Source organism: Cupressus sempervirens, chromosome 5 (genome assembly GCF_028749045.1).
Source record: "Cupressus sempervirens isolate cs-2001-9-10 chromosome 5, ASM2874904v1, whole genome shotgun sequence".
In the NCBI taxonomy this organism is placed as follows: domain Eukaryota; kingdom Viridiplantae; phylum Streptophyta; class Pinopsida; order Cupressales; family Cupressaceae; genus Cupressus; species Cupressus sempervirens.
In genome coordinates, this window is record NC_143122.1 from 349980300 (window position 1) to 350052388 (window position 72089).

The window sequence follows — 72089 nt, forward strand, 5'->3', positions numbered from 1 at the left end:
CCCTTTCATTAATTCCTCCAAAAGCCTCTTACACACTTGTCCCCCATTCCTTTCTCCAAGGTTGCTCACACATTTGTGAGCACACCTTAAGCCATCTTAATCACAAAAAGACATATGTTGACATTTGCATGGCTTGTCCCCTTAGCCCATGTGTCTCCCTTGTGGCACCTATGTGGATGACACATAGATGCCACCTCCTCAAGGTCTCCCTCAAGCCTATAAATAGAGCCCTTGTCTCAAGCATTTTTCATCTCCCTCATTTGCATTGTTATCATGCTAGTATAATTCTAGATCTCTTAGTAGTTTTATGCATTTTGCTAACCTTTGGTAGTTGCTAGCTTCATTTTATTTGCATGGTTTACTTAGTCTATTTTCTTTTATCTATCTTCACCATCCTTGAATGCTTTGAGCATGGTTGCATCTATAACCATTTTTTGAAGCATTCTCCTCACATTTAGTTAGCTTCATGCATCTTGCACTTCATTTCAATCATCTTCGGATTCAACCATTGTGTTTGGGAGAGCACATTCGCATCTCTCCAACTAGAGCACACCAACAAGGTTCACACGAGTGCCCTTCTTAAGCTACTCCAAGGTTGTGTTGGGACTCATATCTATCAATTGGTTAGCTTAGTAAAATGCAAGTAATTTTAGTTGTTTGAATCTTGATATATGAACATGTGCAACTAATGTTTTCTTTGTTTAAGCATGCTCCCAACAGGTAGGTTTTTCACGTATATGAGTTCCATGGAGGGGTAGTTGTTTTCCTTTTAGTGTCATCTACTTATGTCATGCGAGTTTTTCTTCCATGGCATTACCCTCATGTTTTGTGTCTAGAGCATGACCCTCTCGACACTATTATGTATATTTTGAGCATCTTGGTTGGTCTTGGTTCCTTGATCCATAGTTCTATTGGCCCACTTTCTCAGTAACCTATCACCTCACCCTTGTCTACATTAAGGGGGGATTACACATGTTGGTTTCTTATGCTTCCTTGTTTTGATGGAGTGAGCTATGCATTTAGTATTTGTTCTAATGTACTAGGTAGATGTAGTGGCTAGATATCTATGCATTTTGGTGAGATGGATCATTTACCATATGGGCACTCTTCTTTTCATTCCTATTTTAGATACAACCTTCCATGTTCGATTGATCAACTCTTCAGGCTTTGGTGTTTTATTTCATCTATATCTTCAATTTTAATTGTTTGCTTTTGCGTTCCTCCTGATTCAAGTAGTCTCATATGAGGGCACTTGTACATATTACAATATTCTCTACATGATTAGGTTTTATTGCCATGTAAGTTCTTCACATCAGTAGTTATTTTTGATAGTGTTTGCAGTTTCTTCATGCTTCAATGATGTTCTTCATGATCCATTTTTTTTCTTCCTATTTTATGGGACAAAATTCTCTAGTTAGAGGCTTTGCAGTCCTTCACTAGTTTTTTTAGCTATCTCTTTTTGTAGTAGAGTTTTTCCAATAAGGTTTTCTTCATTTTTCCATTTGATAGAAATTTGGTTGTGATTGGGCACCTCATCAGGCCTTGTTGCCACGACCCAATGTTTCTTTGTAGCTTCCTTTTCCTTTCATGCATTATTTTTAGTTGCATTGTTTCTCATCTTAAAGGGGGGTGTTAGAGTAAAAGACTTAACTTTAATTATTTTATTAAAGTTGTCTTTTATCCTCTCTTAATATTTTATCTTTATTGGCTTTATGCAACTTGAAATTTTTAATGTTTCCATTATTAAATGTCATTATCTCTTTTTGGGAGTGCATTTTCTCTTGGAGGTGGATGACAAGGCTTATCTTATCGTCTTATCTCTTTAGGAGTGGATGAAAAGGATTCCCTTAACACCTTATCCTCCTTAGACATTGCATGATCTCCTTTATATAGAGATCATCTCTCTTATATTTTATACTTGATAACTCATTTCTCTTTCATGAGAACAATTCTAATTTTCACATGAATATATTCTTTCTATTTTGACAACAATATTTTCTCCTTTGCTTCATCTTCCTTGTAATATGTATTTTCTTGCAAGTTTTTTGTAGGATCTATGAAATTGTGTTTTTATCAACTTCTACAAGAACATGATCTAGAGTTAGTCATTTGTTCTAATTGGAACTCTATGACACCACTACAATCAAATTAAACTCTTGTTGCCAACAACTCAAACTTGAGTTGCCACAATTTGCAACATTATTATTCATCACTCTAACACTCCTCCTTAATGAATAACCAAATTTTGGTTGACCCCTAACATCTCTCTAAATCTTAAACTTTTTTTTCGCAATGACTTGGTGAATATATCAGTTATATTTTTATTGGTATTGCAATAGTTCAACTCTCTCTCTTGAGACTAAATTTTGTCTCTTAAAAAATGATGTTGAGTTTCTATATGCTTTGATCTTGCATGAAAAATAGGATTGCTTGCAAGCATGCTTGTACTTTGATTATCATAGTTGATTGAAGTAGGCCCTTATTTATTTTGTACCATATCTTCAAGAACTCTCCTTAGCCAAATTGCTTCACAGGTATCATTGGATAATTCTTTGTACTTAGCTCCAGTAGATGAAAGAGAAATAGTTGGTTACTTCTTCTTGCTCCAAGAAACAACACTTGATCCTATGTTGAATGCATAATCAATTGTTGATTTATGATCATCTAGATCTCCCACCCAATTAGAATCAGAGTAAACTATCAACTCAATAGTTAAATGGTTAGTATATTCAATGCAAAAATATATGGTGTCTTGTAGGTATCAAAGAACTCTTTTTTCTACTTTCCAATGGACCTTGAGAGGATTAGCCATGAATTGATTAAGTATGTTGACATAATAAGAAATATTAGGTCTTGTAGTGGTAAAGTAATTTAAATATCACACCATCTACCTGTACAATGTCTCATTGACTTTTGAAGTGTCACTATCACAAGAGAACTTGAAATTTTATTCAAATGGAGTACATACTGCTTTACAATCTTGCATATTAAACTTTTGGATCAACTTATTTTCATACTTACGTTGAGTAATCAAAGTCATACCATTTTGTTTCCACACTTGAATTCCTAAGCAATCATACATTTTTCCAACATCCTTCATTTCAAATGTTTGCAATAGAGTTGCCTTTATCAAATCAATCAACTCTATGAAATTCTATGTGATGATAAAGTCATCAATATACAAAGAAATCAAAACAACATTCCCATGCTCATCATTCTTTATGTACAAATTTGGATAATTTCTACTCTTGATATATACTTCTTGAAAGAAGAATTTATCAATTCTCTCATACCATGACCTTGGTGCTTATTTGAGACCATATAATGCCTTTTTTAACTTGCAAACCAAATGCTCTTTTTTCTATTTTATAAAACCTTTAGGTTGAACAAGGTAAATTTCTTCCTTTAAATTATCATTTAAAAATGTTCATTTAACATCCATTTGATGAAGAACCTTATCAAATTTAGTAGCAAGTGCAATCATTAGTCTAATAGTATTCATTTTAGCAGCTAATACAAAAGCATCTTCATAATCAATTCCTTCCTTTTGCTAGTACTCTTTCGCAAGTAATCTAGCTTTGAATTTATTAGCAATGTCATCAACATTAAACTTTGTTTTGAACAACCATTTACAACCAATAGGAATTTTACTTGTTGGTAGTTCAGTTAGTTTCCAAGTGTCATTATTCGTAATTGAAACATATTCTTCTTGCATTGCATTCATCCATTCTTTGTGATTTTTAGCTTCTTCAAAACTTTGAGGTTCATCTACACTAATTACTTGTTTCATTAAATCATAATCATTATACCTAATTGGTGCCTTGTCGATCTTCTTACTACTTCATTATGCGATGGAGTGGCCAAATCTTGACTTGTCTCATGTCCACTTTGTTTATGAGTTTGTTGATGTACAATATCTAAACTTTCATTGTCTTCTTCAAGTAGTTTCAATGAAATGGTTTTGTCCACCTTTTCTTCATCTTGAACATCATATGCAAATTCATGACATGTAACATCTCTACAAGAAAATGCCTTATGAGTAGTAGGATTATACATCTCGTAGGCCTTGTGATCAATACAATAACCAAAAAATATACATTTGAATGAACCTGCATCAAGTTTCCTTCTGTTCTCTTTTGGAATATGACAATATGCCTTACTTCTAAAAATTCTCAAATGACTAACAACTACTTTAATTTTAACAAGAGCTTCTTATGGAGTTTTGTTTGCAAGATACTTAGTAGTTCTTCTATTTAATAATAAACAACTGTATTAACTACTTCAATGGACAAATTATTAGGGAGATTCTTTTCTTTCAACATACTCCTAGCACATTCAATAATTATTCTATTTTTTCTTTCAGCTACACCATTTTGTTTAGGACTATGGGCAACTACATATTGCTTAAGAATGCCATTATCTCTGAAATAATTCACAAAATTTTCTTATGTATATTCCCCACCTTGATTTGATCTAAGAATCTTAATATTGTGAGTTGTTTGGTTTTCTACCATAGTTTTGAATTATTTGAAATATCCAAAAACTTCACTTTTATTCCTTACGAAATAGATCCAATTGTATCTAGTGCAATAATGAACAAATATAAGAAAGTAAGATGCTCCCCCAAGTGATTGAGTTTGCATAGGACCACACACATCTGAATGCACTAATTCAAGAATAGTTCTTTTATTTACATTGGTTCTTATTGTAAATTCATTTCTATATATTTTTCCTAATGCATATCCATCACAACTGATTTGTTCATCCTTAAATATTGGAAGACCTTGCACTAACTTTTTCCTTTGTAGAGAAATTAGATCTTTTAAAGTTAAATGACCATACCTTTTATGTCATAGCTCTTCAATAGATGCATATGTACCAGTCATTGCATGATGACTTTCTATCTTTACATCAAGTTTATACAAACCTCCCATCTCGATTCGTTCAACAATCACTTTATTGTGATTTTCAATATCTTTAACTTGACAACCTGTCTTCAAGAATTCAACTTTTAGATCTTGATCAACAATTTCTAAAAAAGAAATCAAATTCTTCTTAATTCTTGGGACATACATAACATTAGAAAGGTTCTTTACATGACCATTAGGTAGTTGTGCACTTATACCACCATATCATTTTACATCATGTGACCTATTATCTCCTAAATATATCTTTCTACCATATCTTTCTTTTGAAAAATTTTCAACTAATTTCTATGACATGACATGTGGATTGATCCCCCTGGATCTATAAACCAATCATTACAATCACTTGATTCGGCTAAAAAAGCATAATCAAAGACAAACAACTTTAAATCATGAAGGTTGTCACTTATTGTATCATCACTATTCACAAAATTACCCTCATATTTGTTGTTTTTGGACTCATTGTTTTTCTTTTTGTAACATTCATGTGCATAATGACCAAGTTTGCCACAATAATTACAATTTTATTTTTCTTTACATTTGATTTTTATACTACCTCATCATGAGACTTTTTTCTTCTTTGTTCCTCTAGTTGTCAAATTTACCCCATCCTTTATTCTTTGACCATTGCTTTCCTTTATACGGCTTCTTGTCTTTCACCATCAAAGTTGACTCTATATTTTGAGATATGTTATCCATATGCTTCTTTCTCTCCTCTTCTTGTAGAGGGATACCTGTCAAATTCTCAAAAGAAGGTGCATTTTCTCTTGCACCCAAACCAGTAATGAAAACTTGATAATCACTATCCACTCCAATCAAAGCAACTATTACTAGATCATTACTAGATACTTGTTCACCAACATCAGCTAACTTACCCCTCAATTCCTTTACTCTTGAATATAAATTTACTAACATTTTCATTTACTTCCATTTTGATAGACAATTATTTTCTCTTTTAAGACAAAATTCTATTTGATTTTGTAATCTCATACAAACCTTTCAAAGCTAACCATGTACCACTAGAAGTAGTAATGTCTCTTGTTTGAGGGATAACTGAGTCTTTTACTAACATGGGCAAGGGAATCTTGGCTTTTAATTCTCTTTTCTCCCAATCTTGGACGATAGCCTGTGTTGTTGTAGGTGATGTAGGCTTGGACTCTTTTCCATTTACAATAACCTAGACATTATGCCCCTCCATTAGAGTTTGCATCTTAAACTTCCAATTAACATGATGGTACCATCTCACTTATTTGATTCAATGAGATAAGAATCAGCAAGATTGGCCATAACAAGAGAAAATTAACAAGAATTTTTTACCAAAAAAAAAAATCTTGCACTTGGGAGTACTATCACAATGAGTACTCTTTTCCAATATCACCAATTAGATCAACACAATAGTTGATATCATTCCTAACAAAAACCTCTACCGGACAACTCTACCTTATGCAAACATCTTACTTCTTCAACACTCCAAAGTATTTTGAAAACACCACTAAGTGAATATCATACTTGGCTTTAATACCAAATTAAAAATAGAGATACCATTTAGCTGAAAATATATCAAAAGAAAATAAGAGAAAGAAGAAACTTGCAACTTTATTTTATTGAACAGTAGAAGCCTATTTATACAATAGATTAACCCATCAACATTCTTAAATGATTGGAAAATAGATTGAGAACAAACTACTTTATGATTGACAACACACATAAAAATAGACAAGTGGACTACTCTTGATAGCTAAGTGGATCTAAGATCCAAATCTATAGCTAGTCATTTTCTCTAACTGGAACTCTATGACACCAATCAAATTGATCTCTTGGTGCCAACAACTCAAACTTGAGGTGCCACATGTGCAACATTGTTATTCATTACTCTAACAATAATATCATACCACTTAGGTATAAAATGTTTAAAGAGGTAAGGTTCATCAATAAGGCGCTCTTCAATTTAGGATTCTCAACACAAAGGAGTATCCTAAACAACACTCATCAACTATAATGCTATGTCAAACATACAATCCAACTATGATCACCAAGCACACACACACAAAACACACAAGGAATACAAGAAGCAATATAACTACTAAATCATGACCAAAACATACACAGACAATTACCAACTTAATGAGCAACAATCTAACAAGATCCCAATGTTGTAACATGGGTTCTAGCAAGGAATCACACATTTGTAGGTATTTCACCTATGAACACTAGTAGATCAAGCAATATCCCAAAACAAGATAAGAGTTAATAAGGACATACTATTTACTTACAATACAATGGTTCTCAAATGTAAAGAGTTGTGTTGCTATGTTTTTTTTTTCAAGTTTAACTACTAGACACCTAATGGTTATACAAATTCCTAAAGTTCCCAATGTAGAAACTCAAACTTTGATAATTATAAGCTCGTACACTCGTTTTTCCCTTGTGTGGTATTATAAATCTCATTGTCGTCTCATAGAAATTTAAACCCCCTCTCAAACACCCACAAATACCCTCTTGACAAATACCCTCTTGAGTGTGTTCCAAGAGGATATGGTTAAAGCATCTAGTTCTATGAACTAGTCCATTGCTTTAAAAAATCTTTCGACCCATTCCCTCATGAGCTTCAGTAGTTTGTACTGAGCCACATTCAAACTTATCAAATGAGTCATCATATTTTTCGCTCGCTTTCTCCCTTGTATATCAGACCTTGGTGGAGTATTTTGTCTGCTATGTTCTAGTATTTTCCCTTCACTTTTGGTCGTGTGCTCATCCTCTAAACATCCATCTCTAGCTTCCCCAACACCTTGAGCATTTTCAATCTCCGACTTGTACTCCCTTCATACGAGTCTTCAGTTTGAGTCCTCTAATCGTAGGTTCCCTTGAGATGAAAAAATATCAATGTGGTGGAGTATGTCTATTAGTTCAAGATTTCTTTCTTCATACTTTCTTCTCGCATTTGTACATATGTCTATATGTATTTCGTCTGGCATTTGTACATATGACTTTCTTGCTTGACCAATGATATACATTTTTTCAGGGAATAATACGTTTGTCAATTTCTTGTAATTTTATTCTTTGTTTTCTTTGTTTTGGAATTCTTAAAGAGCGGTTGATCACTTGGTATTGACCACCCCATGATCTCTTCTTGCCTTTATTGGGATGCAAGGGCATGAATCACACAATGTCGAACCGATTTCTTTTAAGGCAATGATACCAAATGTTCACAACTATGTTTGGTAAATTACATGCATGACATAATGATATAGTTGGCAATGCATATAGAGTAAACTTTACCTTTATTAGTAGAAGAAGATTAGAGATGGTTGACCAATGATTACAATTCATTCGACTCTACACTACCCCTTCCTTGGTAGTATGTAACATATTTAAAGGACCTAGCAATTGCCAAGAGAGACACAACTGTCAACCAATTGACACTTATAACTATCCCATGAACGACAACTAATGAATAACTATTACATTAACGACAATTAACACATTGACAAATAATCAATATTATCAAACATAACAATAGACATTGTACACCAACTACATTCACCTCAATTTGTATATTAACCCTTGTCCATACTCACTGGCCCCACAACCTCTCCGTCACGACACTGTCTACCCAACAACTTATTCGCGCCTTGGTAAAAAAAACATGGTAAAAAACATATTGCTAACAAACAATAGTATGTTAGCAATTATGTTAGCTAATTGTATTGATATGTGTTAGTAATTTGTAAACACTTACAATAAAATAAAATAATTGCTAACATACTATTTTTGTAAACAATATGTTTTTTACGAAGATGTAAATAAGTTGTTGGGTATACATCCCCATCCCCATCTCGACAAACTTAGGTACTTGATCCTCGTCCTCTATCCCAATTTGTCCCCACACCCCCTCATCTAGAAGCTCAATGGAACTGTCTTAATTAATTGTCTAATAGTTTAGGCGAATGTAATTATTATTTATTTGTGATTTTTAAGTGTTTGATATTATTATTATTATTTAAGACAAACGAATAGTTCCTATTATCACAGAAGCAACATTTGCTGAGGATTCAAATTATGATCAATTTTAAAAACGTTTTAATTCTGAAACATGGAATTTAAAATTATATTCCCAACTCCCACAAAAAACTCCGTGGAACAAGATAAATTGCTTCATGTGTTGTTGAAACCAGTTACGGTTTTCTCAGATAAGAATGAGCCTTCGCCCTCTTATATTACAAAAGGTTCAATTTGAGAGCATTAGATAACAGATTTCAAAATTACAAAACCACGTTCATGCCTTCTTGTCACGCGGCAACCAATCTAGACAAGAAACGAAAATCATAAGGAATCGGAATTCTCGAATTCGTCCAGCTTCCAAGGCAGGGGATAAAGCTTACTAGATTGTCAATATACGATGAAAACCGAAGGCATAGATGCATGAAACCAGGTCGGTGAAAGAAATGGATGCCTCTACTCCTCTAGAAAATCTGAATCCTAGGCAGAATAAATTTCTTTCCTACTCAACTTTGCACTTGTAGGTAAGAGTTGTAAACCTAATTCTGATAGATGAATTCTTGTATTTACAGAAAACAATCGTCTTTTTTATCGTATGACGAGCCTACCAAGTACATATTGCAAGAATTTGATAAGAAACATCTACTTTGTTATCCACTGACTTTGTCCCATGGGAGAAGGGAGTAAGCATTTTATAACTACAAATACTTCATGGTACACTATACACCATGCAGAAGTGTGCAAGCAAGATCTTGAAAATTTAAAGCTTTGGCTTTGTCCTTGAATGTCATTTTACTTCTATCCTTCTTGCTGGGGAGCGTTCTCAGGCCACCTTTATTTAGAGAAGGACCAGTTGGAGCATTTGAAGATTTTGAGTTTGAACCTTTCTTCTTGTCGCCGGTTTGAGTTGAATTTGGAATCTTATTTTCAATTTGGACTAAAGGATTAGAGAGCCTGTCAGGTGCCAAGGAATGTTTGATCCTTCTTGGCGGGCGTAAACAAGCAAGATGACATCCCTTGCGATCCAAGCAGTCTGGCAATGAACCTACCCTCAGCTCACTTTCTGTCTCTTGATCAACCTCTCCACCGGTTTCCTGAAAACCAAGGAAAATTGTGTAAAAAAATTAATTATTTGGATTCAGGAGTATACCAGGCTACAATAACTAACTTAAGTGCAGAATATATGAAACAATCACATAATCTCAGTAATGACCAGGGGAAAAATTATGTCTTTTTGGAAAGTATGTCAGGGATAGTATGAATACCGTTTTTGTATCAAACAGGAAAGCAATGACTCGGCAATGCATGGTAATGTAGATGTTCTCAGCTTCGGTTAAATTTTTATTTCAATTTTGAAAATTTTTAAGTGCAGAATAAACAATCACATAATATCAGTAATGACCAGGGGAAAAATTATGTCTTTTTGGAAAGTATGTCAGGGATAGTATGAATGCCGTTTCTGAATCAAACAGGAAAGCAATGATTCGGCAATGCATGGTAATGTACATGTTCTCAGCTTCGGTTATATTTTTATTTCAATTTTGAAATTTTCCTACAACAGAAACATGGGTACGGAAGAAAGAAAGTAATACCCTAACCTCCAGCATCAGAAATGTGAACTGCTTGTTTGCATGAGCTACATGAGGAGTTATCTCTTTCCGAAGTTCAGCAAGGGTTGCACTTTTTGGCAAAGATACAATGCATATAAGCTTATCCAGCTTTTCAATGGATTTTCCCCATTTGACATACACATCAACATCAAAAGCATCATCCAAATTACTGGCAGATGATTCCCTTGGTTGTGACAGAGGAAAATCAGTCTTGCCTAGACTCATAGACAAAGATAGTGGTAAGCATTCTTGTTTCATGATCTCAATTTCTTCAGAGAAGGACGTTGGCAAGTCTTCGAGTTCCATAACCTCAATTCCTTCAGACAACGATGCTGGTGAGTTTACTAGTTCCATAGCCTCAATTTCTTCATGGTTATCTGAATATCTTGGGTGCTTTTTAATGGAAGTGTCAACATCTACATCAATGTCAAAACCAACTCTCGATTCAAAGTACTGTAGTGAATCATCATTGGAAAATTGTGGTTTTTGGCCTGACTGTGATGGACTTGTATATGTCCTCTCTCCATTAGCTTCTTCCAAGTTTAGTGTAGTGGTCTGAATCTCTTCTTGCACTTCCTCCATAGAACTGTGTTTCTCACAGACAGATGGAAGAAAGCTATTACCACAAAGATTTTTTGTTTCAATATATATTCTGTCCCTATTGTCAATCTGTATGACTTCTTGAGAACCATTTTCCTCATCATTATGATTGATTTCTATCTGCACAGATTTATAATCTTCATCTGAGCTGGAGGCACTGCCTGTTTTGGAATGTAAAGTCAGTTCAGAGATGTTCCCCTCATTTGGTAGATGAACAATAGTCTTGCTGGGATCAGTTTGAGATCCATCAACTATCATATTTGAATCACTAGGTTCACCTTTTGAGCTGTCAGCGATATTCTCTAGCTCAATAACATTTTTATCAACATTTTCTATTCCCTGATGACTTTTTTCATTATTTTCTTTAGATTCCTCATAGACCTCACCATCATCTTCACCTTTAAAAGAAGTTTCAGGTATAGCAGGCAGCCACCCTGTGAATGATACCCCAACTATCATATTTGAATCACTAGGTTCACCTTTTGGGCTGTCAGCCATATTTTCTCTCTCAATAACCTTTTTATCAACATTTTGTATTCCCTGATGACTTTTTTCATCACTTTCTTTAGAGTCCTTGTAGACCTCACAATCTTCTTCACCTTCAAATGAACTTTCAGGTATAGCAGGCAGCCACCCTGTGAATGATACCCCACCTGTCCAATCCACATCAAAAAAGTTATTTGTTCCAGAACTCTGCGCCCAGGTGGAATTCCTGGCCGCATCACTAAATGTTGAGCTTTGATTGGGGCTTTTTACTGATGCAGTATTAGTCCCATTACATATATCCATATTTGTCTTTCCATCATTGTCACCCTGATGAAAGACATTAGAAGGAACTGCAGGATGCTTCATCTCATCATTACTTTCTTTCAGAATATGTAGATCTGCTGAACTGCATACCTGTACACTTGGTGCCAGGACCTCACTTTCGATATCAGATAAAGATGATAAATCATCAATTTGATCACAAGATCGACAAATAACAGCCTGGTGTTCTGAGTCATTGCACACAACAGTAAATTGAACCTCTTCATCCCAATCCCTCAAGCTGTGTTTTTTAGTGTTATCTTCCTTGTGCCTAATCTTTTTAGATGTTTTCTCATCTTCACCAGGTCTAGTGTCAAGACAGGAGTCCTCTGTATGAGAAGCTGAAAGATTAACCATTTTCTTGAAGCCAGTAAAGGGCAGAATTTGACTGCCCACATTATAGCCATTGTTGGGATCTTTGGACATGGCTGAATCTACCTGGACTTGCAATTCATTAGAGGCTCCAGCTTTTAGAGTTGACTCTGAATTTCTGGAGATTGGAGGAATACCTATTCCAATTGCATTAGTTGTCAGACAATTTGGAATTGTACCAGAATTGACCATCAAACTGTATGAATTTTGAGCCGTATTTGATTTGACTGGAAGCACCTTCTGATGCTGGTGCTCACTTATCTTGCATATAATCTCGTCTTCTATACTTTGCACCATATTGATGAACTCACTTATTTTCGCTTGATGTTCCTGCATATTTTTATATAATTTGATTTCTTTCTTTGTTATTATCTGTCTGTTAATTTCAATTGTGTAGATCAATTTTAGCAATTTCTCGTGTGCTTTCTCTACATACTCCAAAAACTGGTATTTCTCTCCTTCTATATTTGCTACCCTGCTTTTCAAATTCTCTACTTGCTGGTCCTTTATAATCAATTCTTTTTCAATCTTTTCTCTGAATTCATCTTTCAACTGATTCTCAGCTTGTAGTCTTTCAATCAAGTCAAGCATGACATTGATTCTGTTCTGCAAAACCACCTGGTCAGTAGCCTTGATCTTCTCTTTGACAGGAGATTTAGGCAATTTTACAATACATTTGGCTTTGGATCCATACTCCAAGGTGCCAATTGTTTTGTAAATGTCTTTTTGATCAGTGCTTGCACAAAGAATCATCAGAATCTTAGCCTTCTCATCCTCAAAAGAATCCTGGAAAACAAGACAAACTTAAAGAAGGCTTCCTGCTGGAAATGACTCAATACAGCATTGTGACAAAGCGGTGAGGGTACAGAAGGCATAAATACCTGGAGAAGCATGGTCAACTTACTGTCCCTGTATGGGATGTAATTATCTCCATTTGCTATTGCCTCTACAACCCTTTTCAATGCTCCATTCCCTTGATTTATTTTACCTGTCTGATCCACAAGGAACTAAATATTACTACTCCTAGTTCTGTTGAAGAAGATGGATACAGAAAAGAGAAAAAGCTGGACCTGCATTTTTGCTTCCATCCCAATGGCAGCTTGGTCAATATTTTCTGAACCGGCCATGTCCACCAGAACTAGCTGTCCTCTAACTGATGGTACATCCACTGTAATCTGCATAGAATTGTATAATAAAATTGGCAATCCTAGCAAAACAATGACATGTATATATTCAAAAGGAGCTTGTATGGTATGTGCAATAAGAGAAGACAATATCTGCATCATAAATATTGTGAGGATCTCTTGAGAAAAAAAGTAAAGAAATGGTCACTCATTCAATGAGGATTTTGAATGTTACTGCGTGAACATGCAAAGAGTTAAAATATACATATTAGTCTGAACTTATAGGAGAGACTTATTTCATATTTCTTATTGTCCAATAGATCAGAGACTTTGTCAGACATCTATGAAAAGTTAAGTAACATACATTGACACCATGGAAAAGAAAGACTAGTAAGAAAGAGAGTTACTATGCAATGGCTGCGGGAGCTCCTTTCATTGCAATTGGTACTCTTGACAACACGCTTTTTCTCAACCAGTTGAATATCTCGAACAATATCATCTGCTTTCTTCCCACTGATTAAACAGGAATTTTTTACCTTTCCACCCCTCACATCCAGTCTGACCTGCAGAGCAATGAGATGAATATTTCACAAGGCAAACTAATAATGCATATTTCACAAGACAAACTAATAGTAACTCCCAACAACTAATTTGATAACCCCATATGATGAAAGCAAAAGTAAAAGGGTTATAGATGAAGAACACCAACTCCTCTTTTGATTTTACACACATTTGCATCCAGCAAAGATATCCCAGAATAAATTTTCACCTTATTGTACAAAATATCAAGCAGCTGATTCAGTAGCATTGGCTGCTACAGAGGATGTATGTCATCATATCGATGAAAGTTGTGTAACAAAAAAAATATTTATAAAGATTCCACACTTTTCTACTTTGTTCTTACCACATCCTTACAGTGGAACAGTTAGTCACTAATAAACAATTTCATTGAATTAGCATTTCATGAAGCCTGCATTTCCCACTAGAGATTCACAACCACCTTTGATGCTGGGGGACATATAATTTGAATTTCATAGAATTAGGGAGCCAGATGACAGGAAAAACTGATAGCATCCAGAAAATAGGTAAGGGAAATACATACTTCAGAAGAAATTTCTCCAACTAATAAGTTGTAGATTCTGCAACCTATCAGGAAACCCTTGGAGATAATCATAACAAAAAACTGCACTAGAGAATTGCTTCATAGGCAAAAACACCCTTGTAATGTAGCAGAAGCCACTCACAACAGATAACTTTAAGAAATTAGACTACCTATTAACAAACTCTAGAAAAAAAATCTTATGAAAACATTAGACTGAAATCTTGGATAAGCATTCAATTTAAATAGAAAATATACTTATAGCAAACAATAGAAAGCCTGGATGATAGAAACAGCATTGTTAAATAGCACTGTAATTTAAAATCTAATGAAGAACAATCACTTCCAACAGATTGCTTCATGGAATTGGGCAACTTAATAACAGAACTCAGGATCACGACTCACAATATCAACAAAGCTCTAGATCACAATTTAAAGAAAAAAATTGCTAATTCAAGGCATTGTATTGTGTTTATCACAATTAAGGAGCTTAATGACAAATTCTGTGGTCCTAAAAAGTAGCCGCAGGCCATTAATTTGACAAAACTCCCAATAATAATTTCATTGAAATGGGAACCAACATAAAGGCCTTATAATAGAAATAAAAAATGTTAAAAGTTATCAACTGCAGTATTCATTATTAGGGATGCAGATGACATGAGATAGTCAAGAACAAACATTAGAGATAATTTCACAAAATTCAGGCAATTCAATAGAGAAACCCTAGGGCATAACCTCAAGAGAAACCTAGAGAAAAAGTTTCAACAAAACCCCAGATGACAGTTTAATTGCAATGGGGAACCTCATCAACAATGCAAACTAGATCATATAACAGCTTTGAAAAGGATCATAATGAGTTCCAGGCTTCCAGCTAACGTTTTTTGGTGCCATAGACATTATCAACACCAATCAGTCCAAGGATCTATAACTATAGATGATATGTAATGCAGGTGTGTAATGATTGTGAGATTTAGATTCATGTTTCCCAAGCCAAATAAAGAAACACTGGGGCATAATGTCAAGAAAAACCTAGAGTAAATTTAAAAAATTTCAACAGAACCTTAGATGACAGTTTCATTGCAATGGGAAACCTCAGCAACAATGCAAACTAGATCAAAAAACAGCATTGAAAAGGATCAATATGAGTTCCAGCTCCTAGTATGTGTCATATGGCATAGACATTAGGGACTCCAATTAGTCCAAGGATTAAAAAATATCGAAGAAATGCAATGAAGGTGTGGCAGAGTGATTATGAGATTTAGATCCATGTTTACCAAGCATCCCACAAACATGGTTGTGTAGTAACCTCTACTAAATGCAAAAGACTTGGGAAAAACTATAATTTTTTTATAATTTTCAGTACTCCCAGCTTACAAATATATAGTAAATGAAATGTACTCCCAGGTTTTTGTCCCCAAGATGATAGGTTCAAGTTTCATCTCCTTGCCACTAACACTGAAAGGAAAGTTGAATCTTTGTTATTTTCCCAACATATTCCTTATATGTTTGCCTTATGCTTTATATTATAGACCAACAATTCTCAATCATTGGAAATCAATCCAGCTGGCAATTACTTGATAAGTAATTTCCACAGACATTGGAAACTAATTGACTTTCTTAAACTTTGGCAGCTAGCTGAAGAACATATCGCAAAACTGTTGATTGATAATCATAGGCAATTGGTTGTAGTCAATTGGTCAGTCCATTCTTTTGTCAGTGGTGTTAACTGATAGGCAATTGAAGAACTGGCTTCTGCTTAATTGGAAGTCACTGATACTCAACTGCTACCTAACTAGAGGACACCAGACTAGGAACTGAAAGTAACTGACAACTTATCTAATTGCTAATCCCACCATGACAGTCCATTGACAAATAGTTGCAGATTGAAAAAGGAGTCATGAAAAAGCCCCCCTTCCCAAATTTGTCTGGCCTCAAGCAAACAAAGCTAATTGATCTAGGCTGTTAGCCAATCCCCAAACAATAAATTCAATTGCACTTTGTACTATTTCCACTAGTGTTACCTCATCTTCAGCCCAACATTTTTTGCTTTTTTGTTGCATCAAGTATTCCTTCTTGTGACTCAAATTTAGATTTAAAGTCTTCATCTTGCACAAGTGCTCATTCAATTAGAGAAACAGATTTCCTACTTCCAGCAAAATTTTCCATTCACGCTACCACTACTTATCTTTCTTCTACCAAGCTTCTAGTAGTAGAAAATGGACTAGGCCAATATCTTTTTTCTTCATTACTTCTATCTTTAGATTAGGTTGAAGCCCAAGATTGTTTGCCTTTAGACTTAAAGGAAGCAACATGTGGAACCTGTTGGTGGAATATTTTGCAATTGACAGTTTTTGGATCAATTGCAAATAGTAGTTTCAACTACAACACACGAGACATTGTCTCCCCTATATATAAGGGAAGGCCCCCCTGTTTATTGCTGCTGAAAGCAACTAAAACATTACTAAAATCTAGCATTATGTATACCAAGCTAATCAATAGGGCATTATATTCTCTTTCTTTAGTATAGGTGTTCATCTTTCATCTTATTCTTATTTCTAGACAGACCATCCTTTCTTACAATAGACTTTGAAGTACAATCTAGCAGAATTAGTAACCAAGAAGCTGACGAAAGCTCAAAGACTTTCTACGGCTTCTTATGAACTTCAGAAACAAAAATGAAATATATGTGCAGCTCAAAAACTACAACATATACTGCACCTAAACGCAAAAAAATAGAAGACAAAAGCAACACAAAGACTACATGTTATTTCTTAGCTTGAGTGTAAAACACTAGCTTTAAACAAAATAAGCAGCTCAAAGTCTAAGAGCTTGAGTTTAAATTCCTTTTAGATAATAGTACAAGACTAACAATCAACTCCAGATAATATTGTCACATCACAACTTGTTCCAACACAAAGATTGAAAGCAACTTACCTGTTTATTTCTAGACAGATCGTCCTTTCTTACAATAGACTTTCAAGTACAATCTAGCAGAATTAGTAACCAAGAAGCTCACGAAAGCTCAAAGACTTTCTACGGCTTCTAATGAACTTCAGAAACAAAAATGAAATATATGTGCTGCTCAAAAACTACAACATATACTGCACCTAAACGCACAAAAATAGAAGACAAAAGCAACACAAAGACTACATGTTATTTCTTAGCTTGAGTGTAAAACACTAGCTTTAAACAAAATAAGCAGCTCAAAGTCTAAGAGCTTGAGTTTAAATTCCTTTTAGATAATACTACAAGACTCACAATCAACTCCAGATAATATTGTCACATCACAACTTGTTCCAACACAAAGATTGAAAGCAACTTACCTGTTTATTTCTAGACAGATCGTCCTTTCTTACAATAGACTTTCAAGTACAATCTAGCAGAATTAGTAACCAAGAAGCTCACGAAAGCTCAAAGACTTTCTACGGCTTCTTATGAACTTCAGAAACAAAAATGAAATATATGTGCAGCTCAAAAACTACATCATATACTGCACCTAAATGCATAAAAATAGAAGATAAAAGCAACACAAAGACTGCATGTTATTTCTTAGCTTAAGTGTAAAACACTAGCTTTAAACAAAATAAGCAGCTCAAAGTCTAAGAGCTTGAGTTTAAATTCCTTTTAGATAATACTACAAGACTCACAATCAACTCCTGATAATATTGTCACATCACAACTTGTTCCAACACAAAGATTGAAAGCAACTTACCTCTTTTATTGATTGAAATTTGTTTTACATCTAAAATCAAACTTTTAGAGTTAACACAAATTGTTGGAGTTCTGTTTCCTTGGCAAAAGATAAGATATCTACAATCAGCCCTCTCATATCTATAGAAGAGAGGCTATGAGAAAAAGGTGGGAGAATCCTAACTAACTGTTGACTTATTCAACATTACAATTTTAATCAATTTCTAATTGCAATGTGCTCACATGCAATTACATCTTACAACTTTGCATGTAATATGTCAAGGCTGAATTACATAATGCATGATTAAGACTAAGTGCGTGCCTAGAGACAAGATTTCAATCGCATCATCCACTATCCAGAAGGTCTAAATGTAGCTCCATGGTAGCCCATACTAAAAGTTCTAACAACTAATGTGTATTTTCATTGCAATCAAGACTTAAAGTTTGAACTGCAAAAGTGTATTTTCATAGCAGGCGGAACTGAAAGTTCTGACTGCAAGTGCTTATATGTCTGCACTTTGCGAACTTACTTGCAATGAAGGATATAAAACCCAAAAGTGAGAGCAACCTTAAAAAATCAATTTCAAAAACTTGTTAAAACATAAATCAAGAACTTAGACCTTTGGCATCAAACAACTTTATGATCAAAACACTCACTCATACATGAATTGCAACTCTAAAAACATGCCTATAGGACATAGGATACAAATTGGACAAATTTAAGGCTTTATCCCATGATTTCGCCAAGCAGAAATCAAAGATAAAAATTGGCTCTGGCTAGGGAACTTCTTTTGTTTGTTTTTTGAAATGATGAAAGGAGTATAATCCATATCTCTATGAGCCTTCTCCATCCATTGGATTATAAAACCAAGAAACATAGAAACAAAAAGACATGGGTGACACGACCTTGCCTAAAACAACCTCCTAAAACAAGACTCAACTTTGTGCGACTACACTTATTGGAAAGTTAAATCTAACCTATCCTAGACTATCCAACAATGGAAACCTTCTAAAATGAGCTCATTCACAGACTCACCAAAGTAGTTGCCCTTCTTTAACTACTTGCAATACCATGATCATAGGCAACTAGGTACAAATGAAACATGAACAATGGTACGATGACATGATACATAATTTCTTGAAAGAAATGAACATATTCACTTGCCTCAAATGGGTCATGCAGACCAGAGTTCATAGACTCGTTGCGAGTCATTTGATTCAGCAAGTCAAGTCAGATTACATCTTACAACTTTGCATGTAATATGTCAAGGCTGAATTACATAATGCATGATTAAGACTAAGTAAGTGCCTAGAGACAAGATTTCAATCACATCATCCACTATCCAGAACGTCTAAATGTAGCTCCATGGTAGCCCATACTAAAAGTTCCAACAACAAATGTGTATTTTCATTGCAATCAAGACTTAAAGTTCGAACTGCAAAAGTGTATTTTCATAGCAGGCGGAACTGAAAGTTCTGACTGCAAGTGCTTATATGTCTGCACTTTGCAAACTTACTTGCAATGAAGGGTATAGAACCCAAAAGTGAGAACAACCTTAAAAAATCAATTTCAAAAACTTGTTAAAACATAAATCAAGAACTTAGACCTTTGGCATCAAACAACTTTATGATCAAAACACTCACTAATACAGGGAATTGCAACTCTAAAAACATGCCTATAGGACATAGGATACAAATTGGACAAATTTAAGGCTTTATCCCATGATTTCGCCAAGCAGAAATCAAAGATAAAAATTGGCTCTGGCTAGGGAACTTCTTTTGTTTGTTTTTTGAAATGATGAAAGGAGTATAATCCATATCTCTACGAGCCTTCTCCATCCATTGGATTATAAAACCAAGCAACATAGAAACAAAAAGACAAGGGTGACATGACCTTGCCTAAAACAACCTCCTAAAACAAGACTCAACTTTGTGCAACTACACTTACTGGAAAGTTAAATCTAACCTATCCTAGACTATCCAACAATAGAAACCTTCTAAAATGAGCTCATTCACTGACTCACCAAAGTAGTTGCCCTTCTTTAACTACTTGCAATACCATGATCATAGGCAACTAGGTACAAATGAACAATGGTACGATGACATGATGCATAATTTCTTGAAAGAAATGAACATATTCACTTGCCTCAAATGGGTCGTGCAGACCAGAGTTCATAGACTCGTTGTGAGTCATTTGATTCAGCGAGTCAAGTCAGAGAGACTCTAACTCAGATTCAGCTAGGTTAGACATATGGCTCATGGAGTTAGCGAGTTAGGTGGCTGACCAGCTGAGTCAGTGCAAATTGACTCGACCAGTGGCAATGTAAAGTTGGCATTTAAGAAACATAATAAAAAATTAATTATTTTATTTTTTCACTTAATTCTTCCTTGCAACCCTTAAAACATTCAATTTGAGATGCAAAAGTCACATCTAGAATCCGAGTGGCTAACCGAGTTCCAATAACATCATAAAATTAGAATCTTCACGAGTGCCACATTTCTCTATGCCAGCTGCAATTTCCTGAGTTCTTGTTCTTTATTCGACAAGTAAGAAATTTGGCAGAAATAGATTTCAAAATTGTTTTTTAGGTTTTATTTGTACTATTTTTGGCATCTTAAGAATTCAAGAAAATTGTAATGTCCCCATTTTTTGTCAAGCTTCTATGGAGGATTGAGTTTTTTCATTATAGCACCCCTCATGAGTTGATAGGGTGATTTGGGGGTCTCAGTAGTGGACCTACTATTTTTAGTAAGTCTAATTTGGGTGGTTGTCGTATTTGGCAGTGTAGATGGGGACACTAAAAGCTGGTCATCGCTTGCAGTGGGTTGGGCTATTTATTGCATGGGCTCATATTTATTAATTAGTTATTAAAAATTCATTATTATAATAGCACTTATTATAATAATGTTATAAAATGATGTTGTGTTGGTGAAGCTTCTTAAGTGAAGTCGCATTTGCGAAACTTTGTGCCAATCGGGGTTATAAATATGATTATCCGATTATTATTTGCTTCTTGATGGAAAAGCATCTGATTATCCAACTATTATTTGCTTTTGTTGATCTAGTGCAAGTTTCTAAGTTTGTTGATTTTATGCCCTTGCGTCAAATACGGGACTGAATTTCTGAAAGGAAAAGCATCTGATTATCCGACTATTATTTTCTTTTATTGATTTAGTGTGAGTTTCTTAGTTTGTTGATTTTATACCCTTGCTGAAGTATAAGGGACTGAATTTTTGAAAGGAATACTTCATCTGCTATCGAGGTATAGCAGATTTAATCTAAGTTTGATAGTACTGAGTTGGAATTTCTTCTTTCTGGTATTTACTGTTGCTAAGAAGACCATGTGACTGTGAGTGGTATAATTTGCAAGTGAGAGACATTGTTGTTTAAAATTTTGATTGCAATACCTGTTGCAAATTGATGAAGTTCGATCTGCAATTGGGAAGGGTTGGTAAGTGATAATAATTGCAAGTGTGGAACCTATCGTTTTGAGGTTGGGAATAGAATTTGGTGATCGAAGACTTATGTTGGAGATTGTTGTTCTTTTTGGATGGTATTTACCATTGGCTTCCCGCGTTTGATTGGAGAAGTTTACATTGCATTATAATTGCAATATTCCCTGTGTATCTTTGCCTGCATTGCAGGAGCCAATGCATTCCTGTGTTAAATGGTAGATAAATTTACAATTGTAGTTGCGTCTAGGGCTGTAAACAAGGTTCACATCAATATCAAAGGGCGGGGCATTGAGTTTCAAGGTCCCCAATCACCCAGAGCAAACTGCGGCCCACTTTCCTCTTCCCTCGCAAGCGCTAAGAGTAATCGCTAGGTCTTTTTGGCTAACCACAACATCATTGCGTTATTTTGGAGAGACAACATCTTGGTCTGCATTCCAGTCTTGAGAGGTTATTCCAACTTGTCAAGGCAATACCATGTGCTACTTTACTAATTTGATAGGGTTTGAATTTTATGTAAAAACAATTTGCCATGAAGTTAGACAACATTTCACAATTATATTTGAAATTCGAGCAAAAGGCATATAAATTTGAATATTCAAAACAACGCACAAGAATTGTAAGAACTAAACAAAATATCACACCTATTTACCAGGTAAACAGATTGAGCCAGGTTAGAGGTATTACAAAAATGATGCCAGCTATGGAGTTTTTCGTAGTTCTCAAGGTGTTAATATTGTCATGCTGGTGGGGGCATTGCCCACAAACCCCAACAAGGGGCTCTGCCCTTTGAATCCATTGGGGATGCTAGCCCTAGTTCCTTCGTGTGCAATATATTCTAGTCCATGACCTTGACACACAAATGTATTGCTATTAACTTATTTAATACCATAGTTGCATGGGTACTTGTACATGTACCCATACCCTTGGGATGTGTACTAGGGACTCGTACATGTACCCAGGTACTAGGTACACACATCCAAGTGCTAGATTCTTAGTGGGTACTCAATGGAGAGCATCATCACTAAGGACCTTGATTAATATTTATGGTTTTTGTTTGCATATGAGCTTGTTTATTAATCTTAATTCAGTATCTAATCAATTTGAAACTTTGATACAGTATTGATTAATGGTAAACTTTATCATTGCTCGAGTCAGGAGTTTGTCATTTGCAATATGTCATTGTTATATGATTTAGATCTTGATCATGTTTTAAGTTTGCCTTCTCTGTTATGCATCCAAACATTAAGCATGCATTATTATTACAAACACATTGCATCTGAAAAGCTTATCATTGTTCTTGTTTTGAAAACTCATTGTCATGACTCATGTTTTGAAATTTTCTATAAAAAATTAAATTATATTAAAAAAAATGACATACAATCGTCCCCTATTTTGTAAATACCCATACCCAAAATACCCAAGTATCCTAGTCTCCGTGCAAACTTGATTAATACCTTCTTGCATGTTCATATTTTCACAACTCAAGACAAGATTGTCCTCATTTACTAACACTTTGGAAAAGTGGCTTTCACCTCTTATTGCTTATTCCCCAGGATATCATGCGCAACCTCATCTTTTTGATCAACGACTTCTTGATAATGTATTGACCAAATATGAGAGTCACCAACTATGACTGTTTTTTTTTTTCTTGAAAGAGAGTGGCAATATCACTTTGTTTGGATTAAGAATCTTTCAATGTTGCATTTGTTGATGGTGCCTTAGGAGCAAGCTTCTTTAGTGGTGAGAGATGATTGTTTTGATTCCCTACAACATAATGATGAACATCATTTAAATTTGGATGTCCTTGTAAGGAGAAGAGAATACCCCTTGAGCTATTTTTTTTTTTGAGAGTGAGCAACTCATTAGCTAACCTTTGCATAATAGGATCTACTATATGGTTGAGGATGATTCCAAAGACAAGCTTTCTTTGGACCCTTTTGATTCTATTCTTATTTGCCCAATCAGGATCAAATCATCTTCAATCTCTATTGCCAAAGGATGTGTAGTTGTAAGATTAGTTGGGGTTGCTCTTCTCAATAGAAAATTTACATTAGGCATTTGAACACTGATGAAGAAACATTAGAGGTTCTTTGGTGTAGGCTTGGTAATAGTAGGAATCCTATTTGCCATTTTGTTGAGCTTAATAATAAATTCATGCATTTATTCCTTTTTGTTAGTCACTCCAACAAGACATGTGCATCTTCAGTTAGCTTGAATCACTCTTCAAACTGGTGTAGAAGCACCAACAAGCCCAAGGGGGCCTACAAAAAACTTTGTATCTAGTTTGGTAATTGAGAATGTAGTAAGGTCCTATGGAAATAAGTGGAAATAAGGTAGAAATAGAATTTTTGACTAAATTCGACCATGTTTGGCACCTACTTGAGGTAATTGGGTCCATTTTGTAATCAATGGGGGCAAATTGTCAAAAAGATACAAAGTTTCTAAGCAACATTTGAGTGCCTTAGAGCAATTTTGTGAATCTAACAGTTATGCAATTTGAAATATGGCTAGATTTGGTTGGGATGGTTAAAAGATGTATATTTATGCCTCTTAGGATCAATCCATGGTAGATTGATGTAACCTTGTGAAGAAATAGAAGTGGTCATTCGGAATTCTATTGTTTTGGTGCCTTTTCTAAGTTTATGAGGATGTGTGCATGGTTGGATAGCCTGATGAATTATCTTTCTAACACAATTGGTTTGGTAAGTTTTTGTGGATTTTTGTGCAAGTTAGAAGCAATCCCTTCCAAATCAGTTCGAAATCCTTAGTAACCTAGGGTTTGAACTTCATGGGCTCCTTAACTTGTCATTCCACTAGCCAAAATTGTTAAAACTCTGGGGAATGGTAGGTCTAAGGATGTATTTTAAGATTTCAAAAGGCTCTAAGTGGTCACTGCAAATGGAGAATTTTGAGACTAAGCCCTAGGCTAAGCATCTCTATGTGATAGGCATAGGTTATTAAGGAAAGGAGTGCAAAAGGTGTTGCAGTAGTATAATCTTGGTATTTTGGTACCAGCCCATTGTGGATTGTGTGTGAGGGATGGCAAGGGGAGGGTGGCTAGATTAAAGGTGTTCCAAGTCTTGGTTGAGGTATTTGAAGTGTTGGCTATAGGGTTCTTTTTGTCAATGGAGGCCTAATTGTCTTATTAGGATTTTGAAATCAGCAAATGTTAGCCCATCAAATGTACTAATCCAAACTTGGCTTTGGAGTATGCTATATAACTCCCAAAAGGGTACTCAAAATGATGGTTGTCTTGGTGTTGGGTCAAGGGTCTAAGATTTAAAGCCAAAATACTAGATTGGAAGCGCTACAAGGATAGTGGGCCTCTAAAGAAGTGTGTCAAAAGGACTTGTGGGTCATGTTTTGGTGAGTCAGACAAAGTTGTTTGGCCTAAATAAGCAGTGAACCGAGTCATTTCAGGTTTGGATCATGACTGAAACATCTTGGAGTCTAGACTCTAAACCCCACAAATCAAGCATTAGGAATAAAGTGAAGGGTAGGCAACCTTGTGGTAAGGATGAAGTCTTTATAGCGTCCATTTGAAAGGGACATTTGGGAGCCTTTGAATCTGTCCAAAAGCCTTCTATGAAGTCATATTCTCATGTGAACAAGTGTTGTTTGAGTCTATGAGGAGCTCATCAAGAGTCCATGCATCATTTGGATGTCTATTTAGAAGGGTTTGTTTTTCTCAAGGGGGTCTTGAGTTCTTAAGAATTTGTTTGTTAGATTTGGGTTGTCTCTTTTCCTCCTCATCATTAACCTATTTTTGAGTGAATCCCAATTTGTAATGGACTGCGATGCAAGGTTGTAGAACCAATTAGCATCAACACCTTACAATGTCACAATAAACAGTCTTACAAAAAGATCATTTAACTCAACTCCAAGGACTTTGCATGCTATACTGAAGGGCTTGATGTGTTCATTCAGATGTTTCTTCTCATCACTATAGAGCTTGGAAAAGTTCTTATGCGAGCATTGAGGAAAAGGATGTATGGGAGGGGTCAAATTCAATAGACCAGAAATATTCCCTCAAGGATCTTGGGGTGCCATTTTACATGTCCTTGGTGAAATCTTAACAAACTATAAGAAAAGAAATTATATCAAATAGGATACTGGCATACTTCAAACAAAAGTGTATGACTTTTGAATGTGTATTGTATCCCTAGCAGAGTCATCAAAATCTGTTGGTAGAATATTTTGCAACCAATAGTTTTTGGGATCAACTGCAAAATAGTAGTTTCAACCACAACAGACAAGACATGGTCTCTCCTATTCATAAGGGAAGGTTCCCCATATTTATTGTTATTGGAAACAACTAAAAACATGACTAGAATCTAGATTATGTACACTAAGCTAATCACTAGAATGTTACATTCACCATATTCTTTCTTTAGAATAGGCATTCTTTCATCTTATCCTATTCTTTCAAGATAGATGATCCTTTCTTACAAAAGACTTTTAGGTACAATCTAGTAGAGTTAGTAACCAATAAGCTTGTGATAGTTCAAAGACTTTCCATGGCTTCTTACAAAGTTTCAAACACAAAAATAGAATTGATGTGTAGCTCAAAGACTACAACTTATACTATATGTAAACGCACAAACATAGAAAATAAAAGAAGCACAAAGACTACAAGTTATTTCTTAGTTTGAGTGAAACACTAGCTTTAAACACAATATGCAATTCAAATTCTACAAGATTGGGTTTAAGTACCGTTTAGATAATACTACAAAACTCACAATCAACTCCAAATAATGTCATCACATCACAACTTGTTCAAACACAAATATTGAAAACAACTTGCCTCTTTTATTGATTGAAATTTGTTTATAATTTGAATTCAAAGTTTTTAAGTGTACACAAACTAGTAGAAGATTGATGAGATATTGTTACACATCCTTAAAGGATCTCATTGGGTTGAAAATTTCTAGTTCTCTATGCTTGTGTGCCATTCCCTGTGTTGATGCAATACTGATATCATTTTTATTAAATCCTTTTCAAAGCTAGCAAGATAACAATTCCAAAACCAGTAGATGCACCAATAACACAATTACTTTTTACTTCAACATACCTATAAATGAAACATTTTAAAATATGCATACAAGCACACACATTTTGAACTTGCACTATACGAGTCATCTACCTAGTCAATCAGTAGGTCATAAGATAGGTAAATACATTGACACTCACATTACAAACCCTCTTCTTTTTCCTTCCTTCATAGTCCAAAGCAAAAGTGAGAGACCATCATTGAGGTGATACCCACCCTCTCACAAAGAACTAGCTTCCTTGCGCTACTTGGAGAATCCCAACCCATCACAAGGAATCTAGAAATATGGGGCCAATCTGCATGATGGAATCTGAGGTACTAAGTGAACCACTATTGAGCTAGCATACCTATATGGCCATGTAACAAATATCTAATGACTCATTCATTAATACATTTGTATGGAGGAGAACATAAATCAATCAAAGCAATACATTCATGGATGTGAATCAATGGTAATGACTATTTACCTCATATAATGTCCCAATCATATGACTATGATATTGGGCAATCAATAGGATAGCTAAAACAATATACAGATGATGAAATCCATACTAACATTAGTTCAAAAATAGAATTTCCAAGGTAACATTTTTTGAAAGCACCAAAAGGCTACTCCATATCCTAATTGTTCCCTAAATCCACTGACTACTAGATATTTACTCCCTACGGGTGGTGTATTGTTTCTTATGGAGTAAAACAAAAGCATTCAATGAAATGTGAATAACATGTATCTCAAAAATAATAAGACACCATAACCTTGGAAAAAGATAATTCTTTTCATATCATAATATGTTTGTACAATCAACATGACTTGTTCCAACTCGAATACAAATAGTGCTCGACGGTTAGTTAAGTATGCCATCCATCAACTACTAACTCCCCTTTGGAACAAATGTTTTATTATACTTCCAAGTTTAACTAAAAAAAGTATTAATTAATTACTAATGGCATATTAGTTGTCTACATCACCCATTCTCAAAAATTGGTCATCTTCCAGACGACAAAAACAAAAACTGGGGCAAAATGCATATAAAAAAACTACAAAGAGGGGAAGGAGGAGTCCCTAGAACTGGAGAAGTTGCAGGAGCAGATTGATATTGAATGAGATGTAAATGTTGAGGGGTTGTCATCTCCAATTGTCTCGCTACATGGACCATGTTGGTGGCCTCCATCACTTGATTCTTCAAATTTTCACCCTCCATGTCCTTTCTCTTCATCCACTTCTTGATAAGCACCAATTGCGTTTCTTTCTCTGCCAACTAAGAGTCCCTTTGTACTACTTTCTCAATAAGCTCAGCTATTGTAGTTTTTTTTATATGCAAAATGCATATAAAAAAACTACAAAGAGGAGTCGTCCCTAGAACTGGAGAACTTGTAGGAGCGGATTGATATTGAATGAGATGTAAATTTTGAGTGGTTGTCATCGCCAACTATCTTGCTACATGGACCATGTTGGCAGCCTCCATCACTTGATTCTTCAATTTTTCACCCTCCATGTCCTTTCTCTTCATCCACTCCTCGATAAGCACCAATTGTTTTTCTTTCTCTGCCAACTATGAGTCCCTTTGTACTATTAGCTCACTAAGCTTGGCTATTGCACTCTCGGGGGTAGTTACCTGCGAGAGTTCATGTTCCAACTTTGTGCGACTCTTCTCAGCTAGCTATGAATATGCCTTACATTCGTGTTTGATCTATTCATTGACCTTATCTCTAGTTGTACTAGTCTCCTCCACTACCCCAATGAGGTGGTTGTGGCATAATAACATCTCTCTAAAGAAAGTTTCCATGCCATGAAGCGCACGAAGAGCTTGGTCATAGCGACCGTTGACTTGTGGCCATGGAGGTTTCCAGGCAGTTGTCATCTCCTTTATCTCCACCTATGGCCATCTCTTAACTATAAAACTTCTAGCAAGATCCTTTTGGCATTCATCCTGCATAAACATGAGGAATTTCCTTATGACATGAGCAACTAAAGGGGATCCATATCCTAGTTCCCCAATGATATCCTTGTGGTTTTTGAAAGGAGCCCAAGAGACTCAACTAGCGGTTGTGCGACCTCTAGTGGAATACCCAACAACCATGAGTCAATGTTGGATCTTAACCTTAGTACCCTCAATCGACATTCTTTCACCTACAACACCCTTGGCTAGCATGTCTCACCCTCAACACCCTCGTCTAGTAGTGGCTCACCCTCAACACACTCAGGTAGCAATATCTCACCCTCGACTTGAAGTGGCTCACTATCAACACCCTCAACTAAGAGTGGCTCACCCTCAACACCCTTGGCACCCTCAACTAAGAGTGGCTCACCCTCAACACCCTTGGCTGGTAATGTCCCACCCTCAACACCTTGGCTAGCGATGTCTCACCCTTGGCTAGTAGTGTATTGCCCTTGGCTAGCTGTGTCTCATCCTTAACACCCTTGGTTGGCATTGTCTCACCCTCGACTGGCAGCGTCTCATGCTCAATTGGCAATGTCTTTCTCTCAACGACAGTGTCTTTCCCTTAACTAGCTTTATCTTGCCCTCGGTTGTTAGTGTCTCACCCTTGGCTAGCAATGTCCTCTCGATTGTTAGTGGCTTGCCCTTAGTTGGTAGCTCACCCTCGGTAGGCAATGGCTCATTCTCAGCACCCTCGGCTGGCAAAGTCAACTGAAATACTACCATGAATGCGGCCAACAAGGTAGCAAAGGGATGAGTGTATTGTGTGGTGACGGGAATTATGTTGATATATTGTACATTGTCAATAGCGAAGGTAATTAGTAGGGGTCCAAACCGTACATAGGCAACCTAGTTGATGAGTTGTTTGGTGGAAGTGACAAACAATCTCCATGGTTCCCAACTGCATATGGTGGCACTAGATGTTTTAGGAACAAAGGGTTTTACTTCCTCATTGCAAATTCCTAAATCTAAAACCCTACCCTAGAATCCAACGAAAGTTTAATAAATAGATTCCCTCATGTTCATCATTGTACACTCATAAATGATGATGATAATCATTAAATTTGTATACTAAAGTCATAAATTAATGAGGTGAATTCACAACTCTCCATCTACAATTTACAATAGATAGGACAGCATTGACATGTCATAACATTCTCATTACTAAGCCAAAATTTGAAATTCTGTATATTTTGAAAGAGTGAAAGCCAAGAACAGAACCCATAAAATAATTAAGAAGAAACCCAAACCAGCGCGATCATTTCTCTTTGCAACTCTACTTACTAGATTTCTTCTAAAAATAGGATAGCCTTTGAAAACTATAATCTAGCACATTACTCAGCAACTTTTAAATCTCAATAAGTATTGGAAAGGTGGAAGAACCTATGTTACAAGAGGATGTGTCCCCGGCCAAAATGGGGATGTCCCTAATTGGAAGTATTTTGGCAATGCAAAGATGTGTCCAAATTGTCCCCTAACATCCCTAAAAATGCAATTTTATCTACAAACATCTTGGGGATGCACTTCCAAGAAATGTCTACAAACTTCCATTTGCTCTCAAGACAGACAAGGGATGCCAAGACAACCCACATTTGTCTCAAGGATGGCCTGCAAATAATAGAAAACAGAGGGCATAACAAAAAGAATAAATTTGATTTATTCTGTTTTCTTTTTTCTTATGTTATTGTCAAGGGCATACACTTGATTCTTGCATCAGAGAATAAATGTTGCTATTAGAGTTAAAAATAGTCTTGTATGTCATAAACTCTTCTTACGTCAATCCTCTTGCACTTCACTATTCTATATGGAGAAGATAAGCACTATGTTATTTATTTACTTTGAATTTATAAAGGTACAATATTTTCAGACTTTTGGAATATAAATTTATTTGCAGACAGTTATTCCTATTAACTTAAATTTTTGTTCCAAATAGATGTAAGCCTCCATTGGTATCTAGAAATCTCAAAATATGGGCACACATGTCTTTCACAATAAATTAGGTTTCAACTTATCATCTGTCTTTATGAAAGTTATGGTTACTTTACAGGGGCTAGTAAAAAAATGCATCAGACATGATCATCAAAATCTGCACATAATTTGAGACAAGAGGAAGTACCTAGGCTACAATAAGTGAATCAAGGTGGTACACTATTATGAGTTGTTATATGGCAATGATCACATCAGAAGGTAATAAATTCAAAGTAGATTAACTCCACTATCTACTATATGTTTGTAAATATTTTTTATATTCCAAAAGTTCGGAATATTCCAAAATATATTAAGATTAAGATTAAGAGTTCAATTGAGATTTTCATTTCATAGGAAGAGACAAATAAATTAAGTTTAAACAAAATTTAATTGCATTCATTGACAATTTGCATTAAGTATTATCTAAACATTACAACAAAATGCCCAATTATTATGTGCTAAGGTTCTATGATGATTTCCTTATCAACGCTATCATATGAATATTTGGAATTCTCTATATTTTTTATGTTTTCCCTACTTTTTAATAATTATCCCCAGAAAGTGCCCAGAACTCCAAGTCCCCAAGTCTCATAGGAACAAAGGTTTCATGGCAAGGGACATCCTCAAGAGCACTGTTGCACTGTTTTGGTTTGCTTCAAATGTTTTTAGTTTGCATTATTAAACCATGAACATATGTAATTCTTATTGCTACTTCCTATAAATTTGTCATGTTCCCTTCTTCTAATATGATTAAATAATAAGCAATCATAATTAAATTAAAAATATAAAAGAATAATATAAAAAAATTATTAAGAATTATTTAGGTTAAGTTAAACGTAAGGTCAAAATGCATGAATAGAAAAGTTGTGTATCCCTCAAAAGAGAGGTATAAAAAGGAGAGATGAGAACTTCATTTGAGGAAAAAGGGGAAGGAGGAAGAAAGAGTGGAATAGAAGAATAAATAAGGTATTAAGGAAAATGAAAGAGAAGAAAATAAGGAAGTGACTTTCAAAAGGTGAAGGGTTTTGACTCTTAGATTGGGTTGTGATTATGAAAGGTTGTGACTCTTTGATAGGATTATAATAATGAAGTTTTGTGGCTTTTTGAAATGGTTGTAATTATGAAGGTTTGTGACTCTTCAAAGAGGGACAATTATGAAGGGTCGTGACTTCCCAAAGGCAGCCTCACATGGGGCTATATAAAGGAGAAGGATCAAATGGAATGGGGAAAAATGAGTAAAGGAGAACAAGAGCATATTTAGAGCAGAAGTACAAGGAGGGATGCAAAATAAGAAATGAGAAGGAAAGAAGAAAATAAGAAGTGGAAATACAGATCTTGATTGGGATATGTGCAGATTTAAAAATTAGTAAAGATAGATTTTGCTAGGTATGCCAACCCCATGAAGCATGGGGTCAAAGGGAACAAAGTTTCTGCTCTTGGGCCTAGAGTAGTGACAATCACGGGCACCTCATCATGTCATCCTTATTTCATTCCTTATTATGGTTAGGGTCATGAAAGCTAGATGCTTTATATATTGTTACCTAAATCTCTCGGTTAGGGTGAAGATAGATTATATCATGATAACAATATAATATGGGTATATATGTGCATTTGTTTGCAAGACAATGGACAAAATTCATACATAGTAAGCCACTTCTCTGACCCTAGTTATTGCAATTGTGTTTGTAGGGTATAAACTAAGGCAAGTCCTAGAAAGGGGACATTACAATTCATGAAATATTGTACTAGTTTTAATGCGTGTCAAATGTCTAAGTCTTCAAAATCAAGGCCTAATTGGTTCATGGAGTCATACCCAAACCATTAAAATAACAAACAAGAAATTGCAACGAAGATACGACACATTCATTACATCTACATAATGATCTTTCTCAAACTCATAAACATGCACATGCAACAAAGAAGAGATCAATAAAGATGGAAATTTGTATTGATCGAACATATTGTGACACTCATCTCATATGTGCTCCAACTACACTAACAAGAGTGGTGAAGCAAAAGTTTCAAATAGTACAATATCCTACTATATAAAACCTTTTAAAATGCTAATAATTGGCCAAGGTGAAATTGTTACAAATACCTACTTGAGTGGCTGTCTCTCAAGTTTAAAACAAATAGTTCTAATTGTTAATGTTAGTGTAGTTTTAGTTGGATAAAACTCGTTATACGTGTGTGTGTGTTATATTTATATATATACAAATGTGTCTGTGTTAAATAACAAACAATAATATTAAATACTAATGAATAGACATGTCTTGTGAAGGGACATATCTATCCATATTTCATCTAATATAAGAGAGATGGCTGCCATTTGGAAAGTACATACCAAAAAGGCAGTGCTACTACATTTTGCAGAATTCCTCCATTTATTAACATGGTATCAGAGCAAAGCCTAGGAGGAGGATATCAATGTAGAATTAGTGATAGAAATAGAAATACGTCAGAGTCAGCCATTGACATCAATGAGCAAAAGAAACAAGTACCATAGTTGCAAATTAGAAGCAAACATACTTGGAGGATTCATAAACATCGGCGTAAAAGCTAAGTGGTAAATATTAGTAGGGAATGTTAAACATAACCTGGCCATTCATACCCGCTGACAAGATCACAAGGAAGACTCAACACATCCACCAAATCGCAAGGTATAAGGATGAAGATACAAGCTAGTCATCATCAAGAACTTACATTATACAAATAGGCCAACGTAGCACAACCAAGGACAAAAGGAGAAATATATGAGTTAACAAACTCAGTGATTCCCACATTGAGTGCTCAGCGGAGGAAGACATCAATCGAGACTATAAAAGAACGCAATCAAGGCATTTCAGAGACCGCACCAGTATTGTGGTAATAAGTCTAAATTTGAGGTGATGGGCAAAACACTATGATCGCTTTAAGGGGAAGATATTAACCAATCACAGTGGATATAGGAATATGATAATATAAATGAGAGATAACATATCTATCTGAATCTTCTAAGCATGTGGTATCATTGTACACATGATACTTTGTCATATTACTATACCTATAATATGACTTATCACTTATACTTGTAATAATAGTATTACATGGAATGCAATATACAGGATAAAATCTCGAGGGTGATTAAATTCTTCCTTTATCCAAGATGTGATTCATAGGCATTGATAGGCCTATATCCCAATATGATCCTGAGTTAAGATCTACCAGTACATAGGATAAAATTTTGGAGAATGATGAAATTCTTCCTTTATCCAAGTCATGACTCATAGGCATAGAAATATCTACATCACAATGCGATCTTGAACTCATCCAGATTTGTTAGTAGTTCTCTACTTTTTAGTACATTATCTCAAAGATCGTCATCTCTCATAATGTCTTTTATACAAGTGGTTCATTATCTCAGAGATTGTTACCTCTTAGATAATGAATACAAATGGTGAAGTCCATAACAGTCTATAGCCTGACAATAATAATTTTAACACCAAATTATTTCATTAATAATTTAAAGAATACAGATGTATTATAATTCAACCAAACCAAGTCTTTTTCTGAAGTTTGGTAAGAATATCTGTTGTCTGATCTGCAGTGCAAATGTATTCTAACTTGACAGTTTTCCTGTCTACCATATATCTTACATAATGGTAAGGAATTTCAATATGCTTGGATCTGTCATGAAAAATTGGATTCACAGAAAACTTGATGGAACTCTAATTATCACAATGAATGATAGTGGGATTCATGGGTTGATCAAATAATCCCATAAGTAACTTACTAAGCCAAACGGCTTCCCGAGAAGCCATTGCAACTGTAATGTATTCAACTTTTGTGGAACTCTATGCTACTAATGATTGCTTTCTGCATATCCATGATATCATTGCTAAGCCTAAACTAAAACAATATCTTGAAGTGCTTTTCCTATCAGTAACACTTCCAGCCTAATCTGAGTCTGTGAATCCATGTAAGTTCAAGTCAACTTTCTTATATTTAAGCCCAAGGTTAAGAGTGCCTTGTAAGTATCTCATAATCTGTTTCACTGCAACCAAGTGAATTTCCTTTGGCTCACACATAAACTAAGTTAAGGTATTAACAACATAGAAAATATCAGGTCTTGTATTTACCAAGTACATAAGAGACCCAATCATCTGGTTGTAAAGAGTAGAATCTATGGAGGGCGATTCTATTGTTGCTTCCTTAAGTTTGTGTAGATTAGTCTCCATTGGAGAAGACATAGGTCTACATTTTCACATTCCAAATCTCTTCAAGATCTCTAATGTATACTTTCCTTGATTAAGTATGATGTTGTCAGAGTTTTGCCATACTTCTAGTCCTAGGAAGTAATGAAAGAGTCCTAAATCTTTCATATCAAATTCTCTAATTAGATCTTTCTTGCATCGATCTATAAGATGATCATCACCTGTTATTAGTAAATCATCAACATATAGTAGCAAAATTATCATGTCATCTTTATCCCTTTTATAATAGAGATTTGGATCAATGTCATTCTTAGAGAATCCTAAACTTGTGAGATACGTATCAATTCTTTTATACCATGCCCTTGGAGCTTGTTTAAGCCCATTAAGAGCTTTCTTGAGTCTACAAACAAAGACTTTAGGATTATGAGTTTCAAATCCTTCAGGTTGTTCCAAATATACCCCTTCTATAATCTTCCCATTCATGAAATGTTGTTTTCACATCCATCTGATGTACTTTCCATTCCTTCGATGTTGCAATAGCTAGGACTATTCTTACAGGGGTGTATCTGACAACTAGAGCAAAAGTTTCTTAATAATCAATTCCCTTCTGAGAGAATCCTCTAGCTACAAATTAGGCCTTATATTTTTTAATGCTACCGTCAGCAGCATGCTTGATCTTAAATATCCACTTAGAAGAGACAACAGATTTTCCCTTGACCCTTGGAACAATTTCCCAAACATCATTCTTAATAATGGATTTGTATTCTTCTGTCATGGCATCCTTCCAAACTGTATGTTTGATAGCATCTGAAACATTTGTTAGTTTTGAGTTAGATAAGTCACTCATGTTTGTTGCATAGCTAGAAAATATTTTGGGTCTTTTGCTCTCTCTGAAGGTTCTAGATGGTGCAGCGAAGTCATGTGCTTCCTCTACAGTCTTAATAGCCCAAAGTAGTCTTTTTTTAGGATTTTGAGTTTCCTCAAGATTAAGGTTTTGAATCTCACCTTCGATTCCTTCAATGTTCTCCCTTCGAAACTCAAGATCATGATTTTCTTCAGAACTAAGTATATGAGAGGGGTCTTCAAAACTTAGGGCTCTATTGAATGCAAGCTCTTCTTCAAGAATAACATCTCTACTAAGTTCAATGTTCTTCTGACTAGGTATGCAAATTCTATATGCTTTAGAGGTTTCACTATACCCGACAAAAATGCCTTTCCTTCCGGAGGGTTCTAACTTAGCTCTCTTTTCTTTTAGAACATGTCTATATACAGGGTACCCAAATATCCTAAGATGACTTATATTTGATTTAACCTTAGAAAATACTTCTTCAGGAGTTTTATCTCTAGGGTGGGAGTGAGGACTTCTGTTTTGAATATAGACAGTGGTACATGAGGCTTCTGCCCAAAGATAAAATCCTAACTTCTAATTAAGTAGCATAGCTCTTGCTGCTTCTATAATTGTCCTATTCTTCCTTTCTGCTACCCCATTTTGTTGTGGATTATAAGGAACAATATAGTTCCTCTTAATTCTTGCTTCTTTACAAAAATCTTTAAACAAATTTGAAGTAAATTCCCGTCCATTATTAGACCTAAGAATTTTAATTTTATGTCCTGATAGGTTTTCAGTTAAGGTTTTGAATTCTTTAAATCTCTTAAGGATTTGTTTTGATTAATTACATTTTAAGAAGTAAATCCATGTTTTCCTAGAGAAATCATCTATAAAAAGTATATAGTACAAAAATCCTCCAAGAGAATGACTAATTCTAAAACATTGTTAGATTTTCTAGTGCTAATTTGAAATGGACTTTTGGTGTTCTTACCTAGTGCACATCCTTTGCATATGCTAGAATGATCTTTATTTAATTTAGGTAAACCAGTAACCATCTTCTCCATAGTCAATAAGGCTTTGAAGTTTAGATGCCCTAACCTTTTATGCCACACTCTTTTATATCAGCAGCTTCATTGATTAAGGCTTGAATAGGTTCTATATTTAATTCATACAAGTATCCCTTTCTTTGACCAATCAACTTTGATTTCTTAAATGAAGAGTTCTTAGACTAGGTCATTACTTTATCGTCCATAAATGCAACCTTATGCCCATCATCTTCAAGTGTTGTAACAGAGATTAGATTCCTCTTGATTCATGATGCATAAAGTACTCCTTTGAGATGAAGAGAAATATCCAACTTCAGTTTCAAGGTACAGTTCTCAATTCCTTTGACAGGATGAGTGGAATTATCACCTATGGTAATTTTGTCATTAACTTCTTCTGATATTGAGTCTAGTACTTTGTATCCTGTAATGTGTCCAAATGATCCACTATCAATTACCTATGCTTTGCTTGATACTTAATTTGATAACACTATATACAATACACGTTTCTTAGGATCATAATTTTCCTCTTTCTTAGTAACGTTTGTACAATTTATTTGTTGCTTTGTATTCTTTGGGCAATTTACTTTATAGTGTCCAAATTTTTCACATTTAAAGCATTTTATTTTGGATAAATCTCTCTTAGGTTTGTCATTTCTTTGATGAGCCTTCTTCTTCTTACCTTTGTAGGAATTTGTGTTGAGAACATAAAGTTCTTCATCTTCACTTTTCAATTTCCTTCCTTTCTCGAGTTGCCTAGATTCTTCTTGAAGGCAATCTCCTTTAAGTCTATATTGAAGTCTGGAAGTTTGTCTTTAGCACTTACTCCTTGTGAGAATATTTTCCATGAATCTGGTAATCCATCTATTGCCATTAATGTTAGTTCTTCATCATCAATTATGTACCCAATGCTTGTAAGTTCATCTCTTAGACTAGCCACCCTTAAGAAGTATGAATTCATAGATTCTCCCTTCATTATTTTTATATGATTTAGTTGCCTTTTTAATGAAAGGGTTCTAGTTGCATTATTAACCTCATATGCATTTATTAATGCACTCATCATATTGAATGTTGTCTGATGTTTCATTAGCATAGGTACTATTTCATTTTTAACTCCATCTAATATGATTTTCATGGCTTTCTTGTCTCCTTTGATCCAGTTAGTTTTATAAGGATTGGCATCAGGTTGCTTGGATTCCCTTATCAACAAATTGTGTTGCATCATTTTCTTTAAGAGCCATCATAATTTTGAATTTCCATGCAATGAAGTGGTCTTTTCCATCAAACCTGTCTTCAAGTCTGATTGCATTGGCCATTGTAGGTAGAAGGATGTTGCTAGATATGTTTTAAATCTGATTATCAATTTGTAGAGTCAAGGTTTGATTACCAGAGCTCTCATACAATGTAAAGTTTATGAAAATTTTGATAATTAGAGTGTTGATGAAGTAATTATAATTTGTTGAGACTAACCTTCAGATATTATGGACTGAATATAATCAATCCTGAAAGTAAGTTCTGAATTTGTTATTAATTCTACAAGTAGATCACCTAGGGTTGAATGCTAGAAGGAGCAGACTTGTGCAATAATTGTGCTTTCCTTCTACAAACACACCCCTATTTTATACATAACCCAAGGGTCTTGAACTTGCAACAAGCACACCCCTTCCTAAGTCGGCCTTTTCCAAATCATGTCCCTTCCTCAAAATCGGCGCCAATTCTATTTTGACTAATGATTAGTGGTTAACTAACCACATTAATCAATAATAGGTCTAATAAGACCTATAGAAATTTGTCGATTATTGCTAGAGAAAGTATAATGATTCTAGGTCCATATTATAAGGTTATTCATGCATCTAGTTCAGACCAATCTAATAAATCAGAATATTTATATTGTTGGGTTATCAGGAAGTAACAAATGACATACATAAGGCCATTTTTACTCCCAATATCATTACTCAGAGTATTTGGTAAATATCATTTGTTGATATTTAGGAGGCCAATATTCATGATATCAGATGTGATATCAAAATGTTGAATATCTTCTAATCGAAGATATTACATTGAGGTAATATATGGTCCTGTGTTTATCCTCCCTAACTAAGAGGGAGTGTTAATGTTAGTGTAGTTTTAGTCGGATAAAACTCACTAAAGATGTGTGTGTGTGTGTGTGTGTGTGTGTGTGTGTGTGAGAGAGAGAGAGAGAGACTAACTATTATATTAAATACTAATGAATAGACATGTCCCATGAAGGGACATCTCTATCCATATTTCATCTAATATAAGAGAGGTGGCTGCCATTTGGAAAGTACATACCAAAAAGGCAATGCTACTACATTTTGCAGAAATCCTTCATTCATTAAAACTAATGATAGCCTAACAAATAAATTTGGAACCTTAGAATGCCTTGCATTTGTTCTAAGAAAATATGTAATGACTAAACGTTTGAATGAACAAAAATTGGAAATGTGTAGATTTTTTATGTCTTAGAGTCCAACAACTTGTGAGAATGTCAAAATTCTGAGAACATTCGAGATTTAAGGAAACCCACAATACCTTGATCTTAATTGATGTTTCTCTAATATTTACATCCTAAAATGCATGAAAACTAATTTAAAAATATGCTTTCATTCATCACGCCTTTGGATCTAATGTGAAATGGCATGAGGAAGCCTAGGAAATTTGTAGTGAACAACATTCAAACATGGCTTGACTTTTTTGGGTTTTGCTAAATTAATTTGTTGCATTAATTAGGGCAGGGTCATACTCACCTCTATCTTCTTTAAATTTGTGGCCTTTTGATTAAATTATGGTTTTTGGGAACCTACAAAATCAAATTGGTTGTTTGAAAGGATTTTTAGGTCATTGATGGCATTTTGGGCATTACAAGAGTGAAAATGGATATACTTGACATTTGGCATGCTCATGTTCATTGACAACATATTTGCAATTAAAATATTCATATTATTACCCTTTACCTACCCTATCAGAGTTTTTTTCTCTTTGTGAACCATGTCACATAGTCAGTAGAATAGTGAAATTTTAAGAATGTCACATTGTCGGCAAAATGCAAACATTGGAACTATGTTGCACCTTTTCATTTGCAAACTCATGAGCCATGTGACACTTAAAAACTAGTCATTTGTCCTTTCTCCCTCTTTGTTGTATTTTGTTGATGTTCACTAGTTCAATAAATTGTGAAGTTGTCATTATCCCTTCACACATTGTCTTTAGGTAATCGTTAAAGCCTTTGGCCTTTGTAGAACCATGTGGAAGGTTCAAGAGGTCTAACCAAATGCATAGTCTTTTCTGCTAAGTCTAACCAAATACATATTCTTTTCTGCTTGCTTTCACATTGGAGATTTGGACAACCTTTTACATGGTTGAGGTTCAAGGTTTGGGATTATTGAGGAAATTCTAACTTAAGGCAAGTAGATGGAGGTAAGTTAGATAAGCTGATAAGTAGAAAGGAAAGTCAAAGTTCTAGTGAGGCATGAAGAGGGAGGGGAGACAAAAAATTGAGTTTGAAGGGGAACACATAGGGATTGGTTGATTTCATAAGATCGGACAAGGTTTGAAAGGAATGCCAGATCCAAATGTCTAAAAAATAGACTAAAAAATTTTTAGGAGGTGAGGGGCATTGGGATACTGAGTTTGACAAGTAAGTGATACTTTAGGAAGGGAATGTTTGACAATATGACTCAAAAGCAAGGTTGCATGGGTACTCGTACCCACACCCCTGGTACTCATACCCACTGAGTACCCACGTACCCAAGTACCGGGTACGCGTATCCCACGTACCGGGTACTCGGTGGAGAGCATCATAGCTAAGGACCTTGATTAAGATTCTGATTTTTTTTTTTGGTTTTTTATTTTTGTATTAGCTTGTTGTTTATCAAACGTAATTCAATACCAAATCAGTTTGAAACTTTGATACTCATTAACAATAAACTTTATCACTGTTCAGGTCATAAGTTTATCATTTGCAATATGTCATTGTTATATGATTTAGGATCCTCTTGTTCATGTTTAAAGTCTGCCTTCTTTGTTATGCATCTAAGCATTTATCATGTATTATTATTTCAAACATATAGCAAATCTGAAACTGAAAACAATACATTACATTTGCAAACTTTATCACTATTCTTGTTTTGAAAAACCATTGTCATGACTCATAATTTCAGATGTTTTATAAATATAAAGGTATAATTTTTAAATAAGTTTGACATACCCAAGTACCTCCGTCCCCTATTATGAAAAATAATTTAAACATTAAACATTCAGCAATAGCATATATATATATTTCAAATTTCTTGTTTTGAATGCTCAATGTCATGACTCATGACATATATTTTCTATAAAATATTAATTATATAGAAAAAATAGGCATACACACGTACCCCTGTCCCCTATTTTGAAAAATATGCGTACCCGTACCCGTTCTTGTACCCGTACCCGTTCCCGTACCCACGTACCCGTGCAACCTTGCTCAAAAGACTTGGAAACTTTTAAGCATATAGGAATTCAAGCACATAACCCTTATTTTTAGAATTTTATTGATTTCGACTGTTTCCAACATGAGGGTATCATAGAGTGCCACACCAAGCAAAAAATCACAAAAAAAACCTACGCAAAGATTTCTCAAGTCAGTCAGATAAACAAAGAGGGACTTGAGAAAAATTTGTGATGGAAAGATGGAGTCCAAATAACTACTATTGCACAAAACATATCTCTGATTGAAACTCTATTGCTCTAGTTCTAGATTTGGTTTTGGGGAGTGACAATTGTACAACTCCGTCGCTATGATTTTTTATTTATTTTTTGTGTATTTGGTTTACCATATTTGGTTACCCTAGTTTTGTCACGCACATGGTATTCTGTATTTTGAAGGAATTTCTATCTGTAAAACATCTATTCAAATGATTTCTCATTTCTTCATTGTTGTTAAGTCTAACCTTAGCATTAGTCATATCCCCCCTTATCAAATTCATCAAATGATGAGTTCATATCTTCCTCAAATTCATCTTTTTCCTCAAGGTGGTCGAAATATCATGGCAAAGAAAGTGACTTGCATTTGTTTGGTACTAGATTCATTTCAATTGGTGTTTCGGTTCCTCGTTGAAGATGAGGATTCACATTGTGCACCATTACATGGAGTTATACTAACATCATTTGCTCCATGTGCTTGCATACTCCAAGCAAGGAGATTCATGAGTTGTTGCTTCCTACCATTCAAGGACCTCATCAAGTTGAACAATTACTGCTCTATATCCATATGTGCAATTTCCTTAGGTTGATGTGCCAACTGTATCTGTTTTTTATTTTTTACCTTTTCCATAGGTTGAAAAGATCAAAGCTTTGATGAGACTATAGCAACTCCTACTAAATGCACAAATAACATACACAAAATACTCTAGTAATAATTATACATTTTTATACTCCAAATTTTTTTCTACTAACAACACACATTCAAAGGTAAGTTGGCCATTCTAATAACATCTTACTATGTACTCCTAGCTAAACTTTATACTAAATGATATGTATCGCTCTTCAAAAAATTTATCCCCAACATGATACGTCCAAGCCTAAGTGTTATTTTGTCTCTGGTGGACCCAGCAGATTTAGGCTTTAGCCATGCCACTAACACTAAAATGAGACTTGATTGTTGGTTAATTATCCTAAAGTCCCTTCCCTTCAGCCTTATGTGTTTGTTTTATAGACCCAGATCCTGGCAAATCTCAATCATAGCAAGCAGTCCACTGAAGAACACTTACTAAAAATTGTCAATCCACAATCATAGGTATTTTCTCCTAAATTGGTGGCAGTTAACTAGTCGATACACCCTCGATTAGTGGTGTTAACTGAGAGGCACTGGAGACTCAGCCACTGCTTAACTGGAAGACAGACACTCAACCGCTGCTCAACTGGGAAACACAAGACTCAGCTGTGATATTCCTAAAATGCAACATACGTTTCTAACTGAAAACTGAAAATACCTACTAGCTTATCTAAATGTTAATCCTATGTTGACAGTGTATTCTGTAAATGGATGTGGATTGAAAAAGGGAACTTGACAGTTTGTGGAAACAAACATAAAAATAGGATACCTTGTTGAAGTCCCATGACCAGTCTTTGTTTAAGGATCCATATGCACAACCACCAAGTTAGAGCTTTATTATAAAATGGACAGATATTATTCATGAATAAAAAGCAAGAACAACAAAAAAGATAAAGAATTGCAGTAACTAAATCATATATGTTTTGGAGTGAGAAGGTTTCTATCAGGGAGCTATGTATCAGTCGAGAGGTGATCTCACTGACTTGGGGACTGTAACTAATTCCAGGACAAATCACCCCAGGCAGAAGGAGGCTTGTCCAACCAGTTTCACCTCTGCAATATCTGGAAGGAGGCTTGTGCAATCCCAATTGGGTGTTAGGCTGTTTACTTAATGGCAACATTAGGAAAAGCATAAACTAAATCATTAACATATCTAAGAGAATTGTCGTTAGTTCCATCTTCACCAATCTTTACTATCATCACACGGTAACAAAACCAGAATGGTTCTCTCATCTCTGTGTGAATAAGTCACAAGTATTTTGGTAAAGGATCCTTGTCAATATCCATTAAAAGTTCTTGGTAGAATTTTGAAAGCAAACTTTCTGAGAAAACTATTGAAGGAACAAAATTATACTCTTTTTATACCTGTACCACTGAAGGCTGTGATTGTTTCCAAAAGGCTGCACATTTCCTCACTATATATCTCCATGATATTAACCTTCACAATTTCACCTCCTTTATAGATAAAAGTTTCATTCAAATGCAGAAACTTGAAAACAACGCAAAGCCTTGACGACAAAATTGTAAAAAGTATTGTAATACTAATGATATCTAGATTAACATAATTACAGAAATCCTGAACCCCGCTGCTAGATGAGGACAAATAGCGTTATATTGAAGTGTAATAACTTACAACGGATAGATTTCATAGAATTGGGCAATCCAATAACTTTACCCCAGGGCATAATCTCAAAAAATAGCAGACATAATTTCAACAAAAATTCAGCTGGATTTTATTAAAACGGTGATACTGGGGAAAAATATGATCTAACTTGTAAGGTTGTTAACCAAATGACGAGGTTGACGAGGTTGGTCTTCAGAAAGATGCTTTTTTGTTTATTCACATGCAAACCTACAGACATGAGTTCAAATATACCAAAGAATTGGTAACTTTCAAAATCAATATTGACAAAAGCATCCTAACTTGAAAAGACAGATATATAGACAAAAGCTAAAAACAAAAGAGGAAGAGATTGTTGAAGTTACTAAATGATACTCTTTTTGGATTGGAAGATTGTATTGAGGACAGATATATTGTAATGGGGGGCACCCATCCGTCAAGGCATTAAAGTGGCTGGAGTATTATAACTAATTGCAGGAGGAATCACCCAATTGCGAACAGCCAACAATCTCATCAGTATGTGCTCAGCAAGAGATTTTACCCCACACAGTTGGGTGTCATCATGTCATGCTGTCAGCTCAAAGGCAAATCTTGGGGTTCATAAAGGAGAATCTTGACTACCTCTAAGAATTATTACGAGTGCCATTCTAGCCAAGTCTGGGTGTCAATATGCTGTACTAAGTCCATGGGCGTGTATGACTAAATAATAAATAATTTTTGGTATCCTGCATAAGTCCCCAGTTTGATCATTTGATGGTGGACATATATCAATGGCCAAATGAAATGAAATCAAACAATAAAAGCATCGGGTCTTACAGCGTGTGACTCCAGGTAGAAGTTTCCTTGATATTGAGTAAGGAACAACATCCAACTCATGAGGTGTTTGAAATGGGATAAAAACATGTTACAAGCTAGAGTTGCTGTTGCATTAAAAGATCGACCTGCCTAGACTTATAGAACACAAGAGATAGTTAAGCCATGTCGCAAATCTGAAAGGAGAATATTGGCGGTTAGTCCGACTATACAACATCCAATTTTCTGTGGATTTAAAATGGGTAAGACAACAATTTTTATATCATTTAATGCATCCCAATATGCTTCATTGTATCCCTCAAAAATATACTTTACCCGTTTCTAGACCAAAAAAAGGTTATGAATATCCACATAACGAGCAAACTAATTATCATGTAAAGAGAAAGTAGAAGGAATTGAACTACCAAAGCCAAAACTGGACTTCTGATCTAAACTAAACCTTACGGAATGTAACTTGACCTTCCAGGAGAAAAGTCTCGCTGAAAACATTTGTCCATCATTTGGAACTCCAATTTTTTCAAGACCTTCCCGAATGGAATTCAGATATGTTTCACAGTCTCAATGGAATAAAGTTTGCCCTTTCCAATATGGATCGCCTAAGGAGCTCGATTTGGCCTTTTGGTAAAGGGACCAATTGAAAATTTACCGACGAATGCAAAACAAATTTGGACAAATGAAAAGAAAGAAGGAGAATAAAAGTATCAAATTCTTACTCTCTTTGGACTGGCACCACCCTTAGCTGAGCTCCTTGCCAACAGATCACACACTTCCTCATTGTAAATCTCCAAAACGCTCACCTTCACAATCTCATCTCCCTCGTCCATGATATGATGCAGAGCCCTGTAAGCAATACCACCTTCTTTCATATCCCCGAACATGGTATAACTCTTCCCTGAACCTGTCGCTCCATACATTACAATAGTGCATTTTCCTCCACTCTTCACTCCTTCCACTCTTGTTTTAATGTATTTGTCATAGAATGTTTGCAACGCCTCTTCACTCCATGAAATTCCATCTAGACTAAAGTCCATATGCTGTCCCGACTCAGATTTTATTCTTATACCCTTGTTGTCAGCTAATTGAATGACAATCCCATTGTTTAAGCTGTTCTGCCTTAGCCTGCCTATTACTTCCACTGGGTGGTCTTCTTTTTTCCATTGAATTTTGCCCCCCATTTCTGGAAAAGGTTGCTCCTGATACTGATTTCTCCAGCCACTTTAGCTTTCTTTCTCTTGTACTAGCGTTCATTCTATTCCAGTTCTTTGATCGACTTTTCTTTTTTAATTAGATTCAAATCAATAGATCCGTTGGGAGGACTTCGGCATGACCCCACGATGCAAATTTCATGGTCTCACGGGGAAAATATGATAGGGCCAGGCTTAGAAGTTTCCCCCTCTTATGAATTCAACCGCCACATTATTAGAGTGACACTATGAAATAATGCTTTTCTTTGTGGAATCGAACGCATTTTGAGAAATCCGTGTCACATTGCTAAGTTTTTTCGTAATTATTATGCCCATTTTGTGTGTTTTGCTAATCATTACCTTTCGGATGATATTGGAAGAGGAAGTGAGAATTTTTTTTAATAATTCAATTGTAGAATGGGCATTTCTCATATCCCTTGGAAACCCAATTTTTTTTAAAACGTTATTTAGAATTAATGAAAATTTAATGGATTATTTTTTTTGGTAGATTCCTTTGGGTTTTGATATGGGGCTTTTATTACTATTATTTATAATTTATATTTACATCAAAGTTATAATTACATTTTGTAAAATATAAAGGGGAAGTATAAAAAAAATGTAAAATTTAAAGGGGAAGTAATAACAAATTGTATCAATGTTTTTTATATAAAAGCAACCAAAACTAGGGGGTTGCTTCTTTACAATAGTGGTGAAACAACAAGTAGAAAACCAACAGATAGCCATACAGAACCCCTAACAATTTACATCAAAAAATAAGTAACGACATAACAACAATTATAAGTACTAGAGTTCCTACTCTTAATACCAGCAAGGTTTAACAAGTTAACAAAAGGCATGTAGGTGCTCATTGCATCATACCACCTACAATCAAAATCGTAGTTCATTAGAAAAAACAAAATCATCCCTAGAGGATGGAGAGTAAAAACCAACAGAGCACCAAAAAACCCCTGGCACCAGGAGGTCACTAACTGACATCTTTTTTCTTTCCTTTCCCAACTAGGAGAACTTTGATCCAGTCTTTTGGCTCACGAGTCAGAGAACTTTGGCCCAATCTTTCTCTGACTTGCGAGCCAGAAGCTAGAGAGTGGTCACAACCGCATGGGTTACCTTTATAGTGAACTTTGAGAAGAGGGTGAAGCCCTCTTCGAACACATTGCACCTGTCCTTCAGCTTCTAGAGGTCTTTACAAGTAACAGCCCCATCCTTCGTATTACCTAGGCTTAGAGCCCTGATGCAATTTGCCAGAGAATTCCTTTTGTCATGCACATCTAGATTGTTAGTGGGGGCCCTTAAAATTTCCAGACCATCTTTCCTTATAGGGGAGGAGATAGTGTCCAGGGAGCCATTATCAAGTTTGGGGTTATCTTGGTTAACAGTAGAAGGCAGAGTGATGGTGGAAGGAATATGTGTGGTTTCTTGGGAGGGGTCCTTAGAAGGGTTCTTCGCCTCAAAATCCCAAGTGCCATCAACAGTGTCATCCCACTTCTCCACCTCTTTATTAGTCTCATCCTTCCTCTTCTCCTGGCCATCCCTCGAGATCTTATCACTCTCCTCTGAATTGGTATCTTCCTCCTCCTCCTCCTCAGAGCGATTGGCCTTTTTTTTGTATCTACCTCAGGTCTTAGATATTCTTCCTGACCTTCTTCTGTTCCCACATATTTCATCATTTGAATCCCCAATTTCCACCTCCACCCTCCTATCAATTTTAATTTTTTATTGGCAATCGGCTTTATGGACAAGGTTTTGTTTTTCCTACCCTTAACTAGGGTTTGTTTTGTTGAGGGTTGAGGGGTAGGGGCATAGCTACCATCCGCAAACTCCAGACGAAGGGGGGCCTAGAGGAAAGGAGATTATCAATGGCTATCACACAAGGAGGGCAAAGGGCCAGGTGGAATTGAAAAAGATGAAACACGAGCCCTTGGTATAAAATGGTGAAATTAGCCCCCTTTTTTCTCCCTAACATCCATCACAGGCTCTTCGAGGGCATGCATTAAAAAAAGAGGGAATGCAGACTAACTCGCTATTACAAAAGTAGTTAAGCAAAGGGGAATGGTAAAAATAATACACACCGTGTTTTCCTTCTAGAGTGAGATACTTCATTATGACCAAGCACATATCATCCCAAGGATCCATAAGCTTATCTCTACTAAAAGTACCACAATACTGGTTTGGGGCCCCAGTGCCTCTGAAAAAACTAGATAGGCTAGCTTCATCTGCCACCTTTCGTAGTCTTCTGCCATTTCCTGCCAATTATGTCTAGGCTTGTTGCCATAGCCATGGTCTCCTCATTCACTTGAAAGGGTGATGCCATTGATAGTAACCCACCTATCCTTGTAGCTATTGATGAATTGTTGAGAACAATTCTTGTCATAGCCAGCCATGGCTGCATGTAAGGGACAAACTCTCCTTCCTTCAACATTATCCAAGTTGCCTGCCTTTTGGAAAAATCATCCATCTTCGTGGGCTTCAATCTGTTAAGGTCCCCACCCATGGAAACTTTATCCTCAAAGATATCTTCTTCCAAAATCTCGGTAATTTTCATTGGCAAGAAGAACACCACTCAGAAAATCATATAGGAAGGGCTAAAAATGGTGTATCTAGTGGTTAAAATGGCTTTTTCCTTATACTTCACGAGGATGCAAAATCTAGAATGTACTAGCTAGTTTAAAACATCATTACAGGAGTGCAAATAATCTGCACGTAATACCTTAATGATCTGGCATTAATAATAATGGAAACTTTTTCTGTAATCATCCCATACCACCAAAAATGATGGCGCTATTTTTAAAGTTGGGGTTATTAATTTCTTCCCCTTTTTCGTGCCCTTGCATGGTGCAATCCATATGGTTGATCCTCGCGAAATGTCTTGTCAAATTCAAAGTGATCTTAACCATCATAATAATAGCAAAGCTGCCAAATTTGCCCATTCTCCAAATTTGGATACTCATCAATCATAGTTTAGAGGGGTCTTTTCCCTACTAATGAGGAAATATATATAATTTGGTAACATTTTAGTACTCTTCTAGCTTTTTATGCTCTCGAAATCAAAACCCAATGCTGCCAGAGTGTCAGCCACCGCATTGCCTTCCCTGTAAGTGTATTGTAAGTCACAATGATCAACGGTTGTCAAAAAATGCCAAATGTCCCCCATGATGCAATGCAGAACCCAACCAAGTTGAGCATGCCCTTTGATAGAGTCTACGATGAGTTTAGAGTCACCTTCTATGGTTAATCTTCTAACCTTCATCTCCACAACAAATTATAGACCCCAAATTAAGGCATTGGTCTCTGCCACATTATTAGTTCCCTGGCCCAAATTCCCCGAGAAGGCTAACAACACATCACCCTTTTTGTTTTGTTGCACACCTCTAGTTGCTGCCAAACTCCTACGTGTCACACCATCGAATTTGAGTTTGATAGTAGACAATTGTGGGAGGGATCCAAGATGTACTTTTTCTTGCTAACATTTTGGAGTTGTCAAATTTCTGGAAGCTGGGGAGAATATTCCAATTCCCTACAATATCCTCCTCCTTCCTGCTCAAGGGTTCTTGTGGCACTCTGAACTTAGTCACTATAACATTCTCCATAATGAGTTTTCTCAATATCTCTCCCACAACCTCCTCTCCCCTTTCCTCCTCCTAAAAGACTTTGTTATTCCTTTCCTTCCAAACGCTCTGACAAACATGTGTGGGGACGAGATTCCAAAGGATTCTAAGACAGGGGTGGTAGAAGGGGCAATTCTAGTTCTCCACAAATTGTTCCATGCCTTTGTTCATGACCCAAGCCAATGGGAATTTGTTCCAAATGTAGGACTAGACCTTTAAAGTATAGGGTCATTCAAGAAAGAGGTGCAAAATGCTTTCCTCTTCCTCCTTGCAAAGGTAGCATCTATTAGTAATTGGTATGCCTCTCCTTCTTAGGTTGTTAGTAGTTGGGCTAAGTATGCAATGGAAGTAAGTGGTGATTGATCATTTCCTCCAATTCTTTAACCAGAGGGTCCTCTCTATTAGGAATATTCGTAGTAGATAAACTTTTCCATTTCCTTTGGTCATCAATATAGTCCTCTACCTTCACCCTCACCATTCTTTTTAAAGGTTCCTGAAGGTCGTTGAATTTGTTGTAGATTAGGGGTTTCCCCCCTAACCAGTTGTCCTCCTAGAATCTAATTTTTTTTACCATTTCCTACCAACCATATCACCCCTTTCCTCAAAAGAGATCTATTCTTGAGGATGTTGTTCCATACCTTATAACCACTAGGGAGATCATTATTGAGGAGATTGTATCTGAAATGGGTGTTGGCTATGTATTTGGCCCTCATGATTCTTCCCCAATTGGTCTTATTTTCCACCAATCGCCGCCTCATTTTAGTGAGTAGTGTTTTATTCATATCAACAATTCTTCTTATTCCCAACCCCCCTTTATCCTTGGGTTTGCAAACAATATCCCAATTGATGAGTTTCCATTTGTTTCTCTCCTCCATGCCAAACCAAAGGAAATTCCTTTGTAGTCTTTCAAGTTTTTCTGCCATACTCTAATTAATCTTGAATATGGAAAGAAAGTAGATAGGTATTCCCTGCAGAGCTGCCACCAGGAGTTGTAGTTTTCCCGCATTGCTAAGTAATTTTCCCTTCCACCCAAAAAGCTTTTTTTGCATCCTTTCTAGAACATTGTTCCAATAGGTGGTAGAGACATCCTTGATTGTCAGGGGAAGACCAAGGTAGGTGTTTGGGAGGTTCTCATAATGACATTCCAGAATATTTTTGACCTTAACCTGCAAAACCTCAGGGGTATTTAAAAAATAGACCGTACTTTTAACCAAATTAATTTGTTGACCTGAACAATTTTCATAATTGGTGAGTAGGGTCCTCCAAGCTCTAGCCTCCTAGATATAGGACTCGCCAAATAGGAAAGTGTTTACCACGAATTGTTGGATAACCTCAGGCATCAGAGTAGTAGCTGATTGGATACCTTTTAGGTCCCTTGACTCAGACAATTTGAAAGCCAACTTTCCAAACACTTCAGCCTCCATAATGAAAAGCTAAGGTGCTAGAGGGTCACCCTGTCTCAGGCCTCTGCGATCATCAAAGTTGCCCCAGGGGATCCCATTGAGCAGCACCTCATATTGTGTGGTTTCTACCATATTTTTTTAATGAGATTCACAATGTCCTTTCCAAACCCCATCTATTCCAGTACTTCGTAAAGGAAGGTCCAATTGACTTTTCCATAGGCCTTTGAGATATCAAGTTTAAGGGCCATACCCGATCTTCAAATTTTCTCCATGGAGTGGATAATTTCATGGGTGGTAATTACAACGTCCAATATTTGGCGGCCCAAGACAAATCCCTTCTTAGGGCTCTTGATAACCATATCTAGAGAGGGTTTAATCCTGTTGACCAACACCTTGGAGAAAACTTTATATATAGTATTACAAAGGCTAATCGGTCTAAAATCTGTTATTGTTTTGGGTGTCTGTATCTTAGGCACGAGAACAATAAAGGTTTTATTGATCCTTCTTAGCATTTTCCCATTTTTTATCATTTCCCTAGTGGCCCAAATTAGTTCATTTTTAATCACTTCCTAGAAATGTTGGAAGAAGGTTGGCAAGAAGCCATCAGGACCCGAAGCCTTATAGGCTTTCATAGAGAACACGACATTCTTCACCTCCTCTTTTTAGAGTTTCTCCTTTAGCTTATCATTTTCCTCATTCCCCAACATTGTTGAGATGCTATTGAACATACTTATTATATTGTTAATCCTCTTTTCCTCCTCTTTATAGGCATTCATGAAGAACTCAACCACATGCCTTCCCATTTCCTCCTACTCCTTCCAAACCCTTCCTCCTTCCTCTTCTAGGGAGGTAATAGTGTTTCATTTTTTGTGTTTCAAGGCAGATCTGTGGAAAAAAGAGGTATTCCTATCTCCTTCAGATAGCCAAGAAATACGACACATTTGCTTCCAAAAGACCTCTTCCTTGCTAATAGTTTTTTTCCACTTTTTCCTACTGCGCTCCTCCTCTTGGGTTGTATCCTCAATGTCATCCGTCGTTGCCATGGTAGCTTGTAGCCTTTTGAGCTCCTCCTCTATATCCCTTTAAACACATCCCAAAGGATCTCTGTGCCCATTCCTTAACATTCCTCCTAACATTATCCAGTTTCTGGGTCATCCTGAACATAACAGTCCCATCCACTTTGATATTCCACCATTCTTCCACTTTATTTTTTAAGTCTAGATGGGATTATCACATAATTTTATAAAAATAAAGGGTTTAGGCCCACTCACAATTTCAATCTCCCAATTGAACATAATTGGGGAATGTCAAAAATAATTCTTGAAAGATTAACCAGGGAGGAGGGGATGATGTGAGGCCAGTCCCCCAAAACAAGGAGCCAATCCAATCTGACTTGGATCAAATCCTGACCCTTCCTATTATTGGTCCTAGTAAAGGGGTTACCCTATAGGTCAACATCCAGGAGATCATAGGTGTTAATGAAACCCATGAGATCTTGCATGCTTTCCAAGAAGTGGTTGTTGCCCCTGAGCTTTTCTAATGGGTATAGGGGGATGTTAAAGTCCCCCATACACATAATACTTTTATCCTTCATATTTCCCACCATTCTTCCAACCCTTCCCTAGGCTTCACTTCTTCCCACCCTGGTGTTTGGGGTGTAGATGTTCACCAGATTCCACACCATTTTGTCATTACTAAACTCTTTAATCATGAAGTTCTTTTCTTTATGGACCTCCCTGCCCATCAAGATACCAAGGGTCCACATTGTTGCATGGCCCCCCAAGGCCCCTTCCGCTTCCAAATGAAAGAAAGCAATACCAAGACATAACTTATCAACCCACTTAGTAAAATTTTGTTCAGTCATCTTAGTTTTTTGAATGAGAATACAATCTGCCTTTTCAACGAGAATACATTGTCTAAGAGTGTACTATTTATGGGAGTTATTCAACCTCCTAATATTCCAAGAAAGGAATTTCATTTCTTACCTTTCTTGATTGTCTCTAGTGTAAGCAGTCTTCCATTGGCCACCTCCCTTGATGCTTGCTTCATTTGAGTAGTTCTATTGTTAGGATGACTCACTATATTAGTTACCCCCCATTCGATTTCTTCCCACCCCTAGTTTTCCTCTTAGGGAAATCCCACTCTCCTGTATCACTTGTTTGAGGGGAGGAAGGAGCCGAGAGAGCCATCCTTCCCTTAGTCTCCTCAATACTTCTCATAAATTTGGTTGCAACTTCCTCAAGAGTCACCAATTTGAGCCTTTTCGGGGTAACAATCCCCCAGTGGGTGCTTTCAAGTTCTTTGTTGTTGGAACCACCACTCGCCTCCCTTAGGAGTAGAGAGTTCCTGACTAGTGTCACCAACAATGTGGTCTATTTCTTGGCTAGAGGGCTCAGGGACCCTAAAGGCTTCTTGGACAAGATCACTTGACACTCAGTGACAACATTGCCTATAATTTCTTCTTCCATGGGGGCTCTACTAAGGGTCCCAATTTCACCTTCCTCCATTATCCCCTCCCATCACTGGGGATTTCAGGGGGTCATCTATCTCCTTCCTAAACAATTATTCCTCCATATCAGTCCCTTTCTTCACTTCAACACTTGACAACATAATCAATTGGTCAGCTTCCACAACCTTATCTTTCTTTTATCTTTCCTCTATAGTCTGGCCTTCTAAGTTATCCTCCTTTCTTTCGACTACTATTCCTGCAAGAGTAGTTGAAGACTCCCCCAACACAGTAGAAGACTTGACTATGCCTAGTGAGCCCACTTTTTGCTTGTCCTTCTGAGCAAGGGTATTGCAATTTGCCATCACATGGCCAAAATATCGACATTTTTGACAATAGAGGCTAGCATTCTCGTATTTTATAGATTGGACCCTTTTCTCCCATTTAATAGACAACGTGACCGTGGTCGGCGTGGTCGGGAGTGGCATGTTAATGGTAATGTTCATACAAAATCTAGCAAAGACAAGTCTAGATTTATGTAGTGTTACCTGGTCCACAACTACAATATGTCCAAAGGTGTTCCCAATGCATCTCAGGATCTTTTCATCCCAAAACTCTAGTGGTAACCTGGGAAACGAACCCACACCGAGGCCAAACTTTGGAGCTCCAGGCTCGCATCAAAGCCAAGGTGTCATTTAGCCAGGGACAGACAATGTTTGCCATAGTACCAGGTCCCAAAAAGGATGGTGGACAGGTCCTCCACAACCATGAAGAAAAAGCAAAAAAGGCCATTGGGCATGGCCAAGACACATACACTACCCTTCACGGACCATTTCTATGCCACCCACTTCTTGTCATCTCAATCGTTGGCTGGAAGGAAATAAATCTACCCACAACACAATGTTTAAGGGAGGCAACAACATTTTCCACGACATTATTTGGGAAGGAGATTTCCAGTCTAGTAGCCTCGTGGGTGACTTTGGGATCCTCGAGTTTGGGATTCCCCTCCTTCCCCCCAATGAGTGCATTTTTCCACCCCCATTGGGGATGGGGGGGAAACAGTGGACCCATCCTCTTTATGAGTAGAGTCAATTCTGGAATCTGAAGAAGGGGGCTCAGATGTGCTGACGTGACCAGACACATTACCTGAAAAAGAGGGGGAATCTCCTATCTGTAGCTCTAGTACCATGTGCAAGTCTGGGCACACTGAGACCTCCAGTAGGCCTGGACCCTCCAGGGCCATGAAAATTCAATAATTTAAACTGTAATGTGAGTAGAAAAGTTGCAGAGCCATTGTAGAGTTGTTGCATGTGAAAATGTATGAATGTTGAAATGTATATTTAAAGTAATATTGGAAAAATAGTAAAATGTTATATATGTTTCTATGCATTTTTTTAAACATCAATTTCTATTTCTTTTCAATTGATCGTATATTCTTCTATATATCCAAGCATTTTTAGAGCATATCTAATGACATATTGCTTTGAAGTATGGTCATTAGAGGTAGAAGTCACATACTAAAACACATATCTTTATGACAATAATAATGATGAATTAAACTACCATAAACCACTAAAATAGAGAATATATTCTCTACTTTTTCTCAAACATCCAATGGGTAGTATGAAAACCACCAACACTTTGTAAATATCATAGTAGGAAGCACACTAAATGTCTACATTGTGACAATGATCCTTTAATTATCCATGTGTATATATTAGAGTTGTAGAAAAATGTTGCCAATTTGATTAAGATAACTAGATAGGCTTTGTCATTAATGGCAGCATTATGATGTATTAAGGCCACTAACATTATTTTGACTTTCATGTATGTTTTGGTTAGTTTTGTTAAAGACGGGTTTGATATCACAGGAATAGAGCAGTCAACAAAGTATTGGCATTTTGGTCATGGTACTAATTTGACTTGTCAAATCAAGAACTTAACAAAGTAGGAATGACATCCTAGATGTTAACCCTCACATGGCAGATCTTAATTTCAAGTTTCAAAAATGTGTGAAGAAGATCAAGGCCAACAATTTAGAGATATTAGTATAAAGGAGAGAAGCTTTTGATTAGCTAAGTGTGCAATTGTATTGTAATGATATGAATTTCTTTTAATTGATAATAGTTTTTATTGACATTTCAAATTTCATTACATTGTAGAGCCACTACATGGCAAAGTAATCATTCTTCTTATCCAAACAGAAACTAGATTTCAAGTTTTAGTACATAGGCTAGCCACAACATGGAAAATACATCATTCTTCCTACCCATAAAAAAAAAGCACAATTTGGTAGATAACCAGTTCTGCACAAAACCACCACTCGATAAGACATAAGAGAGAAAGTATTGACATTAGTCACCATACTGCGACATCAAAAATAGGAGGCCAGGGAGAACAAAATGGCTCTTGCGCTCAACAACCAAGTCAAACTACTTGAAGCGACACTTAGTATCTTCCCTCCTGGTCACCCCCTCCCCCCAAAAAAACAAAAAAAAAAGCCTTGTCCTCCTCCTTTCACAAAAACCCTAACAAAGCACACCACCCCTTGCGGGTCACATCCAAATACAACTCATTTGGCCTATTGGATGTGAACACCTAGGGTTACAAATCATCCAAGCCTCCTCCTATCAACCACCAACATCCATGAAGCATGTGGATCCCAACTCCAAGCTTCAATCTATTCACAATGTCCTCGAGCCCTCCCACCCATTTTGGTGTGAGACAAGCTCTAGCCACTCTGGGGACTTCCACCTTCAATTTGCCAACCATCAAAGCAATGCCCATAAATAGTGACAAAATGTCCAAGAATGTTCTTAGACATATATAGGTGTTGAGAAACTCCTCCCTAAGATTTCAACCAAAACCTCCCAGAATTGGACATGGTTCAACCTGAAAAATTTCCTCATTGTGTGCACCAAAATGGGCCCTTTGAATCTAGGGATTTGACTTGACATCTCCAAGGAAAATTTCACCACTATGCTAGCAAGAAGATACCAAGTAGAGCAAGGGCACCAAGAGAAGGGATGAGGAGGTTGTTGCCTAGAAAGAAATTTAATAGACATGGCCTATCTCAAAATCCCTAGCCTTGTGTGAGCTGACAACGAAACCAAAAAATCATGTTGCCATGTGCCAAAAATAAAATCTCAAACTGCTCCTAGCTTCATACACACCAAACTTCACTTCATTGAACTCCTTGGGAATACATCTTTCCTTTAATTTTATAAAATTATGCATCATTAAAGTGGTGTATGTGGTCGCACAAGCTACACTTAATAATCTGATAAGGAAATAAATTCCCTTTCCAAAAATTGTAGATCTTCAAAGAGCTCAAAGTTGTCTCTTAGGGACCTACTTGCCCTATGTTGGATAGTTTATATGTCAATTCATTTGCTTCCCTTGACACATGAGAAACCTTAAGTCTTCAAATCCCACCAATAAATTTAGAATTCTTTGGATGTGCTTGTTTAGATACCAAGTGTCCTTTTGGCCTTCGATGATGTCATTAACCATTAATTGAGAGTTTCCCTCCAAGTGAAGTTTTCAAACTCCAATTTATTTCGCTATTATCACAACCTCAATTTTTGCTACATATTCTACTTCATTATTTGTTCCATCCAACAACATTTTTTCTCCTAGTGCCACAATAGAGCCTTTCTCACTGCAAGCTACATACCCTCCCCCAAAATGGCTTGGGTTGCCCCTAGAGGCACCATTGAAGTTAATCTTTATCTAGACAAACTTTGAAGGACACCATGTTCTCTGTGTCACCAAACCATTAGATTTAACCCTCTGATATCCATTAATGGGTTGATGATATAATTTTTATATGCACACTATTTTGGTATTATATAGATGTGAATTTGATGGTTATAGTAGAGCAGAGTAGTGTTATGAGTGTTTTGATGCAATGAACTACAAGGACTAAACAAATATTGAAGATATCAGCACAGTCAATGTTTTTGGTATTTATCTACACTTCTTGTAAAGTTGTATACATTTGTATGAGCAATGGGTTCAACTTTTGTATTACACTTATAACTTTTAATGGGGCTGATGCTTCTAAGAAGGCCTAGTCCTCTAACAAGGGCAAATATATTGTATGCATGTAATAGACTTCTAATAGGGTCAATATCTTTTACAACATACTTTTGATTAGTGGAATCATTTTGTGGGTATCATTCCCATCGAGCTTTTCCCTTGGCTAGGGTTTCCCTAGTTAACGAAATATGGTGTTATGAATTTCCTTATCATTTATGCAAGTTTAAGGTTTGTAATTGATATCCATAGTTGGGCAAAAAGTTGTTTGTGGAATACTAATTCCCCCACCCCTGTCCTCAAGTATTCCCTATTTCTAACAACAAATTCATAGAATCCACATTCTCATGTTGTATCTTCCTTTTATCTCATTTTGGTTTGTTTGTAAAACTAGTGACTTTTGTGTCATTGGATTATTTAAATGGGATTTTTTTTAATAAAAAGAGTAGTCAAAGATAGGGTAATATTAATTACAAATATATAAAATTCAATACAAATTTGCCACACACTACTTATATCTAGTCCATTGTCTCCTAAATCTCTAAGAATGAATATTGCAGCTCTTCATCCTCAATGGAAAATGTAATGAAGATGATAAGCATATGCTACATCACTATGCTTAAATCTGTTTCCATGTTATGTAGTTTTTGTATTGGTCATGCCTATATTTTGCGTGTGTTGTTAGATTTTGGATTTTGGTGAATTTTGCTAATGTTGCTTCTATGTGGATTTGGCTATGTAATTTACTCGGTAATGATTAAATTATGATATTTAGATTAATCGTATAGTATTGACTATTATTAAATATTATTTAATTAAAAAGAAAATGTTAGATATAAGAATATTTAATTAATGATGTCGTTGGCTAATCTCTAGACAAAATGCACCAAAGCCAAAAAAACAAAAAAAAGTCAAACATGATTCTTTTTTAGATTCACAAAAACACAACGAAATTTTCTGAAAATTCTTGTTGTTTTCAATCACAAAATATATAGATCATGAAGATCAAATGCTGAAAATTTCAAAAAAAAATTGTATATTTCATTTTTTTGAAAATGAATGCAAAATATATTTAACTAAATAATGCATTGAGTGTGCATGAAAGGATTAAATAATTAAAATATTTAAATTTAAATAAAGCTAGTGGCATTTTAGAAATTAGAGATTAGAAACCTTAGTTATGGTCATGCCTCTTTATTAGAGGGCTTGTAGTTCATTTTCAAACACATAGATTTTGAGAGAGTAAATTTGGAATTGGAGCGAAGAATTGATGAAAGCTTTTGGAAGGTTTGGATTTCTATGCATTCATAGATTGTTTTGGATTTCCTCCATCGGTTGGAGGTAGGATTTGAAAACCTATTGTAGAATTTCATTTCAAATATCTGTCTACTTCGTGTCTTCCTAGGTGTTTGCAAAATAATCAATAATTTATTATCTTGATTTTTGGATGACCAATTATGTTATGGATATTTGGGAAAGAAAACTTTACCGAGAAAATTTGCAGAAAATCCAAGTTAAATTTAGAGGAACTCTTATTTTATATTCATCTCAAAACCTCTATATTATTTGTGATAAATTAGAAGTAGAAAATTTATAGTTCTTGTATAGAACTCATGAGGACAACCTAAATCTAGAAACCCTTGTATTAAAATTAGTATAAATAATATTGCATGAAACTTGTTAAAATTCCAAGTTTGTCTAGAGAAAATTTGCATGCAAAATAATTAGAAAATGTGAATATTCATCCAATTTGGAGTTTGAATTAAAATTCATTTGTAAACTATTTATTAAAATTAAACTAATTTGAAAGTCGAAGACCAACTAGACATTATTATGAAAAGAAAACTATGTTGAATTCAATATTTGAAGACAATATTCCACCTTTTAAACATATTTATATTTATAGAGGAAAATATGCATGTCTTCTAAAATGATAAATGAATTTCTATTTTTAGAACTATATAATACAAGTTTATGAAAAAAAAGAATGGTTACAAATAAATCTAAATATATATTTTGAAAGAAAATTTGAGTCTTATAATATATATAAAGAAAGTGAACAAAATAAATAAGTTGCCATTTATATAAAAGAAAAGAAATCAATAAATAACATGAATTTATTTGAGAGATGAAAAAGCATGTTGTAACTTTATATATGTGTGTGTAAAAAAAACAACATTCAAGATAGAAAAATGACTATATTATTCTTGCATGGTTTAAAAGATTGTACACATGTAAAAATAATAATAATTGCTTATTATTATTTTTGAAAAATTAATATAATTTGAATTTAAGATTTAAAAAATATTATTATTAATTATTAATTTCAAAAATTAAATTTGTTGGCACCTAGGGTTGATAGTGACAATTTCATATCTTGGTTCTTCACCTTTCACTATTCTCTTTGGTTTCTCCCTTCATAATTGCATTTGTATAGGAAGGAATGCCTTCCCTTTAAAGATATATCCAAAATTTAACTGGGGTATGCCCCTTTTAACTTTGTAATCTATAGAGGAATTTGTTCTGAGCAAGACTGGAGGTTTTCTTCCTTCATTCTTTCTTACCAGTGCCCATTTGAAAATACACTTTGTAACTTTTATTTATTCATTAATATAATCTATAGGGCTTTGGCCTTTTACCAAGCAAAAAAAAATTAAATTCACACACACACACACACACACACAATAAAAATTATTATTTATTTATATCATAATTTAAATAAATAAATATTAGTTGGATATAACTTATTATATATGTAGTAATGTAATTGGAGTTATAAGTTAATAAATATATATTTTTGATTTAGTTATATTTTAAGAGAAGTTATAGTGGAGTTCACTATATAAATTTATTTATTATTTTAATGAAGTTGGTCGAGGCCACACATTTATATAGGTGAGAGTGTAACTTAAGACCTCTTATATGGAGGTCACCCTAGTTCACTAGATAATTACCTAGTTATGAGTATTTAATACCATGAGAGAAATTATAAATAATTTAATTATAATTATAATTTCAAGTTAGAGTTATATTTAGTTGCATTACAAATTAAAGGGAAAGTAAATATTGATAATGGACTTAAATAGAAGTCAAATTAATATTTTATAAATGAAATTAATATTAATATTTAATCTAATGATATGCAAAAAAAAAAATGGTAAAAGGCCTAAGCCATATAATTTTTATTAATTAAATAAAATACATTGTCTCCATTCAAACGGGCACAGGTAGGGAAGAAAACCTTTAGTCTAGCCCGAGACAATTCATTCTATGTAGAGATTACAAAATTACAAGGGGCATACCCCAATTTACAATTTCAATTTGATCCTTGTTAACATTTGCATAATCCTTTCCTAGTTCTTTCTATTTAATGATCATTGTCTTTGTTTGAGTTTAGATGAGCATTCCCTCATTTACATCTTCTTTCTTATAGTTCACTCCTGGAAGGATCAATCTTGAATATATCCAACATTGGTGATACTTTGTGAAAAAATTTGTGTTAATTTCATCATTCCCTCTTGGGATCTGTATATGCTATCAAACATCACAAGCTCAAAAATGTTAGTTACAAAGAGGTTAGTCTAATAAAAGCCAAGGGCAAGGGATATAGAAACACAATTGTGGAAATATATCAGTGTTGATCCATATGAATGTCTAAGAAGGGTGATTAAGGACTTTGAGATAGGGTTATAAGTGAAATAAAGGATGTATGCTAAGGTTCAATTCGTCAATTTGTTGTAATTAATTTTAATTTATTAACTTTTCAAAAAAGTATATGTTATCTGTGTATGTCAAATGTTTAAAGGTTAAGTCTAAGTTTGCTTCCTTTTACTATATTAATTTATAACTCTTGTCTAATTGTGAATTTTTTTTTTGAAACAATATAATAGTGCTACATAAGATCTAGGCAATAAGGTTCTAAGGATATGAAGATCAACGTCATTTGCATACCAATAGTCGAGGAACCTTAGCCATTCAATCAAATATTTTAAATTTTCAAGAAACCATTTGTCTTCTCTTCTTTCAGTTAAACATCCCTCATTTTGAGAAATGCATATTTAAAGTGGTCCTTATTGAACTTATGCTCAAGGCTCCCAATATATGTTCAAGATATTTCTTGGAGTTTAGTTTTCTAATTTCCCTCTTAGTACAGGCTACGGCTAACTAAGGGCTACTATCAGAATACTATAGTAAATTTGAGGGGATTAGTTCCTCAAATGGCCTTTGATGACCCAATTTCTAGCCAACATCTCTCTGTTGTTCTCTTGAACACCCATTTCCTTATCTTGAGATTAGTGTACAAGATTTTAGGAAAGGAATTCATTGACAATTATGAATGACATAGAGTTCCTAGTGATAGCCCTTCAATGTTCATTGCCATGAGTTGCCTAGTTGAGACAATAAAACCAATATCTACACTCTTTGCAAGAGATTATTTAAGGCATACTGTATGGGAAATTTAGATAAAGTGTTTGCTAATATTTGAGATGATATGTATATATGTCGATCTTTTCATTATGACTTGCCATCGGATACTAGAAAGCTTATTCCACTCCACCTTCTGGTGTCTACATTTGATACTGCTCAAGTACTCACATGGCTCCCAATAGTGAGGAGGAATGTGGTTTTCCTTATTGTCTTCTTACATGTTTGATCAACAACATGGCTTAATTGGATGGATGATTTTTTAAAGGAAGCTAATTTAAATTCATGGAAGGCCAATAAAATCTTAACCCTTGATTTACTTGATTATTTTAGTGATATACATTTATGCTATTAATTGAGTTATTTATCATTTAAGATTATTTAAATTAATAACATGATATTTTATATGCACAAAGAGTTTTGACATGTAAATACTTATTTATTTATTTAAATATATTAGCCTAACAAATCATGTAAACATGTATATTCTTACTTTATTGCTAAACACATCTTTATGGCCCAATTAATCTAAACATATAAAATGATGGAATTAAATCATATGGCTGAAAACTATGTCTTTCTTTATGTTTTATTTAAAGTCTTGTGATATTTATTTTGTGATAGTTTCATGTGACTTGTATAGTTGGCCAAATTAGGATGTGCACTAGAGGCTTTTGAGATTTCTTTTATGATTATTTCATTGGATGCCATAATATATTTTATGATTTAAATTGAGATTTATGTTTATGAGATTTATTTTGATGAGCATTCATGATGACTTGAGTCTTGAGAACTAATGCATTTTGAGTTCCCTGTCGTGGAACCAAAATTGATTATTAGTGCTTTTATGGTATGTGACACAATTGTGGTTTGTGAGCTTTAGGAAGGTGGTCTAAGTACATCCTATGGGAGTGACTTACAATGGGGGCCAAGGTCCAAAGCGGCAGGTAGGGTAATTCATTGTAAGTTGTGTAACAAGTGACAAAATAGTAATTAAAAATATTTCCTCACCCATGCCTTGAGTGCTTGTATAGGTTAAAGATGGGATTGGGATGATACCTAGTGAGAGGTATGACTAGTTTACTCATCTTCATGAGATTGTATTCTAGTTCTGCATAGAGTCATTAGGGGGTTAGGATCTAAAGAGACTATCAAGGTAACCTTAGAGTTGGCTCATGTGATGGCACTCCCTAGTATGTAGCCAAGTCTCCTCCAATAGATTTTATATTTTCCTCTGGTGATGTATTTATTGTGAGTTGTCACTTATTTATTGGAAGTCGTTTGTTTTTTATAGTTGACTTTTATTGATGAGTGTTAGTTATTCAATTGGTGACATTTTTATTGTTGGAGTTATTGGTTGATGATTTACTGTTATTGATGACAGTTATTATATGTTGGTTATTATGCTTATGACATTTGGAATTTATTTGGAGATCGTTGTATCCTTTCAATTTTGATACTTGATTTGTACTTGGTATATGTTATTGACTTTGGTATGTGTTATTGGCTTGGATGAATGTCTTTTGGACGTTGGTTATCTTTTCTTTACCAATAGTTATGTATCCTTGAGGTAGATTTAGTAATTGGGGTTTCCTGCCTAGGATTGATTTTATTACCTATGTGTGGATCGTACATTATCTCCTCTATAAGGTAGGATTGGGAGGCTAATTAGGTGACCACATGGTTTGGAGGTAGTGACTTCTTACCATTTGGTTCCCTCTCATATTGACAGATGTTAGATGTTCATTGATTGAGTTGTACTTGTTGGAAGCATGAATATTGATGATACTTCTATGGGGGAGTATTGTAGAAACATGATTAGATCATTATCATTATGATATGTTACATTCATGAGTGTGTTTGTCATTGATGTCAACATAGCAGTTTTCTATGGTATTTGATAGAAGAACAATGGTAAAGAACAAGTTGGTAATGATAGATAGTTGAGCACTTTCACTAAGTGAGGTTAAAGGGAGATAATACTAAGTGTCTAATATATGAAGCTAACCTCAGAAGCATAAGATATTAATTCTAGAAGAAGTTATCCAAGTTTCGGTGAAGACTATTTTGAGATAGAGTTTACAAAAGCATGTTTTGGTAAATTTGTTATATCTCTTAGCAGAGTTTTTATTCTGAGAAGCCGAAGTTAAAGATGTGAATAAGACATTTTGGAGATGACATAGCTAAGCTCGCTCGTCATAATGTTACACGTATGGAAAGTTATTCAAGTTACAAGGTGAAAGGTTAATGTTATCACTAAGTGTAACATGTTCTTAATGAGGTCCTATAATAATTAATTGAGAAGGTGCAATAGTTGACTCAGGGAATTGTTATATGGATTCAGTATAAAGGAAGGACATTTTCATTTATCATACATGGAATGGATTAATGATTGCAAGAAACATGTAGAGCAAAATGCGATAAGTAGAGTAGAGTGAAGGTGAAAGAAACTTCATTGCTGAGGTTTTATTGTGTGATCTAAAGTTTGATATTTGGATCCGAGGTTCATGACCTAGTCTACAAGGTCTGGCAGTGATTGGTCTAGTTGATAGGATAGAGGAAAGGAGTTAAAGTACAATATAGACAATTATTATGCAAGGAATAGTGGAGAGATCAATTGGACAAAGAGTTCAGTGGTCTTGCTTTAGAAGTTGTTTGGACAGTGGGTCCTTGTACCTTCTACAACTCCTAATAGGGTTGGCACAACTCCTAATAGGATTGGAATCTTCTAACAAGGATTCAAAGTCTCCTAATAGGGACTCATGTACTAAATGTTGTAATTGACTCCTAATAAGGTCCATCCTCTAACAAGGAATATTTATATTAATACATCATCTTGTGGGTATCATTCCCACTGGGGTTTTCCCTCTGAACAAGGGTTTCCCTAGTTAACAAATTTGGTGTATTTGTGTATGTGAAATTTAGTATGGTTATTGTTTACTTTGATTGAATGGTTAAAGATTATTTAAGGTTGATAGTTATTGGATAATTGATTCACACCCCCCCCCCTCTAAGTTATATCTATTGTTTCTAACAGTACCATTATCATTTGTATTCTTACACTGGAGACTTCCTTTTCAATTAATGTATATATGTATTTATGTATCTTGTATTTTGGGATCCTATGAGATGATGTATTGTATTTTATGTATTTATTATTGCATATCCTATGACATGTGCAGTGGATGTTGTGTATTGGATGTACTTCATTATATCAGTTGTAATTATGTGGGTGACCGCAAGAAGTTGGGTCGCAATTCCGCAGAAGTCAGATCCGTGGAATTGTACTTCTCAGAAATGGGTACCCAATTTTTGAAAAATTGGGTACCCGTTTCTAAAATTACGCTTCGAGCACCTGACCCGAATTTCAAAAATTAGGTACCCGATATTTAAAAAGGATCGGGTGCCCGAGCCGCTTAACTATCGGGCACCTGCCTTTTTAAGAATCGGGCACCCGATTGCTTAAAAATCGGGTACCCGATTTGTAAAACTTTTATAAACCGCTTTTTTGGTGTTTTAGAGGTCATTTTCATGACCTCAAAAATGGGAGCCCGATTAGAGACGCATATGGGAGCCCGTTTCTCAGCCCTACCGACTACCCCCTTGCTGCTAGTTTTTGATACACAGGTATTTTAATATGTTTTATACTATTTTACTTTATTTTTTTCAATTTTGAATTTAATATGTATGTTAATTTATTATTTTTTCACTTTTCATATGTACGTAAAATTGTAAATTTACATTGTTAATGAACTTAAATGTTTAAATTTTTGTATTTGTTAATTAAAATATAATTTCGTAAATGTTTATTTAAAAAATTATTATTTTAGATGTTTTGAAATGTATTTAATTTATGTATTTATTACAATGTTGAATGATTAGATTAGATGTAAATTTATTGTTTAAACATGTAATTTTACAAATAAATATAACCTCGACCTAAAACCATATAACCTCGACCTTGTTTTAACTATAACCTTGACCTAAATTTATTGTTTGAACTATAATCTCATATAAATAAAACCCTAAACATATTATAAAATACTCAATCACATAACAGCCGGCCAAGGGATCCAAACAAAAAACTTATAGTATTTAAAATGATTTTACTTAAATTGTATTGTACTTTGTTTCATGGATCGAAAATGGATGATGTAAAATATTTTATAAATGTATATTCTTTCAGCCTTTCATACCCTGTGACATGTACAATGGATGATTGTGCATTCCGAATTAATTTGCCAAGTGGCATTCAGAACAAATGTATATAAATTATTTAAATGGATTGAACAGAATTAGTTAATATGAACTTTCATGTGGACATGTTATTTATTTTACTTTTAGTAGTTTATAATTATTTAAAAATGAAATGTAAATGTGCTCATTAAGGAATGCAATCTCTTATGTTTTTTATAAATGTAAATTATTGTGTGTATGTTATTGCTTGCTTGGTAAAACTTTTGATTAGTTCTTTGGATCCCTTGGCTGGGCGTCATTTAGGATTAGTTCTATAATGTCAATTTGCATTGAATTTAACTCTAATCATAACCCTTACTATCATCTTAACCTAAGTAATCTTAATTTGCTAAAACCTATACCAGGTAATAAATAAATAATTAAATAACTTTCCTATCTTACCTTGAGTACTAATTTTATAAATGTCAAACCCTAAGATTGAAAGGTAACCCTGGCCCTTAACTAATTAATATTATACTTATAAACCAAATTGAATTAAACCATGATCATAAACCTAATTATATATCCCAACTTAAGAGTAGAAACCTTGAATTTAACCTTAAAAATCCTTTCCCCAACCATTAACCAAATTGGACCCTTACCCTAGAAGATTGAACCAAGTTAAACGTTGACCTTAAGACTAAACCAAATCACCCTAAACTAGAACTCAATAATATATTGAACACTTTAAAACAAAATTCAAACCTAACTTTTTTGAATTAATGTTGGTTTTTAATCTAAAAGCTCTAACTATAATTCTATATCTAAAACCAAATTTAGCACTTTAAAACTTAATTCAATTTATTAACTCTTGTCCTAATTGAAACCTAAGCATGTAAACCTAATCAAACAGTACAAACCAAATTGAACCCTAATCCTAAAACTAATTAAACATTGATATCAAGGTCTCAAAATGATACATCATAAAAAAATTAGAAGAGACTTGAACGAATCAGGCATCTAATTAAGTAACCCTCCCTGACCATCAAGAGGTGGAGGTGTCCACATCAGTGCGAGTACGAGCCCGGACTAGACCCTTAGATGGGTAGCCTAAATGTTTATTACCTTTGCAGAATGGAAGGCCACATAACAAAATATTGCCTTATTCTATAAAAAGAAATACCCACCCCCTAGTGATATATATAGTAAGATCTTTTTCCTAATTTTACTATCAATTTTTTTGGTTAGAAGACGATGATAGTTCAAAATGATTTAGAAGATAGGGATAAAATGAGAACCATCATTCCTAGAATGAAGATGCATTATTCCAAGTGATAAACCCATTTCTATCATAAATCAACTCCTCCATCCAAAAAATTAGTAATGAGAAATCCCTACGTCAAGTAATCAATGGAGGGCTCATAAAATTGATCAAGTGATCAACAAAGGGCTCATAAAATCCCTAGGTCAAGTAATCAATTGATCCCCAAGGGGAGATAAGAATCTCATTAAAAATTAGAGACAGGACACTCCTAAATGCGTGTCATACAAAATAATTATTGCCAAGGTCTTAGCCTCTAGACTAGAAGATATCCTACCCAAGATCATTAACCCTACACAAAAGTGTTTTTTTAAGGATATTTATGGATATTGGAGAACTTGATAACCTATTGGAAGACTTTGGATTGAGAAACATTTCTAGGATAGAGTGTAGGCATGCTCAAGTAATTGATTATGAAAATGTCTACAAAAAGGTGGAATGGAGTTTCACTATGATGATGTTGCAAGCCCTCCATCCAATATTAAATGTCAAATGGTGTCCTCTCTTATGATTGGTGTCAAGGTTTTAGTAAAGAAATTAATGGGGTTAGATCATAATTTTTAGGACTCTCTAGATCAATTATGAAAGGGTGTCCTCTTGCATCCTCTTTATTTTTTATTGTTGAACATTGACTCATTACATTATCTCCTTAGAGATAACTAGTTGTCTCTAAAAGTTAGAGGATCTACTCTCCAAATAATTAATAAGTATCTAATGTACATAGTTTGTTGATAATATATTTGTATTCTTTTTAAGCTAGAAGAGTGCAACACGAGTCATTTAATGATCAAATTGGACCTCTTTTCTTTGTATCTGGTAGTAAGATTTATGTCTCTACATCTATCTTATTGGTGCTAAATATTGAGCCCCCTACCTTGTGTAGTAAATATGGTATTGGATGGAGATTTCATAATTAAGTGGTTAGGTACCTAGGGATTCCATCTGTAGTAAACCCTAACATATAAATGAAATGTGTCTTTATATCAACAAGAAAATCTTTGGAAAACTCAACAACTGGAACTCTAATTATCTCACTTTGGTTGGTAGAATTCAAGTATGTTAAAAGATTCTCTCCTTGAATATTGGGTGTAAGTTTTTCTTCTTCCTGCTCATTTTATTTAAATCAATTTGGTCTTCCATATAAATCTATTAGGACCATTTCGTGGATAGCCAAGGGATTACTTTGGCAATAAAATGGATAGCCAAAGCTTCATAAGGTAATGAATTATGGATTATGATTAGAATTATGATTATTATACATGGTTAGGGATAGGGTTCACATGTAAATTAGTTCATTACCTGACATGATCTACACTTATAGTTTGCAAGAAGGTTTTCAACTTGGTGCCATACTCTATTATTGAGATCTTCTAAAATTGCTTTTGTAAGAGATGTTTATCTCAATACCTGTATATGTACATAATATGATGGTGCTTCCCCATACATATATACTCAATATACTTTATGTAATGGACACCCCTGGATGTCCCAAAAAACTAAACCAAATTGTTGAAAGGAATTATGTCAAACAGTTTGCATTCAACTTCTTATTTCTCCGTTTAATGTTTTAAACCCCTTATAACTCTAGAAATCAAACGTTTACTTGTTTGTTGTGTTTTGTGCATGGAATTGGTATCATACAACATAAACAAGAAAGAAACTACAATAATATGCAAGGTGGAAATGAACTACAACCAAATAAATGTTATTTTCAGAATTCATAAAACCAAATACATGGTAGATTTATCAACTCACTAATTACTTCAGCATCATTGACATAATACTCCAGCCCATGCTTTTGAACTTGCTGCTACAGTACTTTGTCCTTCAATCAGTCCACTACCTTTGTAATATTGTTCCCTCAAAGTGGCATAAGCGTCGGACAAGTAGTGAAGAAGATATGAGCAAAATACCAAATCTGCCTATAGCCGGAAATGTAACTAAATTGCTTGATAATGAAGCCGATAACAAAGAATTCCAAAGGCCAAACCCCAAGGGAATAACGTCTACAATGTTACAAGAGAGGATAAACATCCTCAAATGCCAAGAACGGAGCTGCAACTCACACACCAATTTCTTCTCATATTCAACCTGTCTAATGAAGCCACAAATGCTTCCTTTTATTCTATTCCCAAGGGTTCGCTCAACTCATATGGGCAATGTGGGATAAAAGATGTGTAATATAAAACATATATTAAAATACCCCTTATGTCTCCCTTGGGTACACATCACTATAAAATAAATATTAAAGTAACACTTTAATATTTTACAATTAAATTAGACGTTACTTTAATAAAACTTTAGGCATTAAAATGTATTAGCAATCGGACTCTGAATAATGCGAGTAATAGCTCATCGGAAAGCTCTCACCGAGGAGTATCGAATCCAATCACCAAAATTGACCTGCATTGTGTCCTATCGACTTACTAAAAATAGTAAGTATGCCTGAAACTGAGTAAATCAACTTCGTTTTGGCCCAAACTGGAAATGACTAGGCCAAAACACTACAAGACCCCATTAAACCCTTCGTTAGCCCTCGGGACCATGTAGAACAAGGCTAACACACACACACTTGGTCAACTGCTAAAATGGGGACATTACAGTCTGCCCCCCTTGAAATTGCTTGTCCTCAAGCAATCTCAGTCCATCCTGCTGAATAACCTGCTCACTCTCCCATGTAGAATCTTCCTCCGGTAGGTCTTTCCATCTGACCAAATACTCCTTCACTATCATGTTTCTAAGCTTCCTCTCTCTGGTATCCAGAATAGCCTCAGGTACTAACACAAGCTTCCCCTCCTCATCCAAAGGGGGTAAATCTGCAGAAGGCACTACACTCTGACCAATGGCTTTCTTAAGCCTAGACACATGAAACACACTGTGCACTCGATTGCCCTCTGGAAGCTCAAGCTCATAGGCGATTTTGCCCACTTTGCGAATCACCCTGTAGGGACCATAAAATCTAGGTTTCAACCTTTCAGCTCCACTCTTCTTGAGCGATGACTGTCTATATGGTTGTAGCCTCAAGTAAACCATATCCCCTACCTCGAAGCTACGCTCTATTCGGTGTTGATCAGCATACAATTTTTGTTGATTCTGGGCCTGTTGTATATTCTCTTTGAGCACTTTCAGGATGTCCTGACTATCCTGCAATAAGTTTTTGGCTTTGGGCACTCTACTGTCCCCCAAAACTAAATCCATGAAGCAAGGTGCTTCATAACCATAGAGTGCCATGAAAGGAGTCATCTTGATGGACATATGATAAGTGGTGTTATAAAAATACTCTCCCATATGCAACCATCTGATCCAAGCCTTTTGTTGTGTAGTTACATAGTTCTTCAAATATCCTTCCACCCATTTATTCACAATCTCTGTTTGCCCATCTGTTTGTAGATGATAACTAGTGCTAGGTGTAAGATCTGTACCACACAACCTAAACAACTCTTGCCAAAAAACACTCATAAACTTACTATCCCGGTCGCTGACAATGAATCTGGGCAGCCCATGTAACCTGAATATCTCTTTAAAGAAAAGATCTGCCACCTGTGCTGTTGTGTAAGTGGACGGAATAGCAAAGAAGTGAGCAAACTTTGTCAAGTGGTCCACCACCACATAGATGCAATCTCTTCCTTGCACTCGTGGTAAACCAGTGATGAAGTCCATCGAAATACTTTCCCATTTCCTATTAGGAATGGGCAAGGGCTATAATAAACCTGCAGGAAATGTGTGCTCTCCCTTATTCTATTGACAAACCACACACTCCCTGACATACCTCTGAACATCATCCTTGAGCCCTTTCCATGAAAACCGCTCTCGGATCTGCTTGTAGGTCTTGAAGACCCCCGGATGTCCAGCTGTGGGTGCATCATGAAATGCCTTCAGTATCACCTCTCTCAAATGTGATGATGGAATCAAATAAACCTTGTCCTGAACTCTGATCAATCTATCTATCACCTCATAGCGATCATCTTGTATGGTACCTGAAATCAATCCAGAAGCCCAAGCATCTCCAACATACTCTGCTATAATCCGATTTCTCCAATCTCCTGAAATCTCTGCCAGAGCATATAAGTGAGGTCTCCGAGATAAGGCATCAGCCACCACATTTTTCTTACCTTTGACAAACTCTATGTCAAAGTCATAAGCCTGCAATTTAGTCACCCACTTTTGTTGCCGATCATTTAGATCACGCTGGCTCATGAAGTATTTAATACTGTTGTGATCAGTCTTGATCACAAAATGTCCACCTACTAAATATGATCAAAATTTGGCCAATGCATGCATTATGGCCAACATCTCCCGGTCATAGACAAAATAACTTTTCTCAACTCCTCGGAGCTTCCTACTCTCGAATGTAATGGGATGCTTCTCTTGCATCAATACTGCTCCAATCCCATCACCTGATGCATCACAATGAAGCTCAAAAGGCTTCGTGAAATCTGGTAGAGCTAGAACTGGACATGAAGACATTACCTGCTTGAAATGCTCAAAACACCTCTGTGCTGCCCCTGTCCACACGAAGGCTCCTTTCCTGGTAAGATCTGTCAAGGGTGTAGCAATCTGTGAGAATCCCTTAACAAACCTCCTATAAAAACCACATAAACCAAAGAATCCCTTAAGCTATGTAAGGTTTGTGGGAGTAGGCCACTCTACAATAGCTCTAATCTTTTCGGGATCAACCCGAATGCCATCTGCACTAATGATATGCCCAAGGTAAAGGAGCTCAGTCATGCCAAACTCACATTTAGATTCCTTGGCATAAAATGACTCTCTCTCCAGAATAGATAACACCTCCTCCAAATGATGTAAGTGCTCCTCCCAGGTCTTACTGAAGACCAAGATGTCATCAAAGAAGATCAAGACAAATCTCCTCAGCTGTTTCCTGAATACTTGGTTCATACAACTCTGAAATGTAGTGGGTGCATTGGTTAGACCAAATGGCATAACCATGAACTCAAAGTGGCCATAGTGACATCAGAAGGCTATTTTCTCAATGTCC

The 72089-nt window shown here is 35.4% G+C and overlaps 1 protein-coding gene across 2 annotated transcripts; it reads right to left on the reverse strand.

Moving 5' to 3' along the window:
- Positions 1–9106: 9106 nt before the first annotated feature.
- Positions 9107–45886, reverse strand: LOC149556156 (uncharacterized). 2 transcript variants are annotated; one of them, XM_089830283.1, is made up of 6 exons: positions 45188–45886; positions 13845–14000; positions 13384–13488; positions 13195–13305; positions 10523–13099; positions 9107–10018 (listed from the first exon to the last, which is right to left on the reverse strand). In XM_089830283.1, exons 1-6 carry the CDS (start codon positions 45647–45649, stop codon positions 9644–9646), a joined length of 3786 nt encoding a protein of 1261 aa, XP_089686409.1. In that variant the 5' UTR covers positions 45650–45886; the 3' UTR covers positions 9107–9643. The 2 variants fall into 2 exon arrangements, with proteins under 2 accessions (XP_089686409.1, XP_089686408.1); XM_089830282.1 differs by having other exon boundaries at positions 10517–13099.
- Positions 45887–72089: the final 26203 nt, after the last annotated feature.

Excerpts from the sequence above, each read along its gene's own strand:
- LOC149556156 (XM_089830282.1), bottom strand. The coding sequence starts at position 45,649 with ATGGGGGGCAAAATTCAATGGAAAAAAGAAGACCACCCAGTGGAAGTA. Across the intron at positions 13,306-13,383 it reads GGATGGAAGCAAAAATGCAG|ACAGGTAAAATAAATCAAGG; the intron begins GTCCAGCTTTTT and ends CTTGTGGATCAG. Across the intron at positions 10,019-10,516 it reads TTCTGATGCTGGAGGTTAGG|GAAACCGGTGGAGAGGTTGA; the intron begins GTATTACTTTCT and ends CTTGGTTTTCAG.